This window comes from Rutidosis leptorrhynchoides, chromosome 6 (assembly GCF_046630445.1).
Source record: "Rutidosis leptorrhynchoides isolate AG116_Rl617_1_P2 chromosome 6, CSIRO_AGI_Rlap_v1, whole genome shotgun sequence".
Taxonomy (NCBI): domain Eukaryota; kingdom Viridiplantae; phylum Streptophyta; class Magnoliopsida; order Asterales; family Asteraceae; genus Rutidosis; species Rutidosis leptorrhynchoides.
This window is the reverse complement of record NC_092338.1, coordinates 99,455,992-99,528,080: the sequence shown is the minus strand read 5'-3', so window position 1 is coordinate 99,528,080 and position 72,089 is coordinate 99,455,992. Positions and strand designations below refer to the sequence as shown.

At 35.7% G+C, this 72,089-nt stretch overlaps 1 pseudogene; it reads right to left on the bottom strand.

The window, feature by feature from the left end:
- Window positions 1-35,889: 35,889 nt before the first annotated feature.
- On the bottom strand, window positions 35,890-38,390 carry LOC139853906 (uncharacterized; annotated as a pseudogene).
- Window positions 38,391-72,089: the final 33,699 nt, after the last annotated feature.

Sequence of the window (72,089 nt, the reverse complement as noted above, 5' to 3'; positions counted from 1 at the left end):
TATGGTAGAAAGTGCAGGTCTCCGATTTGTTGGAGTGAAGTGGGGGATAGACAGATTACGGGTCTGGAGATAATACAAGAAACTACCGAGAAAATCATCCAAATTCAACAAAGATTGAAAACCGCCCAGAGTCGACAAAAGAGCTACGCGGACAGTAAAAGAAAATATATAGAGTTTGAAATTGGAGAAATGGTCATGCTTAAGGTTTCACCTTGGAAAGGCATTGTTCGATTTGGTAAACGGGGGAAACTAAATCCAAGGTACATTGGATCATTCAAGATTATAGATCGTGTCGGACCAGTAGCTTACCAACTGGAGCTACCTCAACAACTCGCGGCTGTACATAACACTTTCCATGTCTCAAATTTGAAGAAATGTTTTGCTAAAGAAGATCTCACTATTCCGTTGGACGAAATCCAAATCAATGAAAAACTTCAATTCATTGAAGAACCCGTCGAAATAATGGATCGTGAGGTTAAGAGACTTAAACAAAACAAGATACCGATTGTTAAGGTTCGATGGAATGCTCGTAGAGGACCCGAGTTCACCTGGGAGCGTGAAGATCAGATGAAGAAGAAATACCCACATTTATTTCCAGAAGATACGTCAACACCTCCAACTGCTTAAAATTTCGGGACGAAATTTATTTAACGGGCAGGTACTGTAGTGACCCGAACTTTTCCATGTTTATATATATATTAAATGAAATTGTTATTTACATGATTAAGTGTTTCCAACATGTTAAGCAATCAAACTTGTTAAGACTTGATTAATTGAAATAGGTTTCATATAGACAATTGACCACCCAAGTTGACCGGTGATTCACGAACGTTAAAACTTGTAAAAACTATACGATGACATATATATGGTTATATATATAGTTAACATGATTTTATTATAAGTATGTATCTCATTAGGTATTTTAACAATGGGTTATATACATAAAAATGAGACTATTAATTTAAGAAACTCGAAAACGATATATATAACGATTATCGTTATAACAACGTCTTACTAGGTACATATGAATCATATTAAGATATTGATACACTTGGTTAATTATGTTAAATGATAAGTAAATATATTATTAAGTGTATTAACAATGAAATACATATGTAAAAATAAGACTACTAACTTAATGATTTCGAAACGAGACATATATGTAACGATTATCGTTGTAACGACATTTAACTGTATATATATCATACTAAGATATATTATATATCATAATATCATGATAATATAACAATTTAACATCTCAATTGTTATAATAAACAATGGGTTAACAACATTCAACAAGATCGTTAACCTAAAGGTTTCAAAACAACATTTACATGTAACGACTAACGATGACTTGACGACTCAGTTAAAATGTATATACATGTAGTGTTTTAATATGTATTCATACACTTTTGAAAGAATTCAAGACACTTATCAAAATACTTCTACTTAACAAAAATGCTTACAATTACATCCTCGTTCAGTTTCATCAACAATTCTACTCGTATGCACCCGTATTCGTACTCGTACAATACACAGCTTTTAGATGTATGTACTATTGGTATATACACTCTAATGATCAGCTCTTAGCAGCCCATGTGAGTCACCTAATACATGTGGGAACCATCATTTGGCAACTAGCATGAAATATCTCATAAAATTACAAAAATATGAGTAATCATTCATGACTTATTTACATGAAAACAAAATTACATATCCTTTATATCTAATCCATACACCAACGACCAAAAACACCTACAGCCACTTTCATTCTTAAATTTTCTTCATCTAATTGATCTCTCTCAAGTTCTATCTTCAAGTTCTAAGTGTTCTTCATAAATTCCAAAAGTTCTAGTTTCATAAAATCAAGAATACTTCCAAGATTGCAAGTTTACTTCCAAGTTTTCTAAATCCATTCCAAGTAATCATCCAAGATCAAGAAACCTTTGTTACTTACAGTAGGTTATCTTTCTAATACAAGGTAATAATCATATTCAAACTTTAATTCAATTTCTATAACTATAACAATCTTATTTCGAGTAGAAATCTTACTTGAAATTGTTTTCGTATCATGATTCTGCTTCAAGAACTTTCAAGCCATCCAAGGATCCTTTGAAGCTAGATCTATTTTTCTCAGTTCCATTAGGTTTATCCAAGGAACTTGAGGTAGTAATGATGTTCATAACATCATTGGATTCATACATATAAAGCTATCTTATTCGAAGGTTTAAACTTGTAATCACTAGAACATAGTTTAGTTAATTCTAAACTTGTTCGCAAATAAAATTTAATCCTTCTAACTTGACTTTTAAAATCAACTAAACACATATTCTATATCTATATGATATGCTAACTTAATTATTTAAAACCTGGAAACACGAAAAACACCGTAAAATCGGATTTACGCCGTCGTAATAACACCGCGGGCTGTTTTGGGTTAGTTAATTAAAAACTATGATAAACTTTGATTTAAAAGTTGTTATTCTGGGAAAATGATTTTTATTATGAACATGAAACTATATCCAAAAATTATGGTTAAACTCAAAGTGGAAGTATGTTTTCTAAAATGGTCATCTAGACGTCGTTCTTTCGACTGAAATGACTACCTTTACAAAAACGACTTGTAACTTATTTTTCCGACTATAAACCTATACTTTTTCTGTTTAGATTCATAAAATAGAGTTCAATATGAAACCATAGCAATTTGATTCACTCAAAACGGATTTAAAATGAAGAAGTTATGGGTAAAACAAGATTGGATAATTTTTCTCATTTTAGCTACGTGGAAATTGGTAACAAATCTATTCCAACCATAACTTAATCAACTTGTATTGTATATTATCTAATCTTGAGATACCATAGACAAGTATACAATGTTTCGACCTATCATGTCGACACATCTATATATATTTCGGAACAACCATAGACACTCTATATGTGAATGTTGGAGTTAGCTATACAGGGTTGAGGTTGATTCCAAAATATATATAGTTTGAGTTGTGATCAATACTAAGATACGTATACACTGGGTCGTGGATTGATTCAAGATAATATTTATCGATTTATTTCTGTACATCTAACTGTGGACAACTAGTTGTAGGTTACTAACGAGGACAGCTGACTTAATAAACTTAAAACATCAAAATATATTAAAAGTGTTGTAAATATATTTTGAACATACTTTGATATATATGTATATATTGTTATAGGTTCGTGAATCAACCAGTGGCCAAGTCTTACTTCCCGACGAAGTAAAAATCTGTGAAAGTGAGTTATAGTCCCACTTTTAAAATCTAATATTTTTGGGATGAGAATACATGCAGGTTTTATAAATGATTTACAAAATAGACACAAGTACGTGAAACTACATTCTATGGTTGAATTATCGAAATCGAATATGCCCCTTTTTATTAAGTCTGGTAATCTAAGAATTAGGGAACAGACACCCTAATTGACGCGAATCCTAAAGATAGATCTATTGGGCCTAACAAACCCCATCCAAAGTACCGGATGCTTTAGTACTTCGAAATTTATATCATATCCGAAGGGTGTCCCGGAATGATGGGGATATTCTTATATATGCATCTTGTTAATGTCAGTTACCAGGTGTTCACCATATGAATGATTTTTATCTCTATGTATGGGATGTGTATTGAAATATGAAATCTTGTGGTCTATTGTTACGATTTGATATATATAGGTTAAACCTATAACTCACTAACATTTTTGTTGACGTTTAAAGCATGTTTATTCTCAGGTGAATACTAAGAGCTTCCGCTGTTGCATACTAAAATAAGGACAAGATTTGGAGTCCATGTTTGTATGATATTGTGTAAAAACTGCATTCAAGAAACTGATTTCGATGTAACATATTTGTATTGTAAACCATTATGTAATGGTCGTGTGTAAACAGGATATTTTAGATTATAATTATTTGATAATCTACGTAAAGCTTTTTAAACCTTTATTTATGAAATAAAGGTTATGGTTTGTTTTAAAAATGAATGCAGTCTTTGAAAAACGTCTCATATAGAGGTCAAAACCTCGCAACGAAATCAATTAATATGGAACGTTTTTAATCAATAAGAACGGGACATTTCACCTAGAGGTTTATTGCTTCCGCTGTTAGACTTGATGTCATGCTGTTATTGAATTGCTGTTAAGGACCTGCTGTATTAGTTATCCGCTGCATTATTAGAGATGTCTCATTCATGGAACTTTTCTATTGCACTCGTAGTTTATGTTAATTTCAAACATTAGCTTTGTAACGACCTTAGGGTCCAATAATTATGTTTATGCTCCTATTCATAGGATGCACGCTATCTTTTGTAAAAACGTTATCTTTTATGAATGCAAATCGGTTTTCAAACAGCATATAGTGTTTGACCATGTAATGATCCTGTTAATTGATGATCCGTACACGATGGTTTTGTACGGGTCGTCACAGTTGGTATCAGAGCATTGGTTGTAGGGAATTAGGTTGCATTAGTGAGTCTAGACCGACCCGAGTAGGATTCACTAATAGGACTAATCTACAACTTGCTAGTTTACTTGTTTCTGCAAAACTTACTGCATGCTTTCTCAGCTGTATGATCTTACTGCATGCTATTGCTTATCTTTACTGCCGTGCGAACTTGCTGTATGCTTATTTCCGCTATTGCATGATTACAATCTGCTTTCACATGTTATTTCTATTTAGCACTGTTGTTATTGCCATGCTAGGTTGCTATAGTGCCTAATACATGCTTGCTTATGACTTACTGATATGGAAAAGTTATTTTCCTTGTTCAGATGTCGGATATTCCACCTGTCATCATTTTGGACAGCGATTCAGACTCGTTAGCCACCTCACCTACTGCTGCTACTGACACACAGATCCTGTTAACCAGTGACCTCGGCGCTTCATCCTCCGGAACCAGCAGCCATACACCTGTACACCAGTGGTTACCACAGTCGGAGCCCAGGACCCTCCGGAGATTTCAGCTCCAGTTGCCCCGGTACCTCAGGAGCCACAGGCCCGCCCCGATGGTGTTGTGATTCCCGCGGAATTAGGGGAAGGTCCATTCCGTAATCATTTACGCATGTGGTGGGGACGCGCTCCTGATGGACGTCTTGTGCCGATTCCGCCCGGCAGATACCGACAGATGATGGCCGCTCGAGGACAGCCAGTACAGCCACCCGTGCAGCCACTCCCAGCTGATTCATCATCCGACGGCTCATCCACAGACGACTCTAGTGACGATAACTCCGATGAGGAGGACCTTGATGATGCACCTGTGCAGCCACCCTCCACCCCGCCGAAGAAGCGGTACCGTTTCGATGGCACCGTCATTCCGGGGATCAACGGAGGACGAGCATTCACTGACGCACATGGCCAGTGTTGTAGGGTTACCACCCGTAAGCTGGTCGTGCCTTACCCGGCTGATCCGTTCGTGCGTAAGCCTTACCGCCGTGCAGCATCTACCTCTGGAGCCAGACCATCTGCACCACCAGCACCACCTGCACCAGTAGCTCCGCCTGCTCTGCCAGCCCCTCCCTCTGTCGAGGAACTGACGAGGGAGGTGGAGATCCTCCGTGCTCGGGTAACTGAGCTCGAGGAGCAGATGTCCCATGTGCTGGACATCCTTTACCCACCGTCACCATAGAGCTTTGTAGTAGGTTTCATTTTATAATCTCGTTTGTATTTCCATGTTTTCCTTATGTAATGTGCGAACTTATGCGAATGTATGCAACTCTTTATTAATTAATGGAACTTTGCGTTGTTTAATCCTTGCATAGTGTTCTATTTACGTTACTGTATGTTGGTTTTGTTGTATTTGTACCTAGTTGCGTTACTATATTGGCATGCGTTGTGTTGTTTCCCTGTTTACTATATACTGTATTATTGTATGTTGTATGCTGGATTTTGACTTAAGTCAAAACTTTTGTTTCGAAGGGCAATGGCAAACACACGAACAACACCCACAGCAGCTCAAATCGAAGAGATGATTAATGAACGAGTCGCCACAGCCTTGGCGGAAATGAACCCTCAAGCTGAACCACCGCCGGTTATCCAACCCATTCAAAACGGGTGCACCTACAAGGAATTCCAGAGCTGTAAACCACATAACTTCAGCAGAACTGAGGGGCCTGTTGGTCTCACAAGATGGTTTGAAAATCTTGAATCAGTATTCCGAGTCAGCAACTGTTTCGAGTCCAACAAAACCAAATTTACTTCCTGCACGCTATCTGATGGCACCCTCACGAGGTGGAACACCATGGCACAGGCACAAGGTATTGATGAGGCATATGCTACACCATGGGAGGAGTTCAAAGCGGCTATGATTGATGAGTATTGTCCGAGAACCAAGATACAAAAGATGGAAATGGAGTTTATGCAATTGAAGGCTGTTGGCAACGATCTCGATGGTTACAATCGGAGGTTTCTTGAGTTAGCTCTTATGTGTCCTACCATGGTCACCCCGGAATTCAAGCATATGGAGAGATACTTTTGGGGACTCCCTAAGTCCATCAAGGGTAATGTCGATGAACTGAAGAAGTCCAAGTCTGAAGCGGGTAGTAGTGACAAGCGAAAGTGGGATAATAGTAAGGGAGGACCTATGATCAAACCTCCGCTAAGAGACACAACAATGGTGGAAACCCCAACCCCGGCACAAGCTCCAACCCGAACTACAAAGGTACCCTACCGCAATGCAAGAGGTGTTACAAATACCACACTGGGTATTGTAATGTTGTTTGTGAGAAGTGCCAACGGTCTGGGCATATAGGTAAGGATTGCAAAGTCACTACTTTGAATGCAAGGACAAACCCCACCGGGCCGAAGAAGTGCTACGGATGCGGAAAGACGGTCTACTTTAGGAATGAGTGTCCCGACAAGCGAAAAGACGGTGGACCACCGCGAGGTAGAGCTTTTAATGTTAATGCAAGGGATGCACGCGAGAACCCTGACTTGGTGACAGGTATATTCACTATCAACAACCTTTTAGCTTCTGTCCTATTTGATACTGGTGCTGATAGAAGTTATGTATGTAGACACTTTTGCGATAAGATAAATTGGTCATTAGTTCCTTTAAAAGAAAGTATGCTAGTTGAGGTAGCTAATGGGAAACTTGGGAAAGTTGAACAAATTGGCCGAGGAGCTACTATTAACATAGCTAGTGTGGATTTCGAAATTGACTTGATACCCATCAAATTAGGAAGCTTTGACGTGATTGTCGGCATGGACTGGTTGACTAAAGTAAGGGCCGATGTTATCTGTGGAGATAAAGCTCTTCGTATACCACAAGGAGATGGTGAGCCAGTGGTTATATACGGAGAGAGATGTAGTTCGAAACTGAACCTCATTAGTTGTATGAAAGCGCAGAAGATCATGAAGAAAGGAAGTCTTGCTGTTTTAGCACACGTGACGGCTTTAGAAACAGAAGAGAAGAGTGTGAATGATGTGCGAATCGTGAATGAATTCCCCGACGTCTTTCCGGAAGAACTGCCTGGATTACCGCCACCGAGAGCCGTGGAGTTCCAGATCGATCTAGTGCCGGAAGCTGCACCCGTAGCTCGTGCGCCTTATCATCTGGCACCTTCAGAACTGCAAGAATTGCAGAGTCAACTACAGGAATTGCTCGACCGAGGGTTTATACAATCGAGCTCGTCGCCTTGGGGTGCACCTGTTTTATTCGTGAAGAAGAAGGACGGATCTTTCATCATGTGTATCGACTACTGCGAACTCAATAAATTGACGATCAAGAATCGATATCCTCTTCCCCGAATTGATGATCTTTTTGATCAGCTGCAAGGATCAAGCATTTAATCTAAGATCGATTTGCAATCCGGTTATCACCAGTTGAGAGTGAAAGAGAGTGATGTGATGAAGACTGCGTTTAGAACCCGCTATGGTCATTACGAATTTCTTGTGATGCTGTTCGGATTAACCAACGCACCTGCTATGTTCATGGATCTCATGAATCGTGTCTGCAAGCCTTATCTGGATAAATTCGTTATCGTCTTCATAGATGATATCCTCATCTACTCCAAGAGCGAAGAAAAACATGAGCAACATCTTCGGTTAGTGCTTGAACTCTTGAGACGAGAGCAGCTTTATGCCAAATTCTCCAAGTGTGAATTTTTGCTGAAGGAAGTCCAATTTCTGGGTCATATTGTGAGTGATCAAGGTATCAAAGTTGACCCCGCCAAGATTGAAGCTATCAGTAAATGGGAGACACCCACTACTCCGACTCACATCCGCCAATTTCTAGGTCTTGCCGGTTACTACAGAAGGTTTATTGAAGGTTTTTCGTTGATTTCGCGTCCTTTGACCGCACTGACTCACAAGGGAAAGAAGTTCGTTTGGGAAACCGAACAAGAAACAACATTTCAAACCCTGAAGCAGAAGTTAACCACCGCACCTATCTTATCTCTTCTCGAAGGCAGTGATGATTTCGTTGTGTACTGCGATGCTTCGAGGAATGGTTTCGGTTGTGTGTTGATGCAAAGAACGAAGGTTATTACTTATGCATCTCGTCAGCTGAAGATTCATGAGCGAAACTACACTACTCACGATCTCGAACTTGGAGCCGTTGTCTTCGCATTGAAGCTGTGGAGACACTATCTCTATGGAACAAAGAGTACCATATTCACCGATCACAAAAGCCTCCAGCACATCTTTGATCAGAAGCAGCTGAACATGAGACAACGACGATGGATTGAGACGCTGAACGACTATAATTGTGAACTTCGTTACCATCCTGGTAAGGCCAATGTTGTAGCCGACGCTCTGAGTCGAAAGGAGAGAACGGTACCTCTTCGTGTTCGGGCACTGAACATCACCATCCATTCGAACCTCCATAGCTAGATCCGAGCAGCCCAAGAAGAGGCTCTCATTGAGAAGAACTTACATTATGAATACCTGAACATTCTCGTCTCTAAATTCGAGGTTAGGGAATCTGGACTCCGATGCTATGCCGGAAGAATTTGGGTACCTCTTTATGGAGATCTACGGAACCTTATACTTGATGAAGCCCAGAAGTCGAGATATTCGATTCATCCAGGAGCCGAAAAAATGTACCACGATCTTAAGGAACAGTATTGGTGGCCAAATCTTAAGAAGGATGTTGCAACTTATGTTGGAAGGTGTTTGACTTGTTCGAAGGTTAAGGCTGAACATCAGAGGCCATCTGGACTACTTTAACAACCAGAAATCCCACATTGGAAATGGGAATCAATTACAATGGATTTCATCACTAAACTACCAAAGACGGTGGGCGAATACGATACAATCTGAGTTATCGTTGATCGTCTTACCAAATCTGCTCATTTTCTAGCGATGAAAGAAACAGATACAATGGAGAGACTTGCTCAACTGTACATCAAAGAGGTTGTATCTCGACATGGTGTGCCCTTATCAATCATCTCAGATAGCGATCCCCATTTTGCTTCCAGATTCTGGCGTTCCTTGCAAGAAGCCTTGGGAACCCGTCTCGACATGAGCACTGCGTATCACCCCCAGAGCGAACGAACGATTCAGACATTGGAGGACATATTGCGTGACTATGTTATTGACTTCGGAAAGTCTTGGGAAAGGCATCTGCCGCTAGCCGAATTCTCTTATAACAACAGTTATCATTCAAGTATTAAAGCCGCGCCTTTTGAAGCGTTGTATGGCTGCAAGTTCCGTTCTCCTATTTGTTGGGTCGAGTTAGGCGTAGTGCAAATCACCGGACCCGAGATAGTCCATGAAACGACGGAGAAGATTTCTCAGATTCAGGCAAGACTTAAGACGGCCCGCGATCGCCAAAAGAGTTATGCTAACCGTAAACGTAAAGACTTTGAATTCAATGTGGGTGACCGTGTCATGTTGAAAGTCGCACCTTGGAAAGGTGTAATTCGCTTTGTAAAGCGCGGAAAGTTAAACCCGCGATACATCGGACCCTTTGAAATTGTGGAACATGTCGGACCGGTTGCTTACCGTTTGGATCTTCCGACTCAGTTGGGTGCTGTTCATCCTACCTTCCATGTATCAAATTTGTAAAAGTGTCTTGCTCCACCGAAACTTATCATACCCCTGGAGGAACTTACGATTGATGACAAACTCCACTTCGTGGAAGAGCCTGTCGAAATTATGGACCGTGAGGTCAAAACCTTGAAACGCAATAAGATTCCAATTGTCCGAGTTCGATGGAATGCCAAGCGTGGACCTGAGTTTACCTGGAAACGAGAGGATCAAATGATGTAGAAGTATCCTCACCTTTTCCCGACTCCAACACCTGCCTCAGCTTAAATTTCAGGACGAAATTTCCATTAACAGGTGGGTAATGTAACAACCCGACTCTTTCGACTTGCTTTTGTGCCTTGTATTTTAGCGAAACTGCGTATTTGTGCGTACTGTGTTACTTTATTACTCCGGAACCTTGGCACACATGTTTTATATTCATATTCACCCTAAAACATGCCTTGGTGTATGTGGAATGCTTAACTTGTCCATTGGATGCTTTATAACCGTTAGTGTTACTTGCCGTTACGAATAAACCGCGGACTGCGTGCACGTTTGACTTTTGTCGGAACCGGAACTTTTGGACTGCGAAATATTAATTATTATTTTATAATAATAATTACTTGGGCCTTTGGATGCTTAATTTTATTTATTTAATTGCTAAAGCCCAATAGTTAGTCTTGTTGGACTTTCTACCTTGTTAGGCTCAAGCCCACCCTACTCTAGCTAGTGACCCAATTAATTAGCCCAAGTATTATTACTAGTAGCCCATAATAATAAATAAATAAATAATTAGTGAGTCATACTAGCATAATGGATAAGTATTATCAACTTTGTCACATGGGATTCTAGTATAAGGACACACTTTAGACACCATTAGCCAAAAAGCAAGTTTTGTCTCCCCCTCCCCCTCCCTCAAAATCACGGCACCATTGGTGCCATGTCACCAATCCATGTCATTTTATTTGCTTATAAATACTAGCCATTTGCCTCTCATTCCAACACTTGATCATTTTGGTTTTTCACACACTTGTTCTTTCTTTCTTTCCTTACTTGTAAGTTTTCTTTTTCTTCCTCTTTTCTTCATCATTTTCGTGACCTTCATCATCATTCTTAAGGAGATCAAGTTCCTTGTAGCTTTGATCTTGCTTATATCTTGTTGATTCAAGCATGAATCCTTCAAGAACATTGAAGATTCAAGCTTTCTAGCTATGAATCTTCACCAACTTTGTAGATTCATCTTTCTTTTACTTTAATCTTGTTATTTTATGATAAAGATTCAAACTTTTGTTTGTAATCTTCATGCATCTTCAAGATCCAAGCTTTATGCTTCAAGATCTTCAAGAACAAACAAGATGCAAGCTTTCTAGCTTGAATCTTCATATCTTTTTGTTAGATCTAAGTTCTTTTTGCTTTGATCATGTTGTTTTGTGAAAAAGATTCAAACTTTTGTTTGTAATCTTCATGTATCTTCAAGATCCAAGCTTTATGCTTCAAGATCTTCAAGAACTCTTAAAGGTTCAAGCTTTCTAGCTTTGTAACCTTGTAACTTGTGTGAAATGGATCCAAGCTCTCTAGCTTAGGGTTCCATCACCACATTTGACTTGGATTTTGCTTATACTTATTAAATTGATGTAAAGTTTGTAGCTTTAGTTGTTATTGTGAATTGAAATTGTGTTAAGACTAAGGATATGATGCAACCTTGGTTCATCATCCATCTAAGACCCATGAATGAGTTGTGTTCTTACTTGGTCTTAACATATTGTGTATTGATGGTGAATCTTGGTCAAAAGTGATGCTAAACCATCAACGAGTTATACACTTGAAGCTACGAGCATCAAGGATGAGAACCGTGATGAGCATCAAGCACCAAGAACCCCACCGGAGCACTTACCTACTGTTTTTCATATCTGATCAGACCACCTGTGTAGTGACCCGAACTTTTCCATGTTTATATATATTAATTGAGATTGATATTTATATGATTAAATGTTTCCAACATGTTAAGCAATCAAACTTGTTAAGACTTGATTAATTGAAATATGTTCCATATAGACAATTGACCACCCAAGTTAACCGGCGATTCACGAACGTTAAAACTTGTAAAAATGACATGACGATATATATATGGATATACATATGGTTAACATGAGATTATGATAAGTAAGTATCTCCATAAGTATATTAACAATGAGTTATATACATATAAACAAGACTACTAACTTAAGGATTTCAAAACGAGACATATATGTAACGATTATCGTTGTAACGACATTTAAATAATTTTTCTCATTTAAGATATATTAATATATCATGATAATATAATAATTTAACATCTCATTAGATATAATAAACAATGGGTTAACAACATTAATTGAGATCGTTAACTTAAAGGTTTCAAAACAACACTTACATGTAACGACTAACGATGACTTAACGACTCAGTTAAAATGTATATACATGTAGTGTATTTAGATGTATTAAAATACTTTTGGAAGACTTCAAGACATATATCAAAACACTCATACTTAACGAAAATGGTTACAGTTACTTTCCCATTCTTTTCTTTCATCAAGAATTCTAGTCGTATTCTTACCCGTATTATACACAGCTTCAAAACGTACTTACTATGGGTATATACCAATAGGAACTAGCATGGGATTCCACTCTTGATTATGTCATGTATGAATAATCAATTTTAACTTCTACCATGAGCTAGTCAACTAACTAGAACTCCTTTTAACCCCACTCACCAATTACCACTCATCATTCACTAAATTTCACTTCCAATTCTCTTTCTAATTCTCTCTCAACACACCCACACTATTATGAACGTATTTTTCTAGTAGTTAATCATCATCTTCATCAAAAATCACTTCAAGAATCAAGCTATAATCATCATAGGAAGAACACTTCAAGAACACTTCAAAAATCCCTTCAAGTTTACTAATTTACTTCCAAGCTTTCTAATCCATTCCAAGTAATCATCTAAGATCAAGAAACCTTTGTTATATATAGTAGGTTATCTTTCTTATTCAAGGTAATATTCATATTCAAACTTTGATTCAATTTCTATAACTATAAACTATCTTAATTCGAGTAAAAATCTTACTTGAACTTGTTTTTGTGTCATGATCCTACTTCAAGAACTTTCAAGCCATCCAAGATTCTTTGAAGCTAGATCATTTCTTGTCACTTCCATTAGGTTTACCTACTAAACTTGAGGTAGTAATGATGTTCATAACATCATTCGATTCATATATATAAAACTATCTTATTCGAAGGTTTAAACTCGTAATCACTAGAACATAGTTTAGTAATTCTAAACTTGTTCACAAACAAAAGTTAATCCTTCTAACTTGACTTTTAAAATTAACTAAACACATGTTCTATATCTATATGATATGCTAACTAAATGGTTTAAAACCTGGAAACACGAAAAACACCGTAAAACCGGATTTACGCCGTCGTAGTAACACCGCGGGCTGTTTTGGGTTAGTTAATTAAAAACTATCATAAAATTTGATTTAAAAGTTGTTATTCTGAGAAAATGATTTTTATTATGAACATGAAACTATATCCAAAAATTATGGTTAAACTCAAAGTGGAAGTATGTTTTCTAAAATGGTCATCTAGACGTCGTTCTTTCGACTGAAATGACTACCTTTACAAAAACGACTTGTAACTTATTTTTCCAAATATAAACCTATACTTTTTCTGTTTAAATTCATAAAATAGAGTTCAATATGAAACCATAGCAATTTGATTCACTCAAAACGGATTTAAAATGAAGAAGTTATGGGTAAAACAAGATTGGATAATTTTTCTCATTTTAGCTACGTGAAAATTGGTAACAAATCTATTCCAACCATAACTTGATCAACTTGTATTGTATATTATGTAATCTTGAGATACCATAGACACGTATACAATGTTTCGACCTATCATGTCGACACATCTATATATATTTCGGAACAACCATAGACACTCTATATGTGAATGTTGGAGTTAGCTATACAGGGATGAGGTTGATTCCAAAATATATATAGTTTGAGTTGTGATCAATACTGAGATACGTATACACTGGGTCGTGGATTGATTCAAGATAATATTTATTGATTTATTTCTGTACATCTAACTGTGGACAACTAGTTGTAGGTTACTAACGAGGACATCTGACTTAATAAACTTAAAACATCAAAATATATTAAAAGTGTTGTAAATATATTTTGAACATACTTTGATATATATGTATATATTGTTATAGGTTCGTGAATCAACCAGTGGCCAAGTCTTACTTCCCGACGAAGTAAAAATCTGTGAAAGTGAGTTATAGTCCCACTTTTAAAATCTAATATTTTTGGGATGAGAATACATGCTGGTTTTATAAATGATTTACAAAATAGACACAAGTACGTGAAACTACATTCTATGGTTGAATTATCGAAATCGAATATGCCCCTTTTTATTAAGTCTGGTAATCTAAGAATTAGGGAATAGACACCCTAATTGACGTGAATCCTAAAGATAGATCTATTGGGCCTAACAAACCCCATCATGTGAATATTATGTGATATATTAATCTCTTAACGCGTTTGGTATTATGTGATAGATGTCTACCTCTAGAACAAGTCCCATTGACTCACCTAATAATAATGAAGAGTCAAATGTAAATTGGAATGATTCGTGGACTGATTCACAAGTTCCCGAAGAGGAACCGGAAGAAGAGTCGGAACCGGAAGAAGAATCGGAACCGGAAGAAGAATCGGAACCGGATGAAGAAATAGAACCGGTGGGGGAAATAATAAAATGGTTAATTAAAAGAAAATCCTCAACCAACCAACCAAGGTTAATTATGGTCAATGGTGTTTCCGCCAAGGAAGCAAAATATTGGGAGGATTACCAATTCTCCGATGAATCGGATTACGACGAGAATTCCGATGATGTTATAAAAATTACCCCAACTGAATTTAAAAAGGCAAAAGAAAATAATAAGGGAAAGGGCATAAAAATAGAGAAATCTAATTCCAACCCCGATGAACTTTATATGTATCGTCAACCCCCGAAGTCCTTAAGTTGTAACAATGACCCGGGAACCTCTAAACCACCAGGTTTTTCTAAACCAATGTGGAAAATAACGGCTCGTATTAGGGGAACATCATATATCCCTAGAAACTTGGCAAAACGAACCAAAACCGAAGAAGAAGAAACAAGTGAGTCGGAATAAGATAGTTGTATTCGTGTGGTGTAATATATGTAATATAGTGTGCTTATGCTTTATGATATATGTAAAAATTGCTTGTATTAATAAGTATTTTTTTTTATGAATCTAACTCTTGTCTATTTTACAGTATAAAAACACAAAATGGATAGACAACCCAATATTTTAAGAGACCTACCCGGAGACATGATTGATGAAATCTTGTCTAGAGTCGGTCAGAATTCTTCGACACAACTATTTAAGGCGAGATCAGTTTGTAAGACATTCGAAGAACGTTCCAAGAATGCCTTGGTTTATAAAAGGCTTTCGTTTGAAAGATGGGGGATATCACATTAGGAAATTCATAAGTTACGATGTGTTTACTTTGACGCATATATTGCGGGGAACCCAAATGCTATTTTACGCAATGGGTTAAGAAATTATTTTGACTCAATATATCCGAATATTGGACTTCGTGATTTAGAAAAAGCGGCTAAAATGCAACATAAAGAAGCATGTTATGCTTACGGATTAGTAATGTTCGCTTCTCACCAAAGTGAGAACAAGAACATCGGGCTACAACTATTAAACAAAACGTTCCCACAAGTGACGGAGTCGGTAATTGGGGTAAGAAATGAGGTTTTTAGATTGTTACGGGACTGTTGGACATTACGTAACCCTCGTCCCTTTTACGACGTTACAACACGCTGTCTTATCAACGGCCATAACGGTTATGTTCCACAAAACCAAGGATGGGAAGTAATCCTAGTAAAACCAGAATGCATGACTTGTTTCTGGACGTATGAATTACGTGTCTTTATTGCCTTTACTGAACGACTTGTGTACTAGCTAGAATTATCTTCACAACCATCTTGTATCAAATTTATTGTGTGCTATATTTCATGCTATATGTAAAATAAGCGGTATTGTAAGTTTGTAAAATATTGTGTAAAAGTTTGAACGCGAAATATTATTATAACCAGTTTTTCATATAGAATTGTAGTAGTTGAATTGTATATTAGCTACTAAGTATGAACTTAACGGGTAGGTACTACCCGAATTTAAACTTATAAAACGCTAATATGAAGAAAAAGCTTTTATAAATGAGTTCATATTATGCTATGAAATACTATTAACTACTCTTAATATTCTGTATGATTAACTTGTTCCATTTGACTATTTTGAAGGAAATGGCACCGACTACTCGACACACCGTGAATATGAATGAAGAGGAATTCCGTACTTTTCTAGCTTCAAACATAGCCGCAGTACAGGCTGCGCTACATACCAACAATAACCTTAGATCTAGCAGTACAGGAAATCGTGTAGGATGCACCTACAAAGAATTCACTGCCTGCAAACCTTTGGAATTTGATGGAACCGAAGGACCGATCGGATTGAAACAGTGGACCGAGAAGGTCGAATCGGTGTTTGCCATAAGTAAGTGTACTGAAGAGGACAAAGTGAAGTACGCTACGCATACCTTCACAGGTTCTGCGTTAACATGGTGGAATACCTATCTAGAGCAAGTGGGACAAGACGATGCGTACGCACTACCGTGGTCAGCATTCAAGCACTTGATGAACGAGAAGTACCGTCCCAGAACCGAGGTCAATAAGCTCAAGACAGAACTTAGAGGGTTACGAACCCAAGGATTTGATATTACCACGTACGAAAGACGATTCACAGAATTGTGCCTATTGTGTCCGGGAGCATTCGAAGATGAGGAAGAGAAGATCGATGCGTTTGTGAAAGGATTACCGGAAAGAATCCAAGAAGATATAAGTTCACACGAGCCCGCCTCCATACAACAGGCATGTAGAATGGCTCACAAACTAGTGAACCAGATTGAAGAAAGAATTAAAGAACAGACTGCTGAAGAGGCCAATGTGAAGCAAGTCAAAAGAAGGTGGGAGGAAAACGGTGATAAGAATCACCAATACAACAACAACAGCAATTACAACAATAATCGCAGCAATTATCCCAACAATCGCAACATCAATCGCAACTACAACAAACGGCCCAACAACAACAACAACAACAACAACAACAACAACAACAATAGCAACTACAACAATCATCACAACAACAATAATAACAGCAACAACAACAATCAGAAGCAGCTATGCCAAAGGTGTGAAAAGTATCACTCGGGGTTCTGCACCAAATTTTGCAACAAGTGTAAAAGAAATGGTCATAGCGCGGCGAAGTGTGAGGTCTACGGACCAGGGGTTAATAGAACGAAAGGAACAAATGGTGTCAGAACGAGTAATGGCGGAGCAAGTAGTGTCGGAGCAAGTTATGCCAATGTAGGTTGTTATAAATGTGAAAAACCGGGCCACATTATTAGAAATTGCCCGAACCAGGAGAACACGAATGGACAAGGCCGCGGAAGAGTTTTCAATATTAATGCGGCAGAGGCACAGGAAGACCCGGAGCTTGTTACGGGTATGTTTCTTATTGACAATAAATCTGCTTACTTTTTATTTGATTCGGGTGCGGATAGAAGCTATATGAGTAGAGATTTTTGTGCTAAATTAAGTTGTCCATTGACGCCTTTGGATAGTAAATTTTTACTCGAATTAGCAAATGGTAAATTAATTTCAGCAGATAATATATGTCGGAATCGAGAAATTAAACTGGTAAGCGAAACATTTAAGATTGACTTGATACCAGTAGAGTTAGGGAGTTTTGATGTGATAATCGGTATGGACTGGTTGAAAGAAGTGAAAGCAGAGATCGTTTGTTACAAAAATGCAATTCGCATTATACGAGAAAAAGGAAAACACTTAATGGTGTACGGAGAAAAGGGCAACACGAAGCTACATCTTATTAGTAATTTGAAGGCACAAAAACTAATAAGAAAAGGTTGCTATGCTGTTCTAGCACACGTCGAGAAAGTACAAACTGAAGAAAAGAGCATCAATGATATTCCCGTCGCAAAAGAATTTCCCGATGTATTTCCGAAAGAATTACCGGGATTACCCCCACATCGATCCGTTGAATTTCAAATAGATTTTGTACCAGGAGCTGCACCAATAGCTCGTGCTCCTTACAGACTCGCACCCAGCGAGATGAAAGAACTACAAAGCCAATTACAAGAACTTTTAGAGCGTGGTTTCATTCGACCAAGCACATCACCGTGGGGAGCTCCTGTTTTGTTTGTCAAGAAGAAAGATGGTACATTCAGGTTGTGTATCGACTACCGAGAGTTGAACAAACTTACCATCAAGAACCGCTACCCACTACCGAGAATCGACGACTTATTTGATCAACTACAAGGCTCGTCTGTTTATTCAAAGATTGACTTACGTTCCGGGTATCATCAAATGCGGGTGAAAGAAGATGATATTCCAAAGACTGCTTTCAGAACACGTTACGGTCATTACGAGTTTATGGTCATGCCGTTTAGTTTAACTAATGCACCAGTTGTGTTCATGGACCTTATGAACCGAGTGTGTGGACCATACCTTGACAAGTTTGTCATTGTTTTCATTGATGACATACTTATTTACTCAAATAATGACCAAGAACACGGTGAACATTTGAGAAAGGTGTTAGAAGTATTGAGGAAGGAAGAATTGTACGCTAAGTTTTCAAAGTGTGCATTTTGGTTGGAAGAAGTTCAATTCCTCGGTCACATAGTGAACAAAGAAGGTATTAAGGTGGATCCGGCAAAGATAGAAACTGTTGAAAAGTGGGAAACCCCGAAAACTCCGAAACACATACGCCAGTTTTTAGGACTAGCTGGTTACTACAGAAGGTTCATCCAAGACTTTTCTAGAATAGCAAAACCCTTGACTGCATTAACGCATAAAGGGAAGAAATTTGAATGGAATGATGAACAAGAGAAAGCGTTTCAGTTATTGAAGAAAAAGCTAACTACGGCACCTATATTGTCATTGCCTGAAGGGAATGATGATTTTGTGATTTATTGTGACGCATCAAAGCAAGGTCTCGGTTGTGTATTAATGCAACGAACGAAGGTAATTGCTTATGCGTCTAGACAATTGAAGATTCACGAACAAAATTATACGACGCATGATTTGGAATTAGGCGCGGTTGTTTTTGCATTAAAGACTTGGAGGCACTACTTATATGGGGTCAAAAGTATTATATATACAGACCACAAAAGTCTTCAACACATATTTAATCAGAAACAACTGAATATGAGGCAGCGTAGGTGAATTGAATTGTTGAATGATTACGACTTTGAGATTCGTTACCACCCGGGGAAGGCAAATGTGGTAGTCGACGCCTTGAGCAGAAAGGACAGAGAACCCATTCGAGTAAAATCTATGAATATAATGATTCACACTAACCTTACTACTCAAATAAAGGAGGCGCAACAAGGAGTTTTAAAAGAGGGAAATTTAAAGGATGAAATACCCAAAGGATCAGAGAAGCATCTTAATATTCGGGAAGACGGAACCCGGTATAGGGCTGAAAGGATTTGGGTACCAAAATTTGGAGATATGAGAGAAATGGAACTTAGAGAAGCTCATAAAACCAGATACTCAATACATCCTGGAACGGGGAAGATGTACAAGGATCTCAAGAAACATTTTTGGTGGCCGGGTATGAAAGCCGATGTTGCTAAATATGTAGGAGAATGTTTGACGTGTTCTAAGGTCAAAGCTGAGCATCAGAAACCATCAGGTCTACTTCAACAACCCGAAATCCCGGAATGGAAATGGGAAAACATTACCATGGATTTCATCACTAAATTGCCAAGGACTGCAAGTGGTTTTGATACTATTTGGGTAATAGTTGATCGTCTCACCAAATCAGCACACTTCCTGCCAATAAGAGAAGATGACAAGATGGAGAAGTTAGCACGACTGTATTTGAAGGAAGTCGTCTCCAGACATGGAATACCAATCTCTATTATCTCTGATAGGGATGGCAGATTTATTTCAAGATTCTGGCAGACATTACAACAAGCATTAGGAACTCGTCTAGACATGAGTACTGCCTATCATCCACAAACTGATGGGTAGAGCGAAAGGACGATACAAATGCTTGAAGACATGCTACGAGCATGTGTTATTGATTTCGGAAACAGTTGGGATCGACATCTACCGTTAGCAGAATTTTCCTACAACAACAGCTACCATTCAAGCATTGAGATGGCGCCGTTTGAAGCACTTTATGGTAGAAAGTGCAGGTCTCCGATTTGTTGGAGTAAAGTGGGGGACAGACAGATTACGGGTCCGGAGATTATACAAGAAACTACCGAGAAGATCATCCAAATTCAACAACGGTTGAAAACCGCCCAAAGTCGACAAAAGAGCTACGCTGACATTAAAAGAAAAGATATAGAATTTGAAATTGGAGAGATGGTCATGCTTAAAGTTGCACCTTGGAAAGGCGTTGTTCGATTTGGTAAACGAGGGAAATTAAATCCAAGGTATATTGGACCATTCAAGATTATTGATCGTGTCGGACCGGTAGCTTACCGACTTGAGTTACCTCAACAACTCGCGGCTATAAATAACACTTTCCACGTCTCGAATTTGAAGAAATGTTTTGCTAAAGAAGATCTCACTATTCCGTTAGATGAAATCCAAATCAACGAAAAACTCCAATTCATCGAAGAACCCGTCGAAATAATGGATCGTGAGGTTAAAAGACTTAAGCAAAACAAGATACCAATTGTTAAGGTTCAATGGAATGCTCGTAGAGGACCCGAGTTCACCTGGGAGCGTGAAGATCAGATAAAGAAGAAATACCCGCATCTATTTCCAGAAGATTCGTCAACACCTTCAACAGCTTAAAATTTCGGGACGAAATTTATTTAACGGGTAGGTACTGTAGTGACCCGAACTTTTCCATGTTTATATATATTAATTGAGATTGATATTTACATGATTAAATGTTTCCAACATGTTAAGCAATCAAACTTGTTAAGACTTGATTAATTGAAATATGTTCCATATAGACAATTGACCACCCAAGTTAACCGGCGATTCACGAACGTTAAAACTTGTAAAAACGACATAACGATATATATATGGATATACATATGGTTAACATGAGATTATGATAAGTAAGTATCTCCATAAGTATATTAACAATGAGTTATATACATATAAACAAGACTACTAACTTAAGGATTTCGAAACGAGACATATATGTAACGATTATTGTTGTAACGACATTTAAATGTATATATATCATATTAAGATATATTAATATATCATAATATCATGATAATATAATAATTTAACATCTCATTAGATATAATAAACAATGGGTTAACAACATTAATTGAGATCGTTAACTTAAAGGTTTCAAAACAACACTTACATGTAACGACTAACGATGACTTAACGACTCAGTTAAAATGTATATACATGTAGTGTATTTAGATGTATTAAAATACTTTTGGAAGACTTCAAGACATATATCAAAACACTCATACTTAACGAAAATGGTTACAGTTACTTTCCCATTCTTTTCTTTCATCAAGAATTCTAGTCGTATTCTTACCCGTATTATACACAGCTTCAAAACGTACTTACTATGGGTATATACCAATAGGAACTAGCATGGGATTCCACTCTTGATTATGTCATGTATGACTAATCAATTTTAACTTCTACCATGAGCTAGTCAACTAACTAGAACTCCTTTTAAACCCACTCACCACTCACCAATTACCACTCATCATTCACTCAATTTCACTTCCAATTCTCTTTCTAATTCTCTCTCAACACACCCACACTATTATGAACGTATTTTTCTAGTATTTAATCATCATCTTCATCAAAAATCACTTCAAGAATCAAGCTATAATCATCATAGGAAGAACACTTCAAGAACACTTCAAAAATCCCTTCAAGTTTACTAATTTACTTCCAAGCTTTCTAATCCATTCCAAGTAATCATCTAAGATCAAGAAACCTTTGTTATATACAGTAGGTTATCTTTCTTATTCAATGTAATATTCATATTCAAACTTTGATTCAATTTCTATAACTATAAACTATCTTAATTCGAGTAAAAATCTTACTTGAACTTGTTTTTGTGTCATGATCCTACTTCAAGAACTTTCAAGCCATCCAAGATCCTTTGAAGCTAGATCATTTCTTGTCACTTCCAGTAGGTTTACCTACTAAACTTGAGGTAGTAATGATGTTCATAACATCATTCGATTCATATATATAAAACTATCTTATTCGAAGGTTTAAACTCGTAATCACTAGAACATAGTTTAGTAATTCTAAACTTGTTCGCAAACAAAAGTTAATCCATCTAACTTGACTTTTAAAATTAACTAAACACATGTTCTATATCTATATGATATTCTAACTTAATGGTTTAAAACCTGGAAACACGAAAAACACCGTAAAACCGGATTTACGCCATCGTAGTAACACCGCGGGCTGTTTTGGGTTAGTTAATTAAAAACTATGATAAACTTTGATTTAAAAGTTGTTATTCTGAGAAAATGATTTTTATTATGAACATGAAACTATATCCAAAAATTATGGTTAAACTCAAAGTGGAAGTATGTTTTCTAAAATGGTCATCTAGACGTCGTTCTTTCGACTGAAATGACTACCTTTACAAAAATGACTTGTAACTTATTTTTCTGAATATAAACCTATACTTTTTCTGTTTAGATTCATAAAATAGAGTTCAATATGAAACCATATCAATTTGATTCACTCAAAACGGATTTAAAATGAAGAAGTTATGGGTAAAACAAGATTGGATAATTTTTCTCATTTTAGCTACGTGAAAATTGGTAACAAATCTATTCCAACCATAACTTAATCAACTTGTATTGTATATTATGTAATCTTGAGATACCATAGACACATATACAATGTTTCGACCTATCATGTCGACACATCTATATTTATTTCGGAACAACCATAGACACTCTATATGTGAATGTTGGAGTTAGCTATACAGGGTTGAGGTTGATTCCAAAATATATATAGTTTGAGTTGTGATCAATACTGAGATACGTATACACTGGGTCGTGGATTGATTCAAGATAATATTTATCGATTTATTTCTGTACATCTAACTGTGGACAACTAGTTGTAGGTTACTAACGAGGACAGCTGACTTAATAAACTTAAAACATCAAAATATATTAAAAGTGTTGTAAATATATTTTGAACATACTTTGATATATATGTATATATTGTTATAGGTTCGTGAATCAACCAGTGGCCAAGTCTTACTTCCCGACGAAGTAAAAATCTGTGAAAGTGAGTTATAGTCCCACTTTTAAAATCTAATATTTTTGGGATGAGAATACATGCAGGTTTTATAAATGATTTACAAAATAGACACAAGTACGTGAAACTACATTCTATGGTTGAATTATCGAAATCGAATATGCCCCTTTTTATTAAGTCTGGTAATCTAAGAATTAGGGAACAGACACCCTAATTGACGCGAATCCTAAAGATAGATCTATTGGGCCTAACAAACCCCATCCAAAGTATCGGATGCTTTAGTACTTTGAAATTTATATCATATCCGAATGGTGTCCCGGAATGATGGGGATATTCTTATATATTCATCTTGTTAATGTCGGTTACCAGGTGTTCACCATATGAATGATTTTTATCTCTATGTATGGGATGTGTATTGAAATATGAAATCTTGTGGTCTATTGTTACGATTTGATATATATAGGTTAAACCTATAACTCACCAACATTTTTGTTGACGTTTAAAGCATGTTTATTCTCAGGTGAATATTAAGAGCTTCCGCTGTTGCATACTAAAATAAGGACAAGATTGGGAGTCCATGTTTGTATGATATTGTGTAAAAACTGCATTCAAGAAACTGATTTCGATGTAACATATTTGTATTGTAAACCATTATGTAATGGTCGTGTGTAAACAGGATATTTTAGATTATCATTATTTGATAATCTATGTAAAGCTTTTTAAACCTTTATTTATGAAATAAAGGTTATGGTTTGTTTTAAAAATGAATGCAGTCTTTGAAAAACGTCTCATATAGAGGTCAAAACCTCGCAACGAAATCAATTAATATGGAACGTTTTTAATCAATAAGAATGGGACATTTCAACCTGGGCTACTAGAAAGTTGATTTTCAGTTAGTTCGCTTCGAGTAGATGATTTCCCGTTTAGGCCTCATCTTAATCCGAGTTACGGTTTAGGATTTATGGCCCTCCGATAGTCACTACACCCTATTAATGTTGTGCTGAAATTTCTGACCTACTCGCACTTAAATCGTCGCCACGGTCAAACGAAGACGAGTTAGGTTCTGAAAATTGGTCAGCTGTTAGTGGACTCATATACGGAGCCATGGCCACTGACTATGTGTCTTTTTGATTTACGTAGAGGTCGTAGCGGCTGACCAAAGTCATCCTATTGTTTCGATCTCTATTCTTGTCGAACTTACTTATCTTTTATGATGATGAATGATGATGATGATGTAAGACCCGTGTATTTTTATTGTATATAATGCGTAAATAGTAAACCGGGGTGTAGAGTTTTCGTTATGTTGTAAAATGGAAGAAGTAGCTGAAACAGACCATATGCGCGCCGCGCAGATCCTGTCTGCCAGCTCATTTTTGCTTTTAATTAAATGGAAACGAGGGTATTTTGGTAAATGCACTTTAGAGCCGAATTTAATGCCTTTGGATCAGTTTTGGGAGTTCATTAATCACTCCCACAACCACCAACACTTATCCAAATTGATTTTAGTGAGAGAGTGAGTTTTAGAGAGGGAAAGCTCACTTTGAAGAGGAAGAAGAGGGTTTCTTGCTAAAGTCCAAGTTCTAAAGTTGTTCATCTCGTCAATTGCTACATCTTGATAGTTGTGGTATGCCTTAACTTTCAATTCTTGTTTTGATTTCGTGTATGGGTTAGGGTTTGAGTTAGTGTTACTCATAAAACCCATTTGTTGGTAAATTTGGGGGTTCTTGGGTAAATTGGGTCATGTAGACTCAATTATGTGTAAGCTAAGGTTTTAAATGTATTAATTGTTGTTATGAAACCCTAATTGGCTAATAATTTGCTAGAACACCTTAAGGAAGTGAAAATGGGTGTGATTTGGGTATAAATGACCCAAAATGGGTGTATTGACTTTTATTGAGTCAAACGGGTCAAAATGGACCAAGATTGGTTAACGTTAGTGTTTTGTGTTAAAACCTAGTGATTTAAAGTGTATGAAGGCCTTGAGTGCCAAGAGTTAGGGTTTTTGGTAAGAATGACCCAAATTAGGGTTAAGTGTCAAAATGGGTCAAGATGACCTAGGATGGTGTGTGTTATGAGATTAGGCCAAGTTGATTGATTAATTATATGCTTGTGAAATAGGTACGTTACCTTGGAATTCAAGCTTGGTTTAATAATCACCGAAGTTTTAAGGTGAGTGGAATAATTATGCGTATGTGTATATAATGTATTTATTTGTGTTGTGCGAATGTGGCATTGTCGCGGTGTTCAAGACACCACATTCTAGGTAACGAGTAGTATTGCCGCGGTGTTTAAGGCACTACTCATTGTGTAATTGACTTGTGGTATTTGTCGCGGTGTTTAAGACGCCACAATGTCATGGGAGTGGAAGTGTCGCGGTGTTCAAGACACCACTCATTGTATTGAATGAAGTGTGGATTCGTCGCGGTGTTTAAGACGCCACATTGTTGTAAGGGTGAGTTAGTCGCGGTGTTTAAGACATCACCCTGGGACTAGTGATTACGCGGTGTGTAAGTAACACTAGTGGATGTTATGAACTCCAACGGTCTTGTAAGTACCGTTTCCCTTGTTCGAATCGGTTAACCAAGGTTGCGTGAATTATGTAGTGAAAGTGCTTAATTATGAATCGTATGCTATTGTATTATTAGCTACTTGTGGAATTGCGGATATTGGTATATGCATATTATTGTTGCATGATTGTCGAATTGTTGATCCCGCGTATGAGGTTGCGTAAGTGATGCAAGTAGGTAGATTATATATGTATATGTATAATTATTGTGCTCACTAAGCTTTGCTTACCCTCTCGTTGTTTACCTTTTTTATAGGTTCGTGTGTGGATAAGGGTAAGGGCATTACCTTGGATTGAGTTTCCCGCTTCGATGATTAAGAAGCGCTTTTGGTTTTGGCTTGGAGTTTGACCGAGACTTGGGTAGTTTAACCCCAAACACCATGCTCGTTGTGTCGTTTGGAAATTAAACTTTTGTGGTCGAAACTCTAATTTGTATTAAACTTGTATTCTTACACTTAGTGGCAATTTGGGCACGTGTGGGCCCCACTTTGTAAAACTCGCTCAAACCTTAGTTATGTGCTAGTTTTACATATATTAATGTACGGTTAAAAGCGTTTTGGCTAAATGTGTCGGGAAGTCGCTCATCTTTTTCGCATTAAAGGCAACCGGCAACAGCCAGCTTTTGCGCGGCGCGCAAGCCGGGGCGCGCGGCGCGCAAACAGTCTGCCAGCAAAATTTTTTTTTTTTTTTTAGCTAAAATTTAACGAGGTTTAGTCGGTGGTTGGTTTGGGTTGTCACAAGTGGTATCAGAGCATGGTCTAAGGGATTTAGGTGACTTGAGATAGGCGCCTAGACTTAGACTTTTGTGTGCGTATTGTGCGGGACTTGTAGGACTTTGGATCGGACCGGGTCTTGGTTAGCGCATAGGTTTATATGAACTAATCATGCGTTATTGTTTGTATTATATAGCAATCATCAAGCGGAACGGACGTTGTACTAGCAAGTTACGCGACGTGCTCGCGTAGTAATGATTAGCTACCCTTACTACGGGTGCAAATCGTGTCAAACGAGCGATGTACGATGATCGTCGAGCGAGATGGGGTGGTATGGTGTATATGTATACGTATTGTTATGTCTTTCGTTTCGTTATTTAATCTCTTCCGTTTTATAGAATGAAGACGCGAAACGGACACGACACCGAACTTGATAATGGGGGCTCAAGCGAGGACCCCGAGTTCACGGCCAAGGTTGAGGCCATCTTTCAACGCCAAAAGGCGGAGTTTCGCGAAGATGTTAAGAAGATGTTTCTCGAGACGATTGACGAACAATTCGTCACTTTGGTTAAGGAGCAAATTAAGATTGCTCTTCAAGAAGAAAATGGGGGAAGGCGTGACTTTTTCTTCAAGAACTTTAAGGATGCTCAACCTCCTACTTTTGAGGGCAATCGGGACCCACTCAAGAGTGCCCGATTCATCTCCGATATGGAGGGGGCCTTCCGTACTTGTGAGTGTCCACCCGACAAGAAGACTAGGTATGGTTGTAGCATGTTAAGGGGTGACGCGAAATTGTGGTGGGATGCTAAGATCCAACTCTATGGTGAAGAACAATGTATGGACTTCACTTGGGAGGAATTTAAAGCGGAGTTCTTCGATGAGTACCGAACTTCGGCCGATCTTACAAGACTTAAGGACGAGCTACGTACCTTGAGGCAAGGGTCGATGGACTTGAACACTCTCAAATCCGTGTTCTTGTCCAAGACGCAATTTTGCCCGGAGTATGTCGGGAATGATAAAATGTTGAAAGAAGATTTCTATCGAACCTTGAATGATAGTTATCAAGAAAAGATTAGCGTAAACGTGGTGAAGAGCTTCGATGAGTTGTTTAATATGGCGAAAGGGTTTGAAGCGATTGTGTTGAGGAAGAGAAAGTATGAAGGTTCGAGTCACTCAAATTTTTCAAGCAAGAAGTCAAAGAAAGGCCCAACCGAGAGTGTGGGGAGTGTGAAGAAAGGTGCCTCGGGGGATTTCCCCTATACTTGTCATAATTGTGGGCGAAGGGGGCATATGGCTCGTGATTGTACCAAACCATCTTCTACTACAAAATTCACTTGCTACAATTGTGGGAAGGAGGGACACAAGAAACCCGAGTGTCCCGAGTTGCGTAATGATAATGCTAAGCGGATAGAGAAGGCAGCGGGTACGGCTAGGGGTCGTAACTACTTGATGTCTAATGAAGAAGCTAAACAATCCAATGAAGTCGTTTCAGGTACTTTCATGGTTAATTCTAATCCGGCTCGGATACTTTTTGATAGTGGTGCTAATTTGTCTTTCGTATCTCCAAGATTTGTGCCTAAGTTAAATAAACCGCTAGTAAAGTTGAGTCGTCCGGTAGAAGTTGAAATAGCGGATGGCAAGACGGCGCTAGTGGTTGATGTGTGTAAAAATTGCAATGTTGTGTTTGGCGCCGAAAGTTTCGAAATTGATCTTATTCCGATGACTTTGGGTGATTTTGATGTTGTCGTTGGTATGGATTGGCTCGATCGTTATAGAGCCGATATTGCATGCCACGATAAGTTTATTCGTGTAAAGACCCCAAGTGGGGGAGAGATGATTATTCATGGTGACAAACGAAGGAGATCGGTGCCGATATGCACTTTTGGTCGGGCACGACGTCACGTTGTTACCGGTGGTATGGCTTTCCTTGCTCATGTTGTCGACACTCGTAATGAGCCACCACCAATTCGTGAAATTCCGGTAGTTAATGAGTTTGAAGATGTCTTTCCGGATGAGTTACCGGGTGTCCCGGCGGAAAGACAAGTCGAATTTCGCATCGAGTTGGTTCCGGGGGCTACCCCCATTGCTAAAACTCCTTATCGTTTAGCACCAACGGAGATGCAAGAGTTATTGAATCAAATTCAAGAATTGCTCGGGAAGGGTTTTATCCGACCAAGTGCGTCGCCATGGGGCGCTCCGGTTTTATTTGTAAAGAAGAAAGACGGTAGTATGCGTATGTGCATCGATTACCGTGAGTTGAATAAAGTGACGATCAAGAATCGTTATCCGTTACCTAGGATCGACGATTTGTTTGATCAACTTCAAGGTGCGACGTATTTCTCTAAGATCGACCTACGGTCCGGCTATCATCAAATGCGGGTCCGTGAGGAAGACATTGAGAAAACGGCTTTCCGAACGCGTTATGGGCATTTTGAGTTTGTGGTGATGCCTTTTGGTCTTACGAATGCACCGGCGGCATTCATGGATCTTATGAACCGGGTGTGCCAACCTATGTTGGACAAGTCGGTTATTGTGTTCATTGACGACATACTAGTCTACTCGAAAAGTATGCACGAACATGAACGTCACTTGCGCGAAGTTTTGAAGACGCTGAGGAAGGAGAAGTTGTATGCTAAGTTCTCTAAGTGTGAATTTTGGCTAAGAGAGGTTCAATTTCTTGGTCACATTGTGAACGAAAGCGGTATCCAAGTGGATCCGGGGAAGATTGAGACGGTGAAGAGTTGGGGACGACCGACTACGCCCACGGAGATCTGAAGTTTTCTCGGATTGGCCGGTTATTATCGTCGGTTTATCCAAGACTTTTCTAAGATTGCTTCTCCATTAACGAAGTTGACAAGGAAGAGTGCTAAGTTCAATTGGGAAAACGAGCAAGAAATTGCTTTTCAATTATTGAAAGAGAAGTTGTGTCAAGCTCCGGTGTTAGTGTTACCGGAAGGTGTCGAAGACATGGTGGTTTATTGTGATGCTTCTTTAAATGGGCTCGGGTGCGTTCTTATGCAAAGGGGTAAAGTCATTGCTTATGCCTCTCGACAATTAAAGGAACACGAAACGAGGTACCCGACTCATGATCTTGAAATGGCGGCGGTTGTGCATGCGTTGAAAATTTGGCGCCACTACTTATATGGTGTCAAGTGTACGATATATTCGGATCATAAGAATTTGAAACACCTTTTTACTCAAAGGGATTTGAATTATCGTCAACGTAGATGGATGGATGTGGTGAAAGATTATGATTGTGAGATACTTTACCATCCGGGTAAGGCGAATGTGGTCGCGGATGCGTTAAGTCGAAAGACTCAACATCCGGCGATACGTATAACATCGTTACGTTTGATTATCACTAACGACTTTCTTGAAAAGATGGGTGAAGACCAAATAGAGGCTTATGTTCACGATAAGCACGCGGAACGAATTGTGGGCCAATCGGAGTTTATTACTATGGGTCCGCGGGGTTTGTTGTCCTTTCAAGGAAGGGTGTGGGTGCCTAAGACGGGTGATTACCGACGGGTGCTACTCGATGAAGCACATAAGTCGAAATATTCCATTCATCCGGGCGCGACGAAAATGTATCATGACTTGAAGAAAGATTATTGGTGGCCGGGCATGAAACGCGATGTTGTAAAATACGTCGAACGATGTGTTACTTGTTTGCAAGTTAAAGCCGAGCATCAAAAGCCGTATGTTAAGTTGCAACCGTTAGAAATCCCGAAGTGGAAATGGGAGCACATTACCATGGATTTCATCACTAAATTACCTAAGACGGCGAGAACTCAATATGATTCGATTTGGGTGATCGTGGACCGGTTGACGAAAAGCGCTTTGTTTCTTCCTATTAAAGAAGCAATATCGTCGGAGGCCTTGGCTAAGTTGTTTATCAAGGAAGTGGTCTCGCGACATGGCGTTCCTATATCTATTATTTCGGATCGAGATACCCGTTTTACATCTCGATTTTGGGAAAAGTTTCACGAAGATATGGGTACACAATTAAAGTTGAGCACGGCGTATCATCCTCAAACGGACGGTCAAACCGAACGTACGAACCAAACTTTGGAAGATATGTTACGGGCGTGCATTATCGATTTCGGTGGTAGTTGGGATGAGCATCTACCTTTGGTGGAATTTTCGTACAATAATAGTTTTCATACTAGTATCGGGATGCCACCGTACGAGATGCTTTATGGTCGAAGGTGTCGAACTCCCATTTGTTGGGGAGAAGTGGGACAAAGGGAAATCGGGAGTACCGATTTGGTTCTAGAGACGAATAACAAGATTGATATTATCCGGGAGCATTTGAAAAAGGCTCAAGATAGGCAAAAGTCGTATGTCGATAAACGTAGACGGACGATCGAATTCCAAGAGGGCGACATGGTCATGCTTAAGGTTTCGCCATGGAAGGGTATTATTCGATTTCGAAAACGGGGAAAGTTAGGTCCTCGGTATATTGGGCCGTTTAAAGTTTTGGCTCGTGTTGGTGAAGTTGCATATCGATTGGAATTGCCCGAAGAGCTTGCGGGGATCCATAATACGTTTCATGTTTCTCACCTCCGTAAGTGTCTTGCGGACGATTCCTCATGGATGCCTTTAGATGAGATCGAACTAAACAATAAGTTGGAGTATATTGAAGAGTCGATTGCCATACTTGATGAGAAGGTCAAACGATTGAGACATAAGGAGGTTAGGACCTACAAAGTTCAATGGCGACGGAATAAAGGTTCCGAGTTTACATGGGAGCCCGAAGAGTTTGTGTTGGTGTATCTTCCCGCTTGTCATGCGGCTTGGATTGCGAGGACGCAATCCGAATAAGTGGGGGAGAGTTGTAAGACCCGTGTATTTTTATTGTATATAATGCGTAAATAGTAAACCGGGGTGTAGAGTTTTCGTTATGTTGTAAAATGGAAGAAGTAGCTGAAACAGACCATATGCGCGCCGCGCAGATAGGGGCGCGCCGTGCAGATCCTGTCTGCCAGCTCATTTTTGCTTTTAATTAAATGGAAACGAGGGTATTTTGGTAAATGCACTTTAGAGCCGAATTTAATGCCTTTGGATCAGTTTTGGGAGTTCATTAATCACTCCCACAACCACCAACACTTATCCAAATTGATTTTAGTGAGAGAGTGAGTTTTAGAGAGGGAAAGCTCACTTTGAAGAGGAAGAAGAGGGTTTCTTGCTAAAGTCCAAGTTCTAAAGTTGTTCATCTCGTCAATTGCTACATCTTGATAGTTGTGGTATGCCTTAACTTTCAATTCTTGTTTTGATTTCGTGTATGGGTTAGGGTTTGAGTTAGTGTTACTCATAAAACCCATTTGTTGGTAAATTTGGGGGTTCTTGGGTAAATTGGGTCATGTAGACTCAATTATGTGTAAGCTAAGGTTTTAAATATATTAATCGTTGTTATGAAACCCTAATTGGCTAATAATTTGCTAGAACACCTTAAGGAAGTGAAAATGGGTGTGATTTGGGTATAAATGACCCAAAATGGGTGTATTGACTTTTATTGAGTCAAACGGGTCAAAATGGACCAAGATTGGTTAACGTTAGTGTTTTGTGTTAAAACCTAGTGATTTAAAGTGTATGAAGGCCTTGAGTGCCAAGAGTTAGGGTTTTTGGTAAGAATGACCCAAATTAGGGTTAAGTGTCAAAATGGGTCAAGATGACCTAGGATGGTGTGTGTTATGAGATTAGGCCAAGTTGATTGATTAATTATATGCTTGTGAAATAGGTACGTTACCTTGGAATTCAAGCTTGGTTTAATAATCACCGAAGTTTTAAGGTGAGTGGAATAATTATGCGTATGTGTATATAATGTATTTATTTGTGTTGTGCGAATGTGGCATTGTCGCGGTGTTCAAGACACCACATTCTAGGTAACGAGTAGTATTGCCGCGGTGTTTAAGGCACTACTCATTGTGTAATTGACTTGTGGTATTTGTCGCGGTGTTTAAGACGCCACAATGTCATGGGAGTGGAAGTGTCGCGGTGTTCAAGACACCACTCATTGTATTGAATGAAGTGTGGATTCGTCGCGGTGTTTAAGACGCCACATTGTTGTAAGGGTGAGTTAGTCGCGGTGTTTAAGACATCACCCTGGGACTAGTGATTACGCGGTGTGTAAGTAACACTAGTGGATGTTATGAACTCCAACGGTCTTGTAAGTACCGTTTCCCTTGTTCGAATCGGTTAACCAAGGTTGCGTGAATTATGTAGTGAAAGTGCTTAATTATGAATCGTATGCTATTGTATTATTAGCTACTTGTGGAATTGCGGATATTGGTATATGCATATTATTGTTGCATGATTGTCGAATTGTTGATCCCGCGTATGAGGTTGCGTAAGTGATGCAAGTAGGTAGATTATATATGTATATGTATAATTATTGTGCTCACTAAGCTTTGCTTACCCTCTCGTTGTTTACCTTTTTTATAGGTTCGTGTGTGGATAAGGGTAAGGGCATTACCTTGGATTGAGTTTCCCGCTTCGATGATTAAGAAGCGCTTTTGGTTTTGGCTTGGAGTTTGACCGAGACTTGGGTAGTTTAACCCCAAACACCATGCTCGTTGTGTCGTTTGGCAATTAAACTTTTGTGGTCGAAACTCTAATTTGTATTAAACTTGTATTCTTACACTTAGTGGCAATTTGGGCACGTGTGGGCCCCACTTTGTAAAACTCGCTCAAACCTTAGTTATGTGCTAGTTTTACATATATTAATGTACGGTTAAAAGCGTTTTGGCTAAATGTGTCGGGAAGTCGCTCATCTTTTTCGCATTAAAGGCAACCGGCAACAGCCAGCTTTTGCGCGGCGCGCAAGCCGGGGCGCGCGGCGCGCAAACAGTCTGCCAGCAAAATTTTTTTTTTTTTTTTAGCTAAAATTTAACGAGGTCTAGTCGGTGGTTGGTTTGGGTTGTCACAGATGATGACACTTAAACTTATTTTATGCACTATTAGAATTTATAAAGACAACCTACTGACCTAGTAACCTTTGATTTAGATTGACGACCTTTCGGACCGACTTACTACTTGCGTACTTTCATTACCGACTTTACCGCGTTTATCACTGTGAGTTATAGCATCCATTTTTACCACTTTTACTATTTTTGGGACTGAGAATACATGCGCTTTTTACGTTTTACATGTTAGGCACGAGTACTTAAACTTTATATATGTGTGGGTTATACAACGGCATAAATATTCCCTTTAGCACGGTAACGTTTAGTCATTGGTTTTTGAACCGGTGAACGCGAATCTTAGATATGGATCCATAGGGTTTGACATCCCCACTCGGGCTAGTCGCGCTAGCATTTAACGGGTGTTTAATACTTCGTGAACATATGCACTCGCCAAGTGTACTTTCAGGGGGTTATAAACGTTAAGTCTAGTTACCGGGTGCCCACGGTTATACATATACTTTTCATACTGTTTGATACGTTGTTTGTAGCACTGAAATCTCGTGGCCTATCTTACGGTACTATTACAACTTAAACTATAGATCACCAACATTCGTGTTGACTTTTTAAGCGTGTATTTCTCAGGTGCCTAGAGGTTTATTGCTTCCGCTGTTAGACTTGATGTCATGCTGTTATTGAATTGCTGTTAAGGACCAGCTGTATTAGTTACTCGCTGCATTATTAGAGATGTCTCATTCATGGAACTTTTCTGTTGCACTCGTAGTTTATGTTAATTTCAAACATTGGCTTTGTAACGACCTTAGGGTCCAATAATTATGTTTATGCTCCTATTCATAGGATGCACGCTATCTTTTGTAAAAACGTTATCTTTTATGAATGCAAATCGGTTTTCAAACAGCATATAGTGTTTGACCATGTAATGATCATGTTGATTGATGATCCGTACACGATGGTTTTGTACGGGGCGTCACATAATAAATAAAAAAAATAAATAAAAATAAAAAAAAAATAAAAAGTTTATATATATCCATCTATTTATATATACGAAATAAATGGAAAAAGGAACGCCATGAAAATGTAGAGTCAAATTTCCATGAATTTTAATCATGCCTAGAGTTCACTTTAGACTCTAAGCGGTAGTCAAGTCGCCAATAAATCTACGCGCATTATTCATTCACTTAATAGAGCCGTAAAAAAATTCCTTTTAGAGTGTCGCGCGGAGCTCAAAACAAGTCAAGAAAAGCTACACTAAAAGAGCAATAAACATATATGACTACATACAAACAACCATAAATACCCCTAAACATACATATCTACATACATACATGGAGAAAACCTACCTAAACACACACACACACACATACATACAAACCTAAACATACCTTACATATGCATGCATGTATACATGCATACATACATGCATACATAAGCATACATTATGCAAACATATATGCACACAAACAAACAAATAAACAAACATAAACATACATGCCTAGAAACCTACATAGCTACATACACATACATCGATACATACACGGGCAAACATACAAAACAATACATAAAACACTCTACCTGCAGATAGCTACATACATTGACATTTGCACACAGATCACTATAACAGAAGGCACATACACACCTACCCACATACTTACTTAAACCTACTCGTCTAATCTAATTCTAGTCCTCCACGCATTCCTATCAGAAGTCATGTCCTTGGTCAATAAAAGCTCCTTTAATTCGACCTTTATTCTATCCTCCCACCTACGAGTAGGTCTACCCCTTCTCCTTACACCCTCAACCGTAAGTGCCTCTACCCTCCTAACAGGGGCAGTAAGAGGTCGTCTCTTCACATGTCCAAACCATCGAAGTCGTTCCTCTCTTAGCTTGTCGATGATGCTTCTAACATTCAGGTTCTCCCTAAATACACTATTTGGGATCATATCCAACATGGTTTTGCCTCATGTCCACCTAAGCATCCTCATCTCTGCCACTTCCATCCTTCTCTCTTGCGCCTTCGTCATTGGCCAACAGTCTGGTCCATATAACATGGCAGGTCTAATTTCCACCTTGAAGAATTTCCCTTTCAGCTTAAGGGGGGCCTTCTTGTAGCATAGGACTCTAGTTGCCGCTCTCCACTTCAGCCACCCTACTTTAATACGGTGCAACACGTCTTCATCTATCCTCCCCGATTTATGGAGCACCGAACCTAGGTAACTAAATGAATTTTGTGGATGCAATATTTGGTCTCCAATGCAGATGTTCACTCCATCGTCTAGTTCATCGTGGTTCCTACCGAAATCACATCTAAGGTATTCCGTTTTTTTGTCTACTAATATGTAGCCCATTACTATCTAAGGCCACTCTCCATTGCTCAAGTCTTCTATTAAGCTCATCCTTACATTCGGAAATGAGCACAATATCATCGGCAAAAATCAAGCACCAAGGAATACACTCTTGTATTCCCCGAGAAAGCTCGTCAAGGATCAAAGCAAAAAGAAAAGGGCTAAGGGCCGATCCCTGATGCAAGCCTACTTCTATTGGGAAAACTTCAGTATTTCCCACCGGCGTTCGAACGCAGGACTTTGCCCCTTCGTACATATCCCTAATGACCCTAATATATCTACTCGAGATACTTCTACCATTAAGTGTCTTCCAAATCAAGTTTCGTGGGACGCAATCGTAGGCCTTTTCCAAGTCTAAGAAAATCATCTCTAAGTTTCGTGGGACGCAATCGTATCCTATATGCTCACACATACCTGCATTTTAGACACCATAGGTGACCTGATTGAAGCGTTATCACTTTTATAATGTAAGTGTGTCTGAAAGTCCGGATAGCTGATTATGGTAGATGGGATATCAAACCCTTGGTTAGCATCTGGAGGGTACTCATCTATGTGCAAAAAACCCTGTAATTATAAGATTATTACCTCAATAAGTAAAAAGAATAATGGATATAGTCTGAGGATAATTTATATATAAAAAGGATTTGTATAAAGGCAACATCAGTGAAGTACTGGACAACTTATGTTAATCTAAGGTGGTAAATGTAAGAAGGAATCATGTTAACACAATACTCCTAAAAGATAGAATGAACACTATATATGAAATGTAACACAGACAAGTAGCCATGCTATTGTGCACGAAAGCAGATACTTTTATAGGCTATAAAATGGGATTTACCATATAATACCAATTAAATGAAATGTGTACCTTGTCAAATTCAAAAGTTAATGAAGCTGATTTCATATCACACGGTAATCTTAAGATCATTTCCATTACGCCAGGGGAAACCTTATCTTCTGAGGGTGAGACACGCGGGTTTTCTATTGACTCCATTATGTTGACTGCAGAGAAAGGGCAATGGCAGCCTTTTCATTCCCATTTCCCATTAGGAACCAGCTAACACGTAACAGTGCATTCACACGTGACCAAGTTACGGGACGATTCAATTTGAATCCCAGATCAAATGGCTTAGAACTGTGAGAATCGTTGATTGACAAACCATATAAGATCAACGAACCTTCTTTATGAGAAAAGTTTACTTCTTTCATTATTCTATCAGGAGAAACTGAAAATTCATAGTTAGGATTACTCACGAAACTTTCATTATCGTCCCATGTATCTTTCATACTGTAAACTAAGCTGCCCTCAAGTTGAACATACACATTACCATATTTCGCAAGGGAACATTTTCCATTAACCGTTCTTCCAAACAATGAGCTCATAGACCAGCTCGGTTGTAACTTTCTACTTTTAGAAACTATAGCATGAGTTTCCAAAGCATTTGGTTACAGAAAAATTGTAAGGGTTTGTTCAAGAACTATTCCTAATTCACCTGACGTTAAATGTAGCCGTTGAGAATGATAAAGTCCACCATAAATAGATGGTCTTTCATCAATAAAGAAATCCCGGATTTATCTCTACATGGAAGCAATTTTAACCAAGGAGTCAGATTCTCAGTGCAAACAGCCTCTCGAGGTAATGAGCCGTATCTTAAATGGCCCGTAAGTGACTGAAAGTTCCAATTAGGAGAAGAATATGTAGTAGAAGATTCTAGAAAGTTAATTGAAGCACAAAAGAGGCCTGAAAGCGTGTGTGTTAGACATAATAGTCAATTAGGTGTGTATGGATCAATATTGAGTGTGTGAGTATCATCTCCCAATCAGGATACGGGAGCAACTAAACAACTAATTGATCATACTAGAAACAATTGTCCACATTAAACTTCAGAAAATCAAACAGTTGTATAGAAGAAATCACATTCAGCATTACAAAACCTATCAAATGAAATGAAGTAATTGTACAAATTGATCATTATTTAAGTAAATAAAACAATCATATATTGAATATCAACCAAGGAATTCAGTCTTATACATAAGCCATTAAATTGTTTAAACATTACACAGTAAACTTCACTTATCACTTTGACCTATGAAACTCAAAACGGCAATGAGATAGTACTCCGTACAATTTAGCCTAATAATTCACTAAAACGCGAAATTAGAAACATAAATCTAATCAAATAGAGTAGCTATATATATCATATATGGTTAATATGCAGCAAGTATACCAGCTGATAAATAGCTTTAGGAAAAAGGCTGTGGTGATATCCATAAGAATTTTCCGACGGAGCTTTGCTTTCGAAGTGAAAATGAGAAAGAACTTTCCGATCAGGGAAGTGGCCAAAACAACAACTCCTCTGTGAATTCTTCTCCGGCGAGTTGTTCTGATACTTCGCCGGTGGATTCGGAGGTAACACATGGTATGATAACCAGCAAGATGAAGAGTGATAGTAAATGATACATCATAATTATAAAATAAGTTTTGTAGCTAATCTAGACTATTGTAATGGAGTCAATCGCGTGGTGAATTCAGCCATTGCTGGAACTTGGAGATCAAAATGTGTTTTCAGTGAATCAGAGATCACGGCTTACGCTTCGTCGGGTCATGGTTTAAACCCTAAATCAACCAATGAGCGATTTACTACTCTAATATTCTTCAAAAAGCCCAATGACCGGGTTGTTTCTACTTTATTTCCTTAAAAGGCCCAATAAGCCGAGATGTGGCAGTGGCCTATTTCTTTTATTTAAGAATAAATTACACTGACAGTCATGTTTCTACTTTTATTCCTTTAACGGAATTAATTAACGGATGTTAGTGGAGGATTTAAAACTAGGCATTGTGTAGAAACACGGGGCGACCAATGTAATTACTACAGTAATAGGTAATATATAAGGATGATTATTATAATTTTGACGTAAACCACATTGATGTAGTTTATTGTTTCAATCTGTTAGTTCTCATTTAAGTGATGTATTAAGTTATGATGTTAAATACATTTTCAAAACCATTTAGATTTTTGAAAACCAGATTTAGGTTAATGTCCCTGATAGAGAACGGCCCATGTTTAGCAACACAATAATGCCCAACCCAATGATCCCATCCCAACTATGATGACTAACAGCCCAGTAGGCTCAGGATCTATAAGCTTCACAAAAGGGTTAATAAAGGGTAGTATGATGTAATAGGATGGGCAGTTTTTGAGATTCCTTGTATTTCGATCATTAGACTTGGGCAGTAAGATTACACAGGAGTGCGTCTTCACTGATTTGGGCAAGAAGATTTCCATACTTGGATTCTTCTCTGATTTATCTAATTTTCCTTTTGATCATTCAATAAAAAGTTCCATTAGTTCCTCTTATTCTTATTTCTATTACAAAGTTACATCATCTAAACTTATACAGACCCAATTCTTATCAATTGGATCCATTACCTCTTACGTTATTTCTCCACCATGGCTGAACCAGAGCACCTTTCAAACCAACAAATATATATCTTAGAATCTAGACTCGATGTTCATGATCAAAAACTAGAGAAGCTTTCAAACCAAATATCATATCTGAGTTCTATTATGAATTCCATAAACGATTTACTAACTAGGTTACCAGAATCCATCGAAACAACGATTGCAAGCTCCATTTCCAAATCGAGCAATGATCTTCCATTAGAGTCCTTGCATCAAACTGGAGATATAGATAAATACATAGAAGAATTCAAAACTATTTCAACTCTCATACTAGATGAATTCGAAGAAGAATTAATTCGTATGTTCATACGTGGATTACAGACTGAGATCCGTAATTGGTTACTTATGCTGAATCCACAATCGTGTGACAAAGTAATTGTTATTGCTCGTCATGTAGCCATCGCCACCGGTCATGGGGTAAAATAGAATTACGCTAAATCTATTGATACGAAGGCAGACCAGAGAAGAGATATTGAAGAAGAGGAATTTGAAGCCCTTTCGACTAACACCCCCAAATCAATCAGAGGAACATATAATCAACAGGTTTTTACAAGGGCAGGAAGAAATTCAAGCAATTGATTTCTCCTGTAAGGTTTCAATTATCGCATCTGGTACTGCTACTGTTATAATCGAATGTTCCAGAAGTAAGTTGTATTATCAGAATTTTGCTAGGTCAATAATCAATTCACGTTTCTATTGGTCAGCTTCACTAACATCTAATTTTGCCAATTTAAATGAGCCCACTACACAATTAGGCCCAACATCAGGCCAGGACCAAAGTCACACATATTACCCACATACACATCTTAACCCTAATCAGCCCACTACACGACATTTAATTAAGCATAAATGGAAAGACCGATGTCGATATGTATAACGACCCTCAATTTTTTTTTTCCATCTATATAATGCCCGAACAAAAGATTTAAGTAAAATGAATAAACTCTAAGTATTAATAAAAGGTCATTATATAACATACGAAATTAACGAATGTTAAACGAATAATAAATTTTATTCAACAACGTACGCGTAAGAATTTTTATAAAAAAAAATATGTCATAACAAGATGACATATAAAATACTTATATTACTTTTTTTTTAGTTAATATATTATACAATTAACTATATAATAAATACAAGTATATATAAATGTAGTAACATATATAAAACTAATAAAATTATAAAGTAATAATTTAATTAAATAAAAACCATATTTAGTATTTATAATTTTATAAATACCGAATATATATTTATATTTATTAAAATTCGTATTTAATAATTAAATAAAAATAGAAATTAATTTAGTTAACATTTTTAGAACTATGAAATATAAATATTCTATTTTTATAAAAAAAATATATAAACACCCCATCATGGGCTTCGGCCGATTGTAAAAAAAAGTATTTTTTATATATAAACTAGATCTAGATCCACTTTTATTTATTTTACTCCTACTTTTAATTTTACTTTTATTTATTTATATTTTGAAATGATGGCATGACTGGCCATAAATACTTTTAATTTTTTTTACAAGACACTAGTTATTTTTATAAACTTTTGTATTTTTTTTATTTTCTCTTTACCAAAAATTGTAACTATAAATACCATAGCCTAGTTTACAAATTTGTACACCAAAAACTTGAAGAATTCTCTCTCAAATCTCAGGAAATTTTTTTTTGTGTAAGTTCTCTATATGTTTTTATAGTTTTATTTCAGTTTTTATTATGTTTTTATGTTAGCCGATTGTTAAATACAAATTAAATTCAAGTTAATTATAAATAAATAAAATAAATACATGATAATTAGTATAAAGTATCATAATGGTTATAAAAATTATTTTTATGATTTATATATTCGGAAACTATATTAATTTATATTTAAAAAAGAATTATTATTTTATCGATAAATACATGTAAATGCATAATAAATATTAAACGAATTTATATAACTGATCTAATAATTTTCAAGTGTCACACATGATGTAAAAACATTTCGGAACTGAATGTTTGGTTTATTTATCATTTTATATATTTATTTTCTATTTATCATTGTTTCAATAATTATATGTAAATACATATAAATAGAGATAAATATTTTTAAATAATGAGAACTATATGTACTGAAGGAAAACAGTTGGAAAACAATTAAAAATGATGTAAAAATTATTTTTAGAATTATTAACTATTTATTTATATTTAATTCTGATTATATACATAAAACAAAACAAAATTTGAAATAAATAGTTAAGTCAGTAATATAAGTATACAAATAATTTTTCTGAGATTGTAATACTTGAAAAAACAAGCGAAAATTATAAAAGTTGATTTTCAAAGTCGAATTATATTTTTATTATTATTTAATATTAGAAATAATGCAAATTTCGAATTAAATATTTAAATCTGTAACATACATATATATAAATAATTTTCTTGAGTTTAGTACACTTATGGAAGCTCACGAAAAATATAAAATATTTTATTTGAGTTAAATTGGTATTTTATACATAATTAACTATGAATTATTGTAAACCGAGAGCAAAATTTGAAATAAATACTTAAACATCATAACAATGAATTATAAAATTTTTTATATGTTTATATTGATCAGTAGATCCTAAGAAAAATATTAGATGTGATTTAAAACATATTTATCTATTTAATTGTATTTAGCTATTAAAACAATAATAGCAAATAATAATTAATGCATAAAAACTAGTATTAATGTATAGAAAATTTTTATAAAGTTTTAAACATGTTACCTTCTAATAAGAAGTCAATAAAATGTTAGTAAGCATTATTAGACAATTATTAATGCTTATATTGATCTAAAACTTAAATTTAAACTATATATATATGTATCCTTACATGTATAATAAATATAAGATATAAATTAAAATACTAAACCCTAAACCTTTAATACTACCTCTAATTACTACTACACTAATTTAACCTACTTATCTAATACTACTATTATTACGTATAAGTATAACTTAAACTATAAACCTAAAACGTATTGGAAGGGTATATTAGACGGGTATAGATCTTGATCTTTCTCGGAGGAGTGGACGCTCGAAAGTCTAGGCGGAGAGTTTGGGCTTCCGATTTAAAGGGTCCTGTGGCTCAGAACCCTATGACCTGAAAAGGCCATTCAAATTGAAAGTGTTAGATTGGAAGTTCGTCTAATATGAAAAGCCTTTCCAAAACGAGAAACCTTCTTTAATAAGAAACTTACTAAACATGTAAACTTAGTAAAGGAAACTACACTTAAACATTCATAAATTTATCTTAACAAAGGGCAAAACATCTAAACTATTCTCAACTTATTCTTAGGTTGACTTCTCCGTGCTTCGATCGTCCATACTTTCTCTTTAAAGAATACTTTCACTCACCGAATTACTAAGGTGACTTTCATAGCCCCACTCTTATTGCTATAGCACTTTTTATACTTACTGGGGTGAGACACATGCTGCTTTTATACTTTAAACAACTTAGATACAAGTACGAACTTAAACTATGCTATGACTAGCTTATGCTACTAAGACCCCACAGTGATATTTTTTAATTGCTTTCAGGATAAGGCATTCTTAATTATTGGGGGTAGGCCTATCGGGAGTAACGTCCCCGATACACTTGACCACGATGTCTTTGTATTACTTAATAATGATTTAAACATGGTGATAAGGTACTGTCAACTTATCATCGGGGCAACAAAACAAACGTTTAGTCTAAAATATCACGAATCAGTACTACTTTTGGATCTGCGTGATCTACTTTTATAACAAATCTTGTGGTCTAAGAACAAACGGTCAATCATATTTGTTAAACCTATGAATTTCACTCAACCTTTTTGGTTGACACTTTTAGCATGTTTGTCTCAGGTACTGAATGATCAGGACCTCTATATCTACTGCTTATGTGATGACTTACTTGGCTAGGATCAAGACTTATCGCATATTTACTTTTCTGCATTTGAACAATTTATAATTCTTGTAACGACATTATTAATCCTTCCGCTGCAATTTGGTTTTATTCATATAGTTATTGTTCTCATTTTATAATATGTTGGTATGTATTATGATATTGAATCACATTTCGCCCAGGCCCTAACTGGGGGTGTGAAAGATTGGTATCAGAGCTTAACCAGGCTGTTATAGAGAACCAGGATTGCATTTTATGTGTGCCTTACTTGTTAGCTAGGGTACCTTAGCAATCTAGAAAACTATAACCTTTCCTGCCTTAGACTTTAATGCACTTAGGATTACCTTAGAATGTTAAAGCAAAGAGTTCAACCCTACCTCTCATTCTTTACAATCCTAGCTTAAAAATCTAATCAAAATCTCTATCTTAATGTTAGGATCTCAAGCTATCATCAAATAAACAAAATGACTCTTTTCAAACCAGCTGAGGAAGATACTGAAGGATCTTCTATCGAAAAATCAGTTCGAAGCCCACTTTATAGTCCTCCTTCACCACCAATGAACTATAGCCCAAACACTCGTTACAACTCGCGTGGGTCTCCCGAATATTATCCAACCCCGAGAAATGAAAGCAAAGGAAAACATCCTGCCAATTCTGCTGACTCTGACTCTCATCAACCGATGAATACTCCAGAATGGAATGCTCTTCAAGACCTCCCTAACTATGACAGTGACTTCTTAGATTATGAGCCTGAAGAAGAGCCTATTAAAGAATCTTCTGAAAACTCATCTCGAAAGAGAAAACAAACCGAACCCGCCGCCACTAGAGAAGCCGGTCCATTATTTTGTAATAACATTGAGCACGTGATGGTGAAGAGTAACCTCCTCAACCTTCAGCGAAGTTGTGATAAGAATAAAGAGTATAGTAGGCGCCATGTTGCTCGGATAGAAATGCGTCTAAACAACCTAGAAAAAGAAAACACAATCTTGAAAGAAATCATCAAAGAGTCCTTCGACTCTCAAACGGAAAGACTAGAAAAACTTGTGAAAAATAACATGGACAAAGTGATGGAGACAGTAATGAAAGTGAAGACTGAGGAAGAACGTAATACCCGTTGGGGAAAGCAATCTCTTGCCTACCTCCAAGAACTAGTTGAGTCTAAGATGAAAATAGAGAAAAACCGAATCAATCATCAACTGGCTATCAAGGAATTCAACAACAACTTTGTCAACAGCCGCATCACTAACCTCTACGATAATCTTGAATACCTCCACGAGAAACAAAAGGAGAAAATGAAAAGGTAGAGAAATTTATGAAGGAAGCTGAGAACGAGAAAAAGAAGAACTAAAACCTATCTTTTGTTTTCCTATTTTTCGTTTACCCATCTATGTAAAGGCTTATGCCTAAACTTTTTCCATTCCAAACTCGTGTAATAAAGGCTTATATAATGCCTCGTTTCTAATAATGTTAAGTGTTTATTTAAGCATATTGTCTTATTCACCTATGTGTGTTGTGCAAACGTTATAAATCATGATTGTAAACTTATAACACCTTGATTCTTCAACTAATAATGTATTTATGTATTGAAGATCAATGGCTCACTCAACTCGTGGCAGCAACAACAACAACAACAATCTTATACCAAATGTCACTCTTTCTACTGAGCAATTTCAATTGCTGCTAGCGGCCGCCCAAGGCAATAACAATAACAATCATAATGTTCCTTCTAAAACTTTCTCCTATAAAGATTTTAAGAACTGTAAACCACCCACTTTTAGTGAAAAAGAAGAAGCCGTAGAACTAGTCCGATGGTTTGAAAAGCTAGAATCAATCTTCCGTGTCTGTAACTGCGGAGATAATGATCGAGTGAAGTTTTCCACAAGTTCACTCACTGGCAATGCTATGACATGGTGGACTACTCATACCAAATCTGTGGGAATAGATAATGCTAATGCTACCCCATGGAATGAACTCAAAGGCATGATGATCACTAAGTTTTGCCCAAGAAGTCAAGTCCAAAAGCTCGAAGCTGAGTACTGGGAACTCAGAGTTAAAGGAACCGATATCGAAAGCTATTGATAATGCTAAAAACGAACATATATTTCATAGCATTATTCCTCAAGAAAGACAAGCTTTTAGTTGCAATTGTTCTATTTACAAGTGATATTCGTTTAAATAATAAAAGGTGAAGACAAAAGACAGATTCGACGAATTGAAGACGCAAACGACCAAAAAGCTCAAAAGTACAAAAGACAATCAAAAAGGTTCCAATTATTGATAAGAAACGTCTCGAAATTACAAGAGTACAAGATTCAAAACGCAAAGTACAAGATATTAAATTGTACGCAAGGACGTTCGAAAATCCGGAACCGGGACCAGAGTCAACTCTTAACGCTCGACGCAACGGACTAAAAATTACAAGTTAACTATGTATATAAATATAATATAATATATAATTAATTATATTAATTATATATATATTATATTTATAAATAAAAACCGTCGGCAGAGAAAGACTCCAAAGGGGTGAGTTGTAAAAACAAACTCCGCGACTCGCGGAGTTTGAAGGGTTATTCACCGCGAGTCGCGAAGACCCCAGTTTTGAAACTCCCTATAAAGCAAACCGAAATCTGATCATTTTCATCCATCTTTTTCTTCTTCTCCTCATACGTAAAATATATATATATATTTATAATTTATATTTTAATTTTAATTATAATTCTAATAATAAGGGTATGTTAGCGAATGTTGTAAGGGTGTAAGTCGAAATTCTGTCCGTGTAACGCTACGCTATTTTTAATCATTGTAAGTTATGTTCAACCTTTTTACATTAATGTATCGTAGCTAAGTTATTATTATGCTTATTTAAAACGAAGTAATCATGATGTTGGGCTAATTACTAAAATTGGGTAATTGGGCTTTGTACCATAATTGGGGTTTGGACAAAAGAACGACACTTGTGAAAATTAGACTATGGGCTATTAATGGGCTTTATATTTGTTTAACTAAATGATAGTTTGTTAATGTTAATATAAAGATTTACAATTGGGCGTCCCTATAAATTACCATATACACTCGATCGGACACGATGGGCGGGGTATTTATATGTACGAATAATCGTTCATTTAACCGGACACGGGAATGGATTAATAGCCACTAGAATAATTAAAACAGGGGTGAAATTATGTACAAAGGACACTTGGTATAATTGATAACAAAATATTAAAACCTTGGGTTACACTCAGTCGACATCCTGGTGTAATTATTAAACAAAGTATTAAAATCTTGTTACAGTTTAAGTCCCCAATTAGTTGGAATATTTAACTTCGGGTATAAGGATAATTTGACGAGGACACTCGCACTTTATATTTATGACTGATGGACTGTTATGGACAAAAAACAGACGGACATATTAAATAATCCAGGACAAAGGACAATTAGCCCATGGGCATAAAACTAAAATCAACACGTCAAACATCATGATTACGGAAGTTTAAATAAGCATAATTCTTTTATTTCATATTTAATTTCCTTTATTTTATATTTAATTGCACTTCTAATTATCGCATTTTTATTGTTATTGTATTTAATCGCACTTTTAATTATCGTACTTTTTAATTATCGCAATTTTATTTTATCGAACTTTTATTGCAATTTTATTATCGTTATTTATTTTACGCTTTAAATTAAGTCTTTTATTTATTTAATATTTTACATTAGGTTTTAACTGCGACTAAAGTTTTAAAATCGACAAACCGGTCATTAAACGGTAAAAACCCCCCTTTATAATAATAATATTACTTATATATATATTTGTATTTTTATAAAAGTAAACTAATATAGCGTTGAGCTTTGTTTAAAAAAGATTCCCTGTGGAACGAACCGGACTTACTAAAAACTACACTACTGTACGATTAGGTACACTGCCTATAAGTGTTGTAGCAAGGTTTAAGTATATCCATTCTATAAATAAATAAATATCTTGTGTAAAATTGTATCGTATTTAATAGTGTTTCGTTGTAAAATTTAATAGTATTATATACCACTCCGCTACCACATCAAGTATTTTTGGCGCCGCTGCCGGGGAACTCTCTTAAAAGCCGGAAGCGCAACACTAATATAAAAAAAAACGTTTTAAATATTCGAAAATATAAAAAGAAAAACAAAAATATAAATATTTTTAGGAGTTTGATAAATATTTAAGTTTATAAAGTTTCTTTGTTTTTATAAAAACATAAGTTTTATTTAAGTATTTTGTTTTTATTTAAAAACATATAAATATAAAAAATATATATATATATAAATCTAGTTTTAAGATTTTTATTTATAAAATTATAAAGTGATTCTATTTTTATTTAAGTTTTAAATATAAAGTTTTATTAATACACATATTTAAAAACAGAAAATAAAATAAATAAATAAATAAAGAAAAACGCGTTGAAATTAAACCTGTCAGTTGAAATTCTGAACCCCGCGACTCGCGGGGTTTGAAGCCTTGAATACCGCAACTCGCGGAGGGGACCTGACACACGAACAGGAAGCCCTAATCCTGCATTTATTACGGATTATTATTAATTATTATTATTATTAACCCTAATTATTATTATTATTATAATTAAGTTTATTTTTAATTTAAGTTTTATTTAATTTATATTTTAGTTAAATTAGTTTAATTAAATTGTAAAATTAGTAGTTTTATTAAATAAATAATATAAAAATAATATTTTTATAAAAATTGTACTTTTTACAACTTTTTGTATATTTTTATATTTTGTCCCTTTTCAATCGTTGTAGCGTAATATTTGTATTTTTCGCTCATATTTAATTTTAAACTTAGTTTTTGCTATAGTCATTTTTACTCCTAGATTTTTAGGCTTTGCCGTAGAATTCCTTAAGTGCTTTTTCTTTAGACTAAGATTTAGGTACTTTAGAATTTTGCGACGCCTTTTTAAGTTTTAGTTTCTTTTTAAGTTATTTTCATTTGGGATTTAGTTTTTCTTGTAAGCTTTAATATTTTTAGACGACTTTTACCTATGTATCAATTATCATTCCAATTAGTAATTTCAATTTGCGATTATAATTTTAAGTTAGTTGTAGTAATAAGGTTAGGTTAGTCAAGTATTTTTAAGTTTTATAAGTTTCTTTTATTTTTCCGTCACCTTTTATTTTTCAACCATTTTTCTTTTTCAACCTTTTTCCGACGAACTCTTTTTCTTTCTTATTTCTCGCTATTCTAGTTTTTAGGACATAGATTTTTATTCTACTTCTTATCTAAATTTCTTAAAATTACGAAAATTTATTTTAAGTGGTTAAATTGATAGACATCAAAATTTTCTGGTTCGTAGTAATAGTTGGATTTGTACGTGGACCGGGTTATTGGAGCCAAACAGTCCTCAATTATATTGAGACCAAACGAATCCTGCCCCTCTGCTGCATCTTTTGGCTATTCGAAACGTGGGCAAAATCAGAAAAGTCTATTAATTGGATAACTTATTATAATTTTTCTTTCCTTTTTAAAACTAATAGGATATTCAGTGAATGCACCGAGCAAGACGTTCACCACCTTTTGTACGTTCACCACCTGTAACTAGATCAAGACATTTAGCAAATATAACCGCCGTTGATTTTTCTTTAGAATCGTCATCCAGTAGACCAAGTACTTCAGTTCAAATTTCCGATAATCCATTTTTTGAACCCGACCTCACAATTGAGAATCCGAAGAATATTCAGGAACGGTTCGTAGATCCTGAACCACTAACAATTCCTCCGGAACCACCAATCATTCAAACAGAGATTGTTGAGGAACGAACCATTAAATCAGAATCATCTAGTGATACCGATTCAACAAATTCAATTATGGAGAATCTGGAACCTTTAAGTATGGAAGACCGAATGAGAGCTAAACGCACTGGCCAAGGTCACGCAATTACTCATCCAGACATTAATGCACCAGATTATGAAATCAAAGGACAAATTCTACACATGGTGACTAAGCAATGCCAATTTAGTGGTGCGCCGAAGGAAGATCCAAATGAACATCTTCGTACCTTTAATAGGATCTGCACACTATTTAAAATCCGAGAAGTGGAGGATGAACAGATATATCTCATGTTATTTCCCTGGACTTTAAAGGGAGAAGCCAAAGATTGGTTGGAATCGTTACCTGAAGGGGCGATTGATACATGGGATGATTTAGTTGACAAATTTCTTAAACAATTCTTTCCTGCATCTAAAGCCGTAAGACTTCAAGCAGAAATTGTTACGTTTACACAGAAACCAAATGAAACTCTATATGAGGCGTGGACTAGATATGGAAAGTTGTTAAGAGGATGTCCGCAACATGGTTTAGACACCTGTCAAATAGTACAAATATTCTACCAAGGATGCGACATCACTACAAGAAAAGACATAGATATAGCAGCTGGTGGTTCTATTATGAAGAAAACCGAAACTGATGCTTACAAAATTATTGATAACACTGCTTCCCACTCACATGAGTGGCACCAAGAAAAAGATATCATTAGATCATCTAAAGCAGCTAGAGCCGATTCTAGCCATGACTTAGATTCCATTTCCGCAAAGATAGATGCTGTGGAGAGACGAATGGAAAAGATGACTAAAGATATTCACTCAATACGAATTAGTTGTGAGCAGTGTGGAGGACCACATTTGACAAAAGATTGTCTCAGTATTGAATTAACAATGGAACAAAGAGAGAATATTTCATACATAAACCAAAGGCCTGGAAATAATTATCAGAATAATTATCAACCGCCAAGACCGATTTACAATCAAAACCAAAATTATAACCGAAATATTCCATACAACAACCAACAAGGTCCTAGCAATCAACAAGTATCCAATAATACTTATAATCAGCAAAGACCTAATTTTCAAAACAAACCACCACAACAAACCGATGATAAAAAGCCGAATTTAGAAGATATGATGACGAAGCTAGTTGAAACTCAAACGCAGTTTTTCACATCTCAGAAACAAACCAATGAACAAAATGCTCAAGCATTTAGAAATCAACAAGCTTCTATTCAAAATCTAGAACAAGAAGTGAGTAACCTAGCAAGGTTAATAGGTGAAACAAAACCGGGGAGTCTACCTAGTGATACAAATACTAACCCCAGGAATGAAACAGCTAAAGCCATTACCACAAGAAGTGGTATAACACTTAAACCACCAGAAATACCTGTAACTTCTGATGAAGCTATTCCTACTCCACAAGAACCACAACCTGATCAAGATAAGGAAAAAGAACCGGTAGTTGAAAAGGTTAATGAAGATAACACAGTTAAGGATAAACCTTATGTTAAACCGTATCAACCACCACTTCCTTACCCGAGTAAAATGAAGAAAGAGAAACTTGAAGCCGAGCAATCCAAATTTTTGGATATGTTTAAACAGATAAATGTAAATCTTCCTTTCATTGATGTGATTTCAGGAATGCCTAGATATGCTAAATTCTTGAAAGATCTAATCTCAAATAGAAAGAAAATGGAAGAACTCTCGGCTGTTACTATGAATGCTAATTGTTCAGTAGTGCTGTTGAATAAGATACCAGAAAAATTATCTAATCCAGGAAGTTTCACAATTCCATGTTTTCTGGGTAGTCTTAGTTCAATAGAAGCATTGGCAGACTTAGGTGCTAGTATAAATTTAATGCCGTATTCACTGTACGCTAAACTAGACCTTGGAGAATTGAAACCAACCAGAATAAGCATACAACTAGCCGATAGATCAATAAAATATCCTAGAGGGATAATGGAGAACATGCTAGTTAAAGTTGGTACTTTAGTATTTCCAGTAGATTTTGTTGTTTTGGACATGGAAGAAGATTCTCAAGTTCCTCTCATATTAGGAAGACCATTCTTAAACACGGCTAAAGCAATGATAGACGTGTTCGGTAAGAAACTGACCCTAAGTATAGAGGATGAGAGTGTTACCTTTTCAGTTGATAGAGCAATGCAACAACCACAATCTACAGATGATACATGTTATTATATTCAAACTATAGATGCACATGCAGAATTATTAGAAGAATTTCCAGAATTACAAGGAACAGGAGAATGTTCTTTAGGAGAAGGTAATGAACCAATTGATGAAGCTGAAATGTTAGCTACACTTATAGCTAATGGATATGAACCAACAACAGAAGAAATTCAAATGCTAAAAGAAGAAGACAGATATCGATACAAATCATCGATAGAAGAACCTCCGAAATTAGAGTTAAAGCCACTTCCAAACCATTTGGAATACGCTTATTTACATGGTGAATCTGAATTACCTGTAATAATATCGTCTTCTCTTACTGAAAATGAGAAATCACAACTCATTTCTGTGTTGAAAGCTCATAAACCAGCCATTGCATGGAAGATTCATGATATTAAAGGAAAGTCCTTCGTATTGCACACATAAAATCCTTATGGAAGAAGGTCATAAAACGTATGTGCAACGCCAACGAAGACTAAATCCGAATATGCAAGATGTAGTTAAAAAAGAAATTGTTAAACTGCTAGATGCAGGTTTAATTTATCCAATTTCTGATAGTCCATGGGTAAGCCCAGTTCAATGCGTGCCTAAGAAGGGTGGCATGATTGTCATTACAAATGAAAAAATGAGCTTATTCCTACTAGGACTGTAACAGGATGGCGTGTATGTATTGATTATAGAAAATTAAATGACGCCACCAGAAAAGATCACTTTCCCTTACCTTTTATTGATCAAATGTTGGAAAGATTAGCCGGAAATAGTTACTATTGTTTTCTTGATGGTTTTTCCGGATATTTTCAAATTCCAATAGCACCCGAAGATCAAGAGAAAACCACATTCACGTGCCCTTATGGTACTTTTGCTTACAAACGCATGCCATTTGGACTTTGCAACGCCCCTGCAACCTTTCAAAGGTGCATGATGGCGATTTTTCACGACATGATAGAAGAGTGCATGGAAGTTTTCATGGATGACTTTTCAGTCTTCGGTGATACATTTGAATCATGTCTAGTTAATCTGGAACGAATGCTAATTAGATGCGAAAAATCAAATCTAGTACTTAATTGGGAGAAATGCCATTTCATGGTTAAAGAATGCATCGTTCTTGGACATAAAATTTCAAAAGAAGGAATTGAAGTGGATAGAGCTAAAGTAGATGTAATTGCTAAACTTCCACATCCCACCAATGTTAGAGGAGTTAGGAGTTTTCTAGGGCATGCCGGTTTTTACCGACGTTTCATAAAAGATTTTTCAAAAATTGCCACTCCTATGAATAAACTCCTAGAAAAGGATGCTCCATTCATCTTTTCAGATGAGTGTATCAAATCTTTTAATATTCTTAAAGAAAAACTCACTAATGCGCCGATCATGATAACACCAAATTGGAATCTACCATTTGAACTAATGTGCGATGCAAGTGATTTTGCAATGGGAGCCGTTTTAGGACAAAGGATTGAAAAACAATTTCAACCTATATATTATGCTAGTAAGACATTACAAGGAGCACAAACGAACTATACAACTACTGAAAAAGAACTCCTTGCTATTGTCTTTGCTTTTGACAAATTTCGATCATATCTCGTTCTAGCAAAAACGGTGGTCTATACCGACCATTCTGCTCTTAGATACCTATTTTCAAAACAAGATGCTAAACCAAGATTAATCCGTTGGATCTTACTCTTACAAGAGTTTGATATTGAAATCCGAGATAAAAGAGGAGCAGAAAATCTCGCCGCTGATCATCTTTCTCGTCTTGAAAATCCCGAATTAGAAGTTCTAAATGAATCAGCCATACAAGACAACTTTCCTGATGAATATCTATTGAAGATAGATTATAAAGAAATCCCATGGTTTGCAGACTATGCAAATTATTTAGTATGTGGATTCCTTGAAAAAGGATTATCGTACCAAAGACGAAAGAAATTCTTCAGTGATATAAAACACTATTTTTGGGAAGATCCACATCTGTTTAAAAGTTGTCCCGATGGAATAATACGCCGATGTGTATTTGGAGATGAAGCTAGTAAAATATTAAACCATTGTCACACAGGTCCAACAGGAGGGCATTATGGGCCTCAACTAACAGCAAGAAAAGTTTATGATGCTGGATTCTATTGGCCAACAATTTACAAAGACGCACACCTTCTTTGCAAATCCTGTGATGCTTGTCAAAGGGCCGGAAAAATAAGTCAACGTGATGAAATACCACAAAATGTCATCCAAGTATGTGAAGTATTTGACATTTGGGGTATTGACTTTATGGGTCCATTTCCAAAATCTCATAATAATCTATATATACTCGTAGCCATTGATTATGTATCTAAATGGGCGGAAGCACAAGCTCTCCCAACTAACGATGCACGAGTTGTAGTCAATTTTTTAAAACATCTTTTTGCAAGGTTTGGAACACCGAAAGCTTTAATAAGTGATCGGGGTACTCATTTCTGTAATAATCAACTTGAGAAAGTTCTTAAAAGATATGGAGTAACTCATAAAATCTCCACCGCATATCATCCACAAACAAGTGGACAAGTTGAAAATACCAACCGAGCTTTAAAACGTATTCTAGAGAAAACCGTAGGATCAAATCCGAAGGAATGGTCCATTAAATTGGAGGATGCACTCTGGGCTTTTAGAACAGCCTACAAAACTCCAATTGGAACCACACCTTTTAGACTTGTTTATGGAAAAGCATGTCATCTTCCAGTAGAAATTGAACACAAAGCATTTTGGGCTTTGAAAACATGTAATCTTGATTTACATGAAGCCGGACGTCTACGATTAAGTCAACTAAACGAATTAGAAGAATTAAGACATGAAGCATACGAAAATTCGTTAATCTATAAAGAAAGAACGAAGAAATGGCATGATAAAAGAATCAGAAGTTCAAAAGAATTTAAAGAAGGAGACATAGTTCTTCTTTTCAATTCACGATTCAAGCTATTTCCTGGAAAATTGAAATCAAGATGATCTGGACCATTCATAGTCAAAAGAGTTTTCCCATACGGAACGATAGAATTAATAAATTCAAATGGGATGGAATTTAAAGTTAATGGTCACAGAGTTAAACATTACATACATGGTCCGATGGAAGTCGACAACGAAGTTAATCACAATTTCGACACCACAGCTAACTAAGTGTGGGGAGAATCAAGTCTTTAAAGGATAATATGTATTTCTGTTAGAGTTAGATTGTCTGTTTTCTTGTAGTTCTCGAAAATGGAACCCGAATGGTCTTTCCCTAGCAGACCCTAAAGAACTAGTCTTCTCCCCCCATTCTGAATTTTTATTTTTTTTAGGTTTTTACGAAATGAAGACTGCTTGTGAACTAAACCATGGTCTAATGCTACACGCTTTGATCACTAAAAGAAATAATGACATACTACCAAGTGAAATAGTATCAGTAATCAGAGAAAGAATGGACGGAGTTAGAAAAGAATCCAGATGCGAAGATAATAAGTTACAATTTGGTAAAGGAAAATCAAAATCCGCAGCAAAAAGAAGAGCACGACACCTAGAAAGATGTCACAAATGCGGAAAATGGTCACATGGAGGTAAATGTTCAAATAATCAAACCTATTCAAATACCGAATTTGTTACTTTATGCAGAGACGGACCGTTCATATGTTTAGAAGAAAAGACACTGAATGCTCGAGGTTACGCCTATGTAGCCATGGAAAACCAATTAAACCGACTATCTTATGAATGGGATAGATCATATAACTAAGAAATCTATTTCACAGGTATGTCTGTACAGTTTTTATTTTTATTTTTATTTTTAACCTTTTGATAATAAACGCTAATTTGTTCGCTAAAAAGTATTAAATTGGTATTGAATAAAATTAGGTTTGGCGACCGAAATTATTGATATCATTCAAAAATTTATTACATCACTGCGAAATTTAACGTTTATTCTTAAGGTATAAATATCTTTAAACAATCAACCCAAAATATTTCAAAAATTCGTCATGAGTTAAATTAGGTTTTGGAACCGAAATTACTTTACCGAAAAGAGGGGCGCATATTTTTGATAATATTTGATTGATTAAAGTGGGATAAAAAGCCAAAAAGATTTTTAATTTTATTTTTACCATGTTTTTTTTTTAAAAAATTAATATTTAAATCTTAAATTAATATTGTAAACTTTGTAAAAAAAAATATATATTTAAAATTGTAAATATTTGAAGAAAAAAAATTAATATAAGTTTGGTATGAATTTATAAATTTTTAAATTAAGTTTGGTGTGAATTTTTAATTTTTAAAATATGAATTTTTAATTTTATGCATTTCAAATTTTAAGTTTGGTGTGAATTTTTAATATTAATTTTGAATTTTATATTTAAGTTGTGTGAATTTAAAAACAAAAATTTACTTTATCTCATTAAGTTAAAAATATGATTTTTAAAATTCGTCGTAAGTTGAAGACTAGGTCTTTGAACCGAAATTGCTTTACCCGAGGGAGGGACGAGAACTTTTATTATCATTATTTTTAATCTTATTGAATTAAAGTATGCCAAAAACATTAAAAAAACAAAAAAAAAATCTTAGCTTTTAAAACAATCGCTACAAAAAGACAAATTTTAAAATTTTGTCGAAGGACGAACTAGGACATCGATCCGAAACGACCTCATCCTAAATAACGAGGGAAACAAAATTTTAAAAATTAAGTACTTAATTGTTTTATAAGTTAATGATTATAAAAATATATATATATATATATATATATATATATATATATATATATATATATATATATATATATATATATATATATATATATATATATATATATATATATATATATATATATATATATATATATATATATCAAACTCCGCGACTCGCGGAGTTTGAAGGGTTATTCACCGCGAGTCGCGGAGGGACTAAAAATCAGAAAAAAAATATACCCGCAGAACAGATCAGTCCCCAACCCAAAACAAAAACATACTGCGAATTCTGCACGAAAAAACCCGAGAAAAAAAACGCAAAATCACAATTTTTAACCGTTAATCACCAAATCTTTTACTAAAATCATGTTGAGAAGGATGCTATCTAGGAATTACTCAAGAAAAACGGTAAATTTCTACACCTAAACACCATTTAATCCGAAATTTGGTGTTCTTGAGCAATTTTTTCCCCAATTTGATTTTGATGCTTTTTAGTGTAATTAGGCTTAATTTGTTTATGTATTATGCTTATATAACCTAGATTGATGCTGTTTAACATGATTAGAAGCTTTAAAGTTCAAATTTTGAGTAATCTAGGGTTTGTGTTCTTGAGCAAATTTGGGGCTTTTTTATATAAACAGGTTATGGCCGATTTTTGTCATGAATTGTTGCTAAAATAAGTAGTGTAACATGTTTAGGTAGTTAAATGATCCAAACTTTGAGCCTAAACATGATTTTGAGAATTAAAGTGGACTTTTTCAAGTCTAAAAATTCATGAACTTGATTTTTGAAAGATAATGCCATTTGAGACTTGTTTAATTGCTAGTAATGATTATTTTGACATGTTATTTGAGTTGAATGCTTATGAACTTGGCGAACATTTTCGTATATGCTTATTTGAAAAAGTGTAGATTTGATAAAAATGTGAAAATGAGCTTAAGTTTGATATAAATTGATCATGTCATTGTAATTATTTTGATTGATGATTTTGCTGACACTAATGCATATTTGGATGCACAAAAATTGTGTTTGATGTGTTTTGCAGACTGAAAGGGGTGAATCTTCATCCCAAGCCCGCAATGCTCCTGCTGAGAATGTGGAACAACAGGAGGTGGATAACTACTACAAGCAGGATATACCTCATCCAGTCATGACCTTTTCTGATATGCACTTGGAAGAGTTGCACCCGAACCTGAGATTTGACAGACTTTGGATAGATTATCCAAAATATCAAAGGGGTTTGCATACTCTTCATTCTAAGGTTGTTGAGGTACCGAGGGTCATAGAATGGGGACCCTTAGAAGCTGTAGAATTGGCCGGGCCAATTAGGGAATTACTTGTACAGAGGTATGGTAATTCTTCTTTTAATGACTGGGTACGTTTATTAACCATGCGTAGACCTGTATATAAAGTATGGTGTGAAGAATTGTTATGTAGTATAGAGTTGAATGATCGGGTAGCTAGTTTAACCGATCGTTCTTTTATTAGATTTTTGTTAGGCGGTTCGATGCGCCACATGTCTTTACTGGACATGGCTCAGGCTTTACGTATATATACGCCTGAGGAGTTAGCGTCTGCCGATTGTAGAGGATTGATACTAAACGGTAGAAAGATAGATGAAAATTTTGATACACACGGTGTGTGGAGTCAAATGACAAGCCATCACCGTTTCAAAGGGGGAAATTACTCTTATTTGGATATAGATAGAGCCGAATTAAGAGTGATACATAGGTTTTTAGCTAATTCGATTACACAAAGGGGTAAGAACAAGGAAAAAGTAAATGAACAGGATTTGTTTTACCATATGTGTATTCGAGACCCACAAAGCGCTGTAAGTATACCATATTGTGTGGGTTATTATTTATCAGCTATGGTTCGGGGGATGCGACCGCATAGCATAATAGGAGGTGGTATTTTTATTACTTTGATTGGTGAATATCTCGGTGTGGATATAAGTCGGGGGGATTATTAGTAGAAGAACCGGAACCCCGCGATACTATAGGTTTAAATGTATACCATGGTGCGAAAGTTTTGAAGAGGCGAAATAATGCCGCAGTACGATACCATGGTAGACATCCACAGGTGGAGAGAAACCAATAGCAAGGTAATGCAGGAGGGGGGAATGAGATGCAAGAAATGCAAAGGTTTATAGCTTCTCAGGAATACGAAAATGCTAGACAGAGAGCATTTGAAGATTGGCAAGTTCATCAGAACCAAATCATAGCTCATTGCCAACATATAGGTAGAAACTATATTCCTACACCGAAACCCATCTTCCCTCCCTGGTCTATAGAGATGCAGCCACCGTATCCTACGTATGACCCTGCCGAAGCATTCTATAGCACCTATGGTTATGCCTGGAACCCCTATTGGTACCAGTATCATCCCTAGTATACTTATTTTTTTTTTGTAATTTGTAATTATTGATACGTTTAATACTTTTGTTAATATTGTAATCATTTTTATAATTATCTAACTTTTATTCTTAGATTTTAATAATTTTTGAATGTGGGGTAATATACCAAACTTCAAAAATATGTATATATGTTTGCAGTTGATCTTATGTACACAACAGGGTAAAACAACGCATTTTCAAAGACTGGCATTAAGTTCAGCAAAAGCAACTAATTTTAACGACAAGATGCAAAATATATGTGAAATAACAACAAGACGGAATGAATAAATGATGTGCACCATTTATCATTCAGCAAACAAACCCCAATATATTTGGAAACTTTGGTAAAAATTTAATCATTTTCACACAAATCACCCTCAATAATTTAAATTGTTACTGATTTCTTGCAAATGAGGGCATTGCAAGATCTTAAGTGTGGGAAGGGGTTAAATTCTTTCGAATTTTAAAAATTTTAACTTTATACACTTGGTTACCATTAAAAATACTAGTAAAGCAGTAGTTGTATTAGAATCTAGTGCTCTCTGATAATAAAGAACAGCCCTGGTCTTATATACTGACTACCCAATTCTAGTAAAATTTTTCAAAATTTTCAATTAAATGAACTAAAAATCATGTTTATACATATTTATGAACGATAAAACTAGGTTTTAACACCGAAATTATTGTTACCTCAAAAAGGACATAAATTGAGAAACAAACCAAAATGTTAAAAATCATTTAAAATGGAATAGAGGACGATAAAAAGGAAAATAAAAGCCAAGTGTGGGAAAATTTACCAAGTTATCTTAAACATATGTCACATATATCTGTAACAAATAACTGAAAATACTTTTGCTTTGGACTAAACTAAACTGTTTTACCCGATGAAAGAAAAGAAGAGATGGATCTACACGATGAATCAATTCCATCATTAAAAGGAAGTAAAGTCTTCCGAAAAAGACACGCGCTTCTTGATTTAGGTCATGAAGTTGTCGTCCAGACCAGCTGTAGGTTGACGAAAAATCTAGAAAAGTCATCACTAAAATCAGCAGGAAATCCACGGACCTCAGCATTAAACAGGGTCGCCAAGTGGTCAGATTTATCCTAACCATGAGAAGGATTTATCTTATAAAATGGGGGGCACCATGCAAATTAGCTTGATAAGACTAATGAATCAGATCCCCAGAAAGGATAATCTCCTTAAAGATTAAAAATCAGCTTTTAAGACTGATATTACTCAATCCTAGAGATTGACCTTAAAGATTGAGAATTCAAACTCATGGAATTCAATGATATCTAAACTTGAGCTTGAACGAGAAAATATTTTGATCAAAATTACAAACCGATTTGTTTTCTGAAAACCCTATTTTCAATGCGTTCATTACCATTGAACGTAAAATCCTAGGAATTCACCTGGAATTCATTAGGTCACCTGAACTAAAACGGGTGTCAACCGTAAGAACGGTGGTTGCATAGTGGTCAAAGACAGGACCTTGTGCCATACCGAAAAATCATAAGGGTGAGCTTTACTATTGCTCCTACCAAGGATAGTAATTGCGTCCGACACGTTATATACCATAATTAAAAGCATGTCAGGGGACATTGCCTTAACAGTTGCTTGTTCAACGCTTTCCTTTACAACCGGACGGTAGTTTACCGAAAGGTAATATACGGGACAAGTAAACTGGACGTGTTGCTTTCCAAATACAAGGTTAGCAAGTGGGTGACACAAAACCGCAAGTTTTGAGCTAAAATTTTCAATTCTGAAACCCACCAAACCCACAAAAATATTTTGCAAACACCGGTAAAGGGTTATTCCGGAAAACTTATCTAGGGTAAAAACTAGATTTAATTTTCAAAAGATCAAATGTTTTCATAAAGATCCAATTTCCTTAATGGATCTAAATTTTTATAGTCATGTGGGACTGTAAACCATATCGTTACTACCATTGTTTATACCACCGTATAGAAATCACTGATGCACAAAGTGTGAAGAATAAAGAAGTGATTCTAGTATTTCAAGACAATATTGCTTGAGGACAAGCAACGCTCAAGTGTGGGAATATTTGATAATGCTAAAAACGAACATATATTTCATAGCATTATTCCTCAAGAAAGACAAGCTTTTAGTTGCAATTGTTCTATTTACAAGTGATATTCGTTTAAATAATAAAAGGTGAAGACAAAAGACAGATTGGACGAATTGAAGACGCAAACGACCAAAAAGCTCAAAAGTACAAAAGACAATCAAAAAGGTTCCAATTATTGATAAGAAACGTCTCGAAATTACAAGAGTACAAGATTCAAAACGCAAAGTACAAGATATTAAATTGTACGCAAGGACGTTCGAAAATCCGGAACCGGGACCAGAGTCAACTCTTAACGCTCGACGCAACGGACTAAAAATTACAAGTTAACTATGTATATAAATATAATATAATATATAATTAATTATATTAATTATATATATATTATATTTATAAATAAAAACCGTCGGCAGAGAAAGACTCCAAAGGGGTGAGTTGTAAAAACAAACTCCGCAACTCGCGGAGTTTGAAGGGTTATTCACCGCGAGTCGCGGAGACCCCAGTTTTGAAACTCCCTATAAAGCAAACCGAAATCTGATCATTTTCATCCATCTTTTTCTTCTTCTCCTCATACGTAAAATATATATATATATTTATAATTTATATTTTAATTTTAATTATAATTCTAATAATAAGGGTATGTTAGCGAATGTTGTAAGGGTGTAAGTCGAAATTCTGTCCGTGTAACGCTACGCTATTTTTAATCATTGTAAGTTATGTTCAACCTTTTTACATTAATGTCTCGTAGCTAAGTTATTATTATGCTTATTTAAAACGAAGTAATCATGATGTTGGGCTAATTACTAAAATTGGGTAATTGGGCTTTGTACCATAATTGGGGTTTGGACAAAAGAACGACACTTGTGGAAATTAGACTATGGGCTATTAATGGGCTTTATATTTGTTTAACTAAATGATAGTTTGTTAATGTTAATATAAAGATTTACAATTGGGCGTCCCTATAAATTACCATATACACTCGATCGGACACGATGGGCGGGGTATTTATATGTACGAATAATCGTTCATTTAACCGGACACGGGAATGGATTAATAGCCACTAGAATAATTAAAACAGGGGTGAAATTATGTACAAAGGACACTTGGTATAATTGATAACAAAATATTAAAACCTTGGGTTACACTCAGTCGACATCCTAGTGTAATTATTAAACAAAGTATTAAAATCTTGTTACAGTTTAAGTCCCCAATTAGTTGAAATATTTAACTTCGGGTATAAGGATAATTTGACGAGGACACTCGCACTTTATATTTATGACTGATGGACTGTTATGGACAAAAACCAGACGGACATATTAAATAATCCAGGACAAAGGACAATTAACCCATGGGCATAAAACTAAAATCAACACGTCAAACATCATGATTACGGAAGTTTAAATAAGCATAATTCTTTTATTTCATATTTAATTTCCTTTATTTTATATTTAATTGCACTTCTAATTATCGCATTTTTATTGTTATTGTATTTAATTGCACTTTTAATTATCGTACTTTTTAATTATCGCAATTTTATTTTATCGCACTTTTATTGCAATTTTATTATCGTTATTTATTTTACGCTTTAAATTAAGTCTTTTATTTATTTAATATTTTACATTAGGTTTTAACTGCGACTAAAGTTTTAAAATCGACAAACTGGTCATTAAACGGTAAAAACCCCCCTTTATAATAATAATATTACTTATATATATATTTGTATTTTTATAAAAGTAAACTAATATAGCGTTGAGCTTTGTTTAAAAAAGATTCCCTGTGGAACGAACCGGACTTACTAAAAACTACACTACTGTACGATTAGGTACACTGCCTATAAGTGTTGTAGCAAGGTTTAAGTATATCCATTCTATAAATAAATAAATATCTTGTGTAAAATTGTATCGTATTTAATAGTGTTTCGTTGTAAAATTTAATAGTATTATATACCACTCCGCTACCACATCAGCTATACCAATCGTTTTTTGGAGCTTTCTACCTTATGTCCAGAAATGTTCCCAACTGAAGCTCGCAAGATAGTGCGGTATATCGAGGGTCTACCCGAGGATGTTCAAGGAAATGTGATTTCTGCCGAAAAGGTTACTGTGGATGCTGTGATCCACATGGCACAGAGTTTAATGATGACTAAACGTAGGAGAGTTTCGGCTAATAAACAAGTCGAAGTTAAAAAAAGGTGACAATAAGAGGAAATTTGAACCATCTCAGGGTTCAGCTCAAAATGTTAACAAGAAACCGGGGAATGGTACGAGACCCGGTTATCAGGGTACTAGTCCATTTTGTTCTAAATGTGAAAGGCATCATCCGGGAAAGTGCACTGCTGTGTGTACAATATGTAAGAAGATAGGCCATGCTGCAAAGACTTGTAGAACCCTACCTCATAATAGAGCCATTGTTCCGGCTAGAGCTCCTCCAACATGCTATACTTGTGGTGAAAAGGGGCATATTAGAACGAATTGTCCAAAGAAGAAAGATACTCCAGCTACTGGAGCAAATGCTACTGCCAAAGGTCGTGCTTTTGTGATTACTGCTGCAGAAGCTAGTGATGAGGATGAGGTCATTACCGGTACGTACCTCGTCAATAATTGTTATGCCACTATTTTATTTGATACGGGAGCCGATAAGAGTTATGTGTCAAATGAGTTTTGCACCCTTTTTACTGAAAAGCCCCAAACCCTACAAACCAGACGATTAGTAGAAGTGGCTAATGGGAAGTTAATGAAAGTTGATAAAATATATAAAAACTGCAACCTAATTCTAGCCGATAAGGAATTCAAGATAGACCTTTTGCCGGTCGAGCTAGGTAGTTTTGATGTAGTGGTTGGAATGGATTGGTTAGGTCCATTGAGAGCAGCCATCATGTGTTTTGATAAGATCGTTCAAATTCCGTTAGGAAGTGGAGAAACTCTTATTATCCAAGGCAAACGGAGTTATTCCAATCTTAATATCATCTCATGTCTTAAAGCCTGTAAGTACCTTGTGAAAGGTTACTCCGCCATACTAGCTCACGTTAAAATGATCGAATCCGAAGAAACGCGTATTGAAAATGTCCCGGTTGTTAAAGATTTTCCCGATGTGTTTCCCAAAGATCTCCCTGGTCTTCCATCGCCTCGTCAAGTTGAGTTTCAAATCGATTTATCTCCAGGTGCTGCACCCATTGCTAAAGCACCGTATCGTTTAGCACCTTCCAAAATGAAGGAACTTTCTAACCAACTCCAAGAATTTTTGGATCTAGGTTTTATTCGTCCAAGTTCGTCCCCGTAGGGAGCTCCTATCTTATTTATCAAAAAGAAGGATGGTACGTTGAGAATGTGTATTGATTACCGAGAACTCAACAAGCTTACCATAAAGAACCGTTACCCGTTACCTCGCATTGATGATCTATTCGACCAACTTCAAGGGTCAAGCGTTTATTCTAAGATTGATTTAAGATCCGGTTATCACCAGCTCAGAGTCAAGGAGTCCGACATTCCTAAGACTGCATTCCGCACCCGATACAGACATTACGAATTTTGTGTTATGCCTTTCGGTTTAACCAATGCTCCAGCCGTATTTATGGATCTTATGAACCGTGTTTGCAAGCCCTACCTTGATAAATTCGTTATTGTTTTAATCGACGACATCTTGATCTATTCTAAAAGTGAGAAAGAACATGAGCAACATTTACGATTGATTCTTGAACTCTTAAGAAAAGAACAACTCTACGCAAAATTTTCTAAGTGTGAGTTTTGGCTTAGAACCATACAATTCCTTGGACATGTTGTAGATAGTAATGGAATACATGTCGATCCCGCTAAAATCACCGCTGTTCAGAATTGGGAAGTGCCAAAGACTGCGAAGCATATTCGCCAATTTTTGGGACTTTCCGGTTACTACCGAAGATTTATTAAATATTTTTCTCTTCTTGCAAAGCCTCTCACCAAGTTAACTCACAAAGGGAAGAAATTCGAGTGGTCCGAAGAACAAGAGTCTGCGTTTAAGATTCTGAAAGAGAAGTTGACCACTGCTCCGATCTTATCTTTACCTGAAGGTTCCGATGATTTTGTTGTGTACTGCGATGCCTCGAAACAAGGGTTCGGTTGTGTTCTAATGCAACGCAAGAAGGTTATCGCTTATGCCTCCCGACAATTAAAGAAACATGAAGTTAATTACACCACACACGATTTAGATTTAGGTGTTGTGGTATTCGCTCTGAAGATGTGGCGACATTATCTATACGGTACTAAGTTTACGATATTCACCAACCATAAGAGTCTTCAGCATGTCTTTAATCAGAAACAGCTAAACATGAGATAGAGACGATGGCTCGAATCGTTAAATGATTATGATTGTGAACTAAAGTATCATCGGGGAAAGGCAAATGTAGTTGCCGATGCTCTAAGTCGAAAGGACGAAGTTAGGCGTGTTCGTGCCTTGAATCTTAAGATCAAATCGAATCTCATCTCTCGAATCTGCGAAGTTCAAGTTGAAGCTATCAAACCTACACTTATCGAAGGAGAAGGACCTATAAATTTCGAAAACCAACTGCAAGTTAAGTCCAATGGTACAATATACTTTGGTAATCGAATTTGGGTTCCTCGTTATGGTAATCTCTGTGAACTAGTCTTGGATGAAGCACATAAGACTAGGTATTCTATTCATCCCGGTTCTAATAAAATGTATCAGGATATGAAAGAGTTCTACTGGTGGCCCAACATGAAAGGCGACATTGCTACTTATGTGAGTAAGTGTCTTACTTGTTCGAAAGTCAAAGCCGAGCACCAAAAGCCTTCTGGTCTTCTAACTCAACCCGATATTCCACAGTGGAAGTGGGATGGTATAGTTATGGACTTTATCACAAAATTGCCTAAGACTGCAAATGGCAATGATACGATTTGGGTCATAGTTGATCGTCTCACTAAGTCTGCACATTTCATACCAATCAAAGAGACTGACAGAATGGAAAAGTTAGCTCGACTCTATGTTAAAGAGATTGTTACTCGTCATGGTGTCCCTACTTCTATTATCTCGGATCGCGATAGTCGATTTACTTCCAATTTCTGAAAATCCTTGCAAGCGTCTCTTGGAACTCGACTAGATATGAGTACAGCTTATCATCCGCAAACGTACGGTCAAAGTGAATGAACTATCCAAACTTTGGAGGATATGCTACGAGCATGTGTTATCGATTTCGGTAAAGGGTGGGATAAACACCTACCTTTAGTCGAGTTTTCTTACAACAACAGCTATCACTCTAGTATTAAAGCTGCACCATTCGAAGCTTTATACGGTCGTAAATGTAGATCTCCGTTATGTTGGGATGAACTCGAGGACAGACAATTAACTGGCCCTGAACTTATTCATGAAACTTCCGAAAAGATCGTGCAAATCAAGAAGCGTTTAGAAACCGCTCGTAGTCGACAAAAGAGTTATGCCGACCCTCACCGAAAACCGTTAGAATTCCAAGTTGGAGATAACGTTATGTTGAAAGTATCTCCTTGGAAAGGTGTTATCCGCTTCGGTAAACGAAGTAAACTCAGTCCGCGTTATGTTGGACCTTTCAAAGTTATTCAAAGAATCGGTCCTGTTGCGTATCGATTAGAACTTCCAGCTGAACTAATTCAAGTACATGATGTGTTTCATATCTCAAATCTTAAAAAGTGTCTCGCCGAAGATACTCTTGTTATTCCTTTGAATGATATCCGCATTGATGAGCAAATGCACTTTGTCGAAGAACCTATAGAGATTATGAAAGAAGAGGTCAAAGAGACTCGTAAGAGCAACATACCTATTGTTAAAGTCCGTTGGAATTCGCGTAGGGGCCCCGAATATACCTGGAAACGCAAAGACCAAATGATACGGAAATACCCCCATCTCTTCCCAACTGTTGATGAAGCAGACGGGAACTCCACTTAAAACTTCGGGATGAAGTTTTCATTAACGGGGAGGTACTATAACGACCCTCATTTTTTTTCTTTCCATCTATATAATGCCCGAACAAAAGATTTAAGTAAAATGAATAAACTCTAAGTATTAATAAAAGGTCGTTATATAACATACGAAATTAACGAATGTTAAACGAATAATAAATTTTATTCAACAACGTACGCGTAAGAATTTTTATAAAAAAAAAATATGTCATAACATGATTACATATAAAATACTTATATTACTTTTTTTTTAGTTAATATATTATACAATTAACTATATAATAAATACAAGTATATATAAATGTAGTAACATATATAAAACTAATAAAATTATAAAGTAATAATTTAATTAAATAAAACCACATTTAGTATTTATAATTTTATAAATACCGAATATATATTTATATTTATCAAAATTCGTATTTAATAATTAAATAAAAATAGAAATTAATTTAGTTAACATTTTTAGAACTATGAAATATAAATATTCTGTTTTTATAAAAAAAAAATATATATATATATATATATATAAACACCCCATCATGGGCTTCGACCGATTGTAAAAAAAAGTATTTTTTATATATAAACTAGATCTAGATCCACTTTTATTTATTTTATTTCTACTTTTAATTTTACTTTTATTTATTTATATTTTGAAATGATGGCATGACTGGCCATAAATACTTTTAATTTTTTTTACAAGACACTAGTTATTTTTTATAAACTTTTGTATTTTTTTATTTTCTCTTTACCAAAAATTGTAACTATAAATACCATATCCTAGTTCACAAATTTGTACAACAAAAACTTGAAGAATTCTCTCTCAAATCTCTGGAATTTTTTTTTTTGTAAGTTCTCTATATTTTTTTTATAGTTTTATTTCAGTTTTTATTATGTTTTTATGTTAGCCGATTGTTAAATACAAATTAAATTCAAGTTAATTATAAATAAATAAAATAAATACAAGATAATTAGTATAAAGTATCATAATGGTTATAAAAATTATTTTTATGATTTATATATTCGGAAACTATATTAATTTATATTTAAAAATGAATTATTAAATTATCGATAAATGCATAATAAATATTAAACAAATTTATATAACTGATCTAATAATTTTTGAGTGTCACACATGATGTAAAAACATTTCTGGAACTGAATGTTTAGTTTATTTATCATTTTATATATTTATTTTCTATTTATCATTGTTTCGGTAATTATATGTAAATACATATAAATAGAGATAAATGTTTTTAAATAATTAGAACTATATGTACTGAAGGAAAACAGTTGGAAAACAATTAAAAATGATGTAAAAATTATTTTTAGAATTATTAACTATTTATTTATATTTAATTCCGATTATATACATAAAACAAAACAAATTTTGAAATAAATAGTTAAGTCAGTAATATAAGTATACAAATAATTTTCCTGAGATTGTAATACTTGAAAAAACAAGAAAAAATTATAAAAGTTGATTTTCAAAGTTGAATTATATTTTTTTTATTATTTAATATTAGAAATAATGCAAATTTTGAATTAAATATTTAAATCTGTAACATATATATATATATATATAAATAATTTTCTTGAGTTTAGTACACTTATGGAAGCTCACGAAAAATATAAAATATTTTATTTGAGTTAAATTGGTATTTTATACATAATTAACTATGAATTATTGTAAACCGAGAGCAAAATTTGAAATAAATACTTAAACATCATAACAATGAATTATAAAATTTTCCTATGTTTATATTGATCAGTAGATCCTAAGAAAAATATTAGATGTGATTTAAAATATATTTATCTATTTAATTGTATTTAGCTATTAAAACAGTAATAGCAAATAATAATTAATGCATAAAAACTAGTATTAATGTACAGAAAATTTTTATAAAGTTTTAAACATGTTACCTTCTAATAAGAAGTCAATAAAATGTTAGTGAGCATTATTAGACAATTATTAATGCTTATATTGATCTAAAACTTAAATTTAAACTATATATATATATATATATATATATATATATATATATATATATATATATATATATATATATATATATATATATATATATATATATATATATATATATCCTTACATGTATAATAAATATAAGATATAAATTAAAATACTAAACCCTAAACCTTTAATACTACCTCTAATTACTACTACACTAATTTAACCTACTTATCTAATACTACTATTATTACGTATAAGTATAACTTAAACTTTAAACCTAAAACGTATTGGAAGGGTATATTAGACGGGTATAGATCTTGATCTTTCTCGGAGGAGTGGACGATCGAAAGTCTAGGCGGAGAGTTTGGGCTTCCGATTTAAAGGGTCCTGTGGCTCAGAACCCTATGACCTGAAAAGGCCATTCGAATTGAAAGTGTTAGATGGAAGTACGTCTAATATGAAAAGCCTTTCCAAAACGAGAAACCTTCTTTAATAAGAAACTTACTAAACATGGAAACTTAGTAAAGGAAACAACACTTAAACATTCATAAATTTATCTTAACAAAGGGCAAAACATCTAAACTATTCTCAACTTATTCTTAGGTTGACTTCTCCGTGCTTCGATCATCCATACTTTCTCTTTAAAGAATACTTTCACTCACCAAATTACTAAGGTGACTTTCAAAGCCCCACTCTTATTGCTATAGCACTTTTTATACTTACTGGGGTGAGACACATGCTGCTTTTATACTTTAAACAACTTAGATACAAGTACGAACTTAAACTGTGCTATGACTAGCTTATGCTACTAAGACCCCACAGTGATATTTTTTAATTGCTTTCAGGATAAGGCATTCTTAATTATTGGGGGTAGGCCTATCGGGAGTAACGTCCCCGATACACTTGACCACGATGTCTTTGTATTACTTAATAATGATTTAAACATGGTGATAAGGTACTGTCAACTTAACATCGGGGCAACAAAACAAACGTTTAGTCTAAAATATCACGAATCAGTACTACTTTTGGATCTGCGTGATCTACTTTTATAACAAATCTTGTGGTCTAAGAACAAACGGTCAATCATATTTGTTAAACCTATGAATTTCACTCAACCTTTTTGGTTGACACTTTTAGCATGTTTGTCTCAGGTACTGAATGATCAGGACCTCTATATCTACTGCTTATGTGATGACTTACTTGGCTAGGATCAAGACTTATCGCATATTTACTTTTCTGCATTTGAACAATTTATAATTCTTGTAACGACATTATTAATCCTTCCGCTGCAATTTGGTTTTATTCATATAGTTATTGTTCTCATTTTATAATATGTTGGTATGTATTATGATATTGAATCACATTTCGTCCAGGCCCTAACTGGGGGTGTGACAACATGCATTATGTTTCAGTGGCGAGCTAAAGTACACGCCTTCACAGTGTTTAGAAAGTCAATTACGAGTTGTTTTGATTGCTAATGGGGAAGAGTTGACTGATAAAGAAGATATGTGTTTCATTGAATCCAAAGAAGTTAAGATAACCAGAGGTGAATGTTAATTTTTGAAACTTTGTGGTTCATCATCTAATTCTACACCATCACACCTAAAAACATTGAAATTGTTTGTCGTAATAATTGGTTTATTAGCTTTGATTCCTATTGATAGTGGATCCCACAACTTTATTTCAAAAAAAGGTGAAGCAGGTTCAAGTTCAGAAATTAAATCAATTTGTTCTTTAGAAATATATTTTGGAGATGGTACCCATATTTCAATTGATGAGTTGTCAACTCATACAACCTGGAAGGAGAAGCAAGTTTAATGAATTGCTTATTCCATGGCAATCTGGTTTGATGGAAGGCTCTTGCAATAGCAATCGCTTATCCCATGGCATGTTCTATTTTCCTGTTACACTAATTCCCCTTCTTAATATTCGTATGAGAGATCGAAACCACATGGGAATCGTTGAACAGTGCCAAGATATGACCCTCCAATTATCAGAGAGATGCTCTCGTGATCTGGGATAAGGGTGAGCAGTTTAAATTACATGAAGTAAGTTGTCAATCATCCTTATCAATACATTTTTTTACTATATATAAGTAAATTTTGACAAGAGACTCCTCCTCTTCAAGTTGCTATGAAACTATCAGCCAATAAACAACAAAAAGTGAAAAATTTTGTTGGTGATTGGCTCGTGCTCGTTCAACATTTGGAAACATGCACCATTTGCAACGATGTAACTCTTACCCTCTTTGGTCAATTCAATTGTTGGGTATATGGTCTTGTGTTCTCGGATAAAGGTGTAGGAGTTCGATTCACGTATGCTATACTATTTAAGTATGTAGCTTTCCTTCATTCTGGGAAGACGGGGCTAATTTCCTCGGTAGGAAATTTGGTAGCTTTGGTCGAAGATTGGGTTGTAGGTGGAACAGTGTTGACATCTTTAATGAATGTTGAGAAGATACATGACCATGTTCAGTTCGTTGGTTCTTCATTTGCTGATACAAAACAAATTCGGCTATGACTTATTGCATGGCAATCTAGTTTAATGGAAGGCTTAACTTGGGAAGATGTTTTTAACGCTAAAAGAAAATACTCCGAATTCTGGCTTGAGGACAAGCCTGTTGTTACCGAGGCGGTAATTGATAGAGAACGGCCCATGTTTAGCAACACAATAATGCCCAACCCAATGATCCCAGCCCAACTAGGATGACTAACAGCCCAGTAGGCCCAGGATCTAGAAGCTTCAAAAAAGGGTTTATAAAGGGTATGATGTAATAGGATGGGCAGTTTTTGAGATTACTTGTATTTCGGTCATTAGACTTGGGCAGTAAGATTACACAGGAGTGCATCTTCACTGATTTGGGCAGGAAGATTTCCATACTTGGATTCTTCTCTGATTTATCTAATTTTCCTTTTGATCATTCAATAAAAAGTTCCATTAATTCCTCTTATTCTTATTTCTATTACAAAGTTACATCATCTAAACTTCTACATACCCAATTCTTATCAGTCCCTAAATATCATATTGTACATGAACTGTGACGCCCCGTACAAAACCATCGTGTACGATTCGGCAACAACGGGATCTTTACACGATCAAGTACTACATGCTATTTGAAAACCAGTTTTGCATTCATAAAAGATAACGTTTACAAAAGATAACGTGGCACAAAGGTTGTTACAAAGTCATTATTTGAAAATAACATAAACTACGAATGCAAAAGAAAAGTTCCATGATTGAGACATCTCTAAGATTATACAGCAGAGTTCTAGCACAGCAGGTCCTTAACAGCAAGTCTAAACATCAAGACAGCAAGTCTAAACAGCGGAAGCAACAAACCTCTAAGCACCTGAGAAAACATGCTTAAAAATGTCAACAATAATGTTGGTGAGCTATAGTTTAAGTTGTAACAGTAATGTAAGGTAGGCCACGAGATTTCAGCGTTCCAAAACAGTATGAAAAGTATATGTTTAACCGTGGGCACTTGGTAACTAACTTAACGTTTATAACCCCCTAAAAGTACACTTGGCGAGTGCGTATGTTTACGAGTATTAAACACCCGTTAAATGCTAGCGCGACTAGCCCGAGTGGGGATGTCAAACCCTATGGATCCATATCTAAGATTCGCGTTCACCGGTTCAAAAACCGATGACTAAACGTTACCGAGCTAAGGGGATAGTTTATGCCGTTGTATAACCCACACATATATAAAGTTTAAGTACTCGTGCCTAGTAT